We start from the raw sequence: 72089 nt of genomic DNA, 5'->3' as shown, positions 1-72089 counted from the left end.
TTGTTCCTCTTCGTTTTTGCATTTGGGATGGTAAGGGATGCTTTGCCTGTCATATCACCTTTGCATCACCTTTTCCTATCGAGTGCGGGAGAGAGGGGCAGAGAGAAAAGGAGCGAGAAAGAAAAAGAGGATTGGGAGGGGGAAGAGAGAGAGGGTGGGGGGTGGGGGGGAAAGGGGCAGGAGCAAGACAAAAAGAAAAGATCACGCTGCTTCCTGCCTTAATGAACATGGGCAAAGGATGATCACAATAGAATACATTATGCTCTTGTTAGTAGAGGCAATCAATTAGCAGAGAGCACAGCATTGGCACACCATCTTTCCCGCTTGGGCACTGGCTCATTCACAGCCCAAACGAGTGACCCAATGAACCCCTTCGCCTTGTCGTTTTTCCCACCCTCAATGCGCAGCGGCCACAAAAGATTTGATTTCATTCCTCAATGTGAAAGGGGACAGCGTTGAATTTGCATTTCCGCTACATTCACTCCACGTTAGTTGAAATATTAGTCAGGTTCCACTACAGTCAAAGGTCCTGGCTCAATGTAAAATGCGTGTGTTTGAATGTGTGTATGCAGTAATAGTATATATATTAACCAAGGTTAGTCCCTCAACTGCATTTAGTCCCCATCAAAAGCTATGTGATGCTGATTGGACTCTCTCAATGGAAAACTGTCCTCTGACAAAACACTACCCACTGAAGTTTGGCTTCACAAGATGGGAATCAGACATGACAACGTCTCTGTGACTGACACTGACAATTGCATACCAAATTGTCACTCAGGTCCCATCAGCAATTCATACAGCAGTTGGGTGAAATTCCTTCATCCTTTCCCCCCATGTTTTCTTCTTCTTTTGTGTCAGCTAGAGGAATAGCTCCAGATAATGGCAGCAATCTATATTGTGAAAGAGTAGGAGTAGTTCTGCCTTAACACAGGCACAAATCACCACTGTCTGGCGGCTGAGGATCTGTAAAAGTGCTGGTGATGAGTAGAACACACTGCTTTCACTGAGGAACTTTGCTGTGATTCCAGGTAGAGGTTGGAAATGGAGGAAACAAAGGGAAACGAAGAAACGGGGGTGAAAGAAAAAATGTATTAAGAGTCAGGATGTAGGACTTTTTTTTTTTCTCAAGACAGTGTGTGCCGAGAGGAAGATGGCCTTGGGTTTTGGTTCAGGAAATCTGTTGTTACTGTGTTTTCCAGGGCATTCACACTCTATGGCCATCTGGAGATTGTGTGTATGTCTGTGTGTGTATTTCAATCACATTTCCCTTCATGCAATGGAACAAAATGTAGTGTTGAACACAATTTCTTACATAATGTGTGTACACATTTCCTTCTAAATGATGTTAGATATTTGATATTCAACATTTTAACCTTTCTCACATAAAAGCTGAAGTACAGCATTTAAAGTAAAAACATCCCTTAATCTGATCAACTAAACTGGCTAACAAACCTGCAGTCTTGTAAAACAACTCATGCTGCTTCTGTTTAGCAAGGACTTGTATATGTTGTCAACAATGAGACGCAACAAGATGGTGTTAACAATTGTGGAAGGCATTCAGAATTTTTTGTATGAAAAATTCAATTTCAGGTCAACACAAAAATGATTTGAATATTCCTCAACATGTGCTTACCTTGATAAGAGGGCAAATACTCTGAACACTGTGTTGTTTAGTGAAAGAGTTACTGGAGATTGAGGCATTTATGAATTTTCAATTTACAAGTGATGTCCTCTTTGCCCCTCACCTTGCATTCAAAACATTGCCTTCATAAAAACAAAGACCTTCATTATGAATAGCAAAAAATTGTGTTGTATAATGTAATGCTGAAATTTAAATTGTATGTATGTGTATGTGTGTGTGCCTTTGCACATGTGTGTTTGTATTTCCAATTTTCAAGTTAAATCCCACTTCACTGTTTCCTGTTTGTACCTATATATAAAAAAACACACACATTGATTACATTGTACATGAAATAGAAGGTTCCTGGTTTTATTGTCCACATGCAATGTCTATAAGAGCCACTTTGCTAATGCAAGGGTGAATAGAAAATGCATCACAATGTACATAGTTTCTGTTGTTAGCTGTGGAGCTTTAAAGTGGATTTTATCTATTTTAACACTGTGTGCATGTGTAGAAGTGTTTTGTTGGTCTTCAAAGAGCCTCGGAATGGTGCAGGGTGGCGTTTTGACCTTTCACAAAGAGAGAAAAAAAAACACATAACATTTTCCTCTCAATCTTAGTGTATACTGTATGTGAGCTGGCACATTTGTATCTGTTGTAATATTCAGGTGCAAGTGCAAAATGGTTATAATGTATTCAGTGTTTTTAGGCTGCAGAGGGCATTGTGTTCTCTCTCCACTTTGAAAGTTGAAATGTTCAACATCTAATGGATGGGGAGCAGGAATGGTAACATAGGGCATGAGATGGAGGACTGCAAACAGTTATGCATCTGAGTAATGCATCTGACTATAGAGTGAGGGTTGGGAAAATATCTCTGATATTGCAGAGAGCTTTGCTTGAATGAGTTAAGTCAAATCAATTAATATTCCATTCAATTAGTGTTAAAAGAAGTTAATGATAAAAATCACACCTGTTTGTCTTTTTCTGGATTAATTTAGAAATCACACAAACCATATAAGATTAAAACACACAATATTGTTTTCTGTACTGTTACATGTCTTTCAGCTAGGTCCTCGCTTTTTAAAATTATTATCGTTTACAATAAAGGACATTTGGTCTCAAAATGTTTTCTGCACATTGTTAAGCTTTTCTCTCTACCTCGTGTACCTCTGTTTGTTTTGGGCTGTAATGTCTGTTCCTGTCCTCTTCTTGTTTCTTCTTGATCATCTCCTGTGCTCTCACACTGCTGGGTCTCCATGTACAGGTAGTCATGCTGCTGACATTTGTGTCCAAGCAGGGCCCGTTGACATGGCCTTTACCACCCCTCGCTGGGTCTCCCTTCACCATCCCTACCCCCTACCGCCATTGTTAACCCACCAAGTCCTCTTCATCAGCGTGCCCGTGGATGTGTGTCTGTTAGTGTGTGTATCTGTGTGCTGTGGGACCATCCTGTGTGTACAGTGTATGTGTGTTTAAGCCATGTCCAGATCAGCCACGTTCATGCCTGCCTGTAGCCTGTGTGCACAGTAGGGGACACGGTATGGAGTAAGCCTCTTTCTCTGCTGGATGCAGGGTGAGCAAATACAGTCACTGCAGGCTGGGAGGTAGTGGGGCACACATATGACAGTGGATAGCTAACGCTGATGTGATAAGATGGCACAAACACACAAGGTCTATCCTAATGAGGGCAATAATCTGAAACTCTGAAAATATCTTTTTTGTTCTTGTCAAAAATATCCACTTTTTTAAAGAACACTACTAACTTTTTATAGATTTATTGGCCATAAAATCCCACCTACATTATTCACTATAGAATATTTTGTTTCTGTTACTGAATTATGTGCACAGACAAAGTCCAAAGCCTCATTGTTCTTCTTCCCAAATACACACACATGCAGAAACCTAGACATGCTCACCGTCCCTGCAGCCATGGGAATGGAGAACGCTGGGGTTCAAGGTCATTTCAAGTATTCAGCTGCCTGGGGCTTTCTATTGTCAATGCAGCACATCCTTTGCTCACACATGCACTCAAACACACCCACAGAGAAATGCATGCATTGTAGGTAGGCATACATTCTACACACCACATCTCACTAACACTCGAGACACTAAAGTGTCTGTCAGGTGAGAACATCACACTTTGTAAGTCCACTCACATACACAAACATTCGCAGCGGCGAATCTTCAATGGAGACACAATTATCCATGTTTGTTTCTGTACCAAAGATTGTGTAGACACAAAAAAATGAAAGGTATGACTATTGAACAATTTAGCTATTCTCCAGCTTTTTTGTCATAATGGTTTATTCTTCATGCTCTGCAGTCTACAGATTGTGCTTTATAGTCTAAAATTTGGTTGGCTGGTACCACTGAAGGCAACAACAGATTACTTGTATTTGGTTTTATTTAGTAAAGAGTGAGACTGTGAGGAAACTATAAAGATGGATTTTTTTTTTTTTTTTTAGAAACAGAGTCAAGGTGAGGAAAAGAGAGAGAGCAGCAGTGGGTGTGATTAGCTCCTTTGTTGGAGGTCTGTTGAGCTTCATTGGCTCCAGAGAATAGGTTCCTAATGAACCCAGCCAAGCTTGGACCAAACTTTGTGCTGAAGACAAACTAAGTTATGGTGGTCTGGCAGAGCGCTGGGGGTGAGCTGACTGATATACAACGCCTGGACATATGGTCCCCCCATCAGGGCCTCTCCCAGCCACTTTCTCATGTCCTGGCTTCTGTGTGTGTGTCTGTGCGCTTTTGTGTGTGTATGTGTCAGAGGGGATACACACAAGAAGAATATTTATAGTGTGAATTTTTATATTTATTTGATAACTCATTGGAACAGAGAAACAGAAAACTGGAAAAGAAGCAGAGGGGGTGAGGGGAGGTGGAAGGGGGAGAGAGAAAGAGAGGCCGGTTGATGCTTACTGAAAGCGACAGAGGAGAGAGGGCTCCAGGCTTTGTCTTTCCAGCTGACCCCAATACAGAATCTTTTCTGACACGTCCTACAAGACATGGAGTAACTGAGTAAATCAGGCCAACCTGGTTGTGGTGTTACTGCCACAGCGCCATAACAGATGCAACGTAGCAGAGAACCATATGCTATCATGATAAACTCATAACATAGAGAAGAATATGAAAGACAGAACTTATACATTTTCAAATCTCGTGTTGCAAAAGTGCTATCTAATTTTTGGAAGTGAGGCAGGCAGCTATTTTTTGTGTGTTTGTGTGCACATCTGTCCATGTATGCGTGCATGTAAAGAGGAGGTGCAGGTGAGCCTGAGTGCGGTTTGAGGCTAATTGTTTGGGTCAGGGTGGGAGCGTGGGGACGGATGGCTTTCGTGTCCCACCAACAAGGCTCTCGGTAACTGAGCCGGCGAGGGGGAGAATGGGCCCACTGCAGGGCCACACAGCAGGCTCAAACAACACTTATTCTCTTGGCCAAACTGTCAGCCAGAACAACTTCATTGTGCCCAAAATTGGAGTTGAAAGCAAGGCAGAGACTTAGGAGGGGAGGGGGCACTGGGAAGGTAGGGAGAAATAGGGGAGGATGTAGAGAGAGAGGGACAGAGGAAAGAGGGGGTCTGTGGGAAACCGGGGGACTGGAAAAGGGGGAGTCCCAGAGAAAGTGCAGTCTTGGGGATGAATAGGGTCAGACGGTGTGAGTTCATTTCAGTGAGGAGAATTCCCATAGATCCTACATGAGGGCCAGACAGCCAGGAGCACGGCAGTGGCTCGAATGGAAATGTATTAAAATGCATTCTGTGAAGAGCGGAGGAACTGTACTACTTATTCTAGTGTCTGTATTGTCACTAGATTTTCCCATACTCTTCAGCGATGATAAACACAGTTTTGTTTTATTTGTTAATGGTCACATAACAGCTGCTAGCGTAATATATTTCACTGATGTGCATCTAGTGTGCAATTACTCATCTACTGCCCTAAAGTTTTGGTCAGTTTTTACAAACTTGAGTCATGTAGTTGTTTTGTGTTGCCTTTCTGTTTTGTCTTCCATCATCCCATGCCAATATTAGATTATACATCTGTGAAATGTCTCAAGTCTGTGTAATAAATAACTGTGCCACACACACAGGCTACCCACAAGCATTAGACACTTCCCTGCAGGATTTCCCTGGCTTGAACCCCAGGAGGGAGCCCAGCCAAGGGCTTTGAACTGTGATTTGTATATAGTACAACAGCAAGCCCCTTTAGACTGACACTAAACCAGTCTAAATCAGTCCAACTGCCCTCGGTAACTACTGCAAAAGAGTGAAGAAGTTTACTTAGTCACACTGAGTTGAGGAAGATGAGAAAAGTATGTGATTTGATGTGTGTGTGGGGGCGAAGATGTGTGTGTGTGCACTCTTGTGTGTGTCAATGCGTGTTTGAGTATGTATGTGCGTGCGCGTGTGCGAAGTGTACACACACACATACACACACACACACACACACACACACACACACACACACACACACACACACACACACACACACACACACACCGTGTTTGATCCAGAGCTAGCCCTGCAGCTCCCAGAGACTCAACAAAAGGCCTCCTCTATCCATTGTACAAGCTGTGTGTTTCCCAGGAGAGCTCGGGCTCAGTGAGAGAAGGGCCCCAGATCGCTTTCTCCTGACATGGATGTTTATTCGCTCTATGGTCCAGCAGAACACCCTCAAAAGGACTGGCCTTAGCATTTTGACGTGCATGACACATAAGTTTTGGAAAAGAGGAGAGGGGCTAGAGGGTGTGAGAAAGAAAAAGAGACAGTGAGTGTCTTGACAGATGAACAGACATACAAGACAGACAAGATAGAGAACAGGCCCTGTCTATGAAGGTGTTCTCAGTGCACTCATATGAAAAGGAATATTCAGGGAGTTCTCTGCCATTTTATTTGCTCCCTGTCTTTACACTAGTCAGCTTTCTTGTCAACTTTGTTCATGAATGTAGATCCACCCAGTGGGTGGGTAAAGATTTCCCCCTGATCTTGACAAGCTCTCCCATCCCTGACTGCATACTAATTCCTCCAGAACTACTGAACCAGTGCAAAACAAATACAAATTGCCAGGGCTGCTCTTCATTGCTTGAGAAGCAGGGTCTTAGGTGGTTAGCAGAGAGTAGTTGTCTATTGTGGGTCTGTGATTAATCAGATTGTCTGCTGTGTACAGAGAAGCTTACAGAGACAGCTGTTGTAGTTGGCTATATGATATCTTTAGGAATCTGTCAATATGTCTGAGTTTAAAATCCTGAGCTAATGAAGGGAAGTGTAAAAAAAACAAGGTATTCATTCCCCAGTCCATTAAAAGTCTATCAAATGTTTAATTCAATCAGGGAGACAATAACTGATTCTGACAATTGCAGGTTTCAAAGACGTCTCAGTATTTCACTTTATAGATGATGGTCTGTCCTCAGCTGCTCTCTCTTCACCGTTTTTTTTTTTTTATCTGAGGGTTTGAATGCTATCTATCACAGTACTTCACCTTCTCTGTCAATATCTAAAGGTTTCCTTGAGATTGAGAGTGCCTGCGGGGTTGACCATAGATCTCAGTAGAGCTGCAGAAGCCGATGGTTGAAAACAAACATGGTAGGCTGATACCATCTAATCTGTTGAACACCATTATCGTCTAAGATATCGCTATACTCCCCTCCATACCCGCATGCACCCACCCTCCAAACCAGACTTACTCTCTCCCTCTACACCCTTTGAGGTGAAAGCTTGTCTGTTGAGGCAGAGAGTGAATGTAAGCCATTGTTATGGTGTAACCGGACTCTACAGCAGGTTGTTTGATCCTGTTTTGGGCCTGAAAAGCCTTTTTTTTTTTTTTTTTTTACTTGAACCACCACATCAGCTGAGAGGGTCAGACAACAGACTCTATTTGTAGAGTCTTCTGTCTGTCTACCTCTTTTTTTTCCCTTTTTCATCCTCAGTTTGTCTCTCTTTGTCAGACTAAATCTCTCATCCAGATTAAGTTTGAGTCCGAAGCTTTAATTACCATAAAGAGGAGCGTGTACTCATTCAACATACTATACTTAGACACAAATGTATGCTTTCAGGCACATGCTGTTGCTCTCAATTTATGCCTCTTTCTCTCTCCTTTTTTTCTTCTAAACAGGATCTGTTTGTGCCTCTCCCTCTGTACAGACACTGGGATTATATTTCTCACTTGCACCTCTGGTATAGTCATGGCAAAAGAAAATGTTACTGGAAAGTGTTTAGATGACAAAAGCTTTAGTAAATTGTTTTGTTCGCCCACAATACTTCCCGCGATACATCCAAGCTCTTGTCGTGTTCCTGTTTACCCAGCATCATTTCATTATTTACATTACAACATAGAACTATGCCACCGTATTGTCGAATGTTTTGGGCGCTGACTTGCACTTCTACGCCTTTGTTACTGTTTTGGCATTGTATTCCCAATTTATGATGTGTTTGGCGTTCAGTGTGGACAATGTGCATGCAAATATCCCCATCCCATTATGCCGGCTGTCTTTGTACGTCAGCTTTCTTCTCTAAGAGGTATAGATGAAGAGTTGGCGGGGGGATGGAATGGCGTTGTATGTTCTGCGGGGAGATTTGTGCATGCGCGCGCACTCACACACACATGCACCCATCTGTGCCCCCAACCCATTTCAGACGTGAGAAACTGTACCCTCATTTGCATAAGAATAATTGACACTTCAAATTAGCCTTCCAATCAAAGAGGATTATTTTTTTCAGCATATGTGCAGGCAGTGAGCACTGCCATACTGGAGAATATGAAAGAGAGGGCAAAAGAGAGCACAGGAGGGGACACGTCATAAAAGCTTAACCCTTTCATTTCCTCATCTCAGAGTAGAGGATTTGATGTGCCTTTTTATTGGAAATATAACTTGATATACAGTAAAACAGACTTTTGTAGGGAAACGATAAATTATTTCTTCTCTAAATCAAGGGATTCTATGACTGCCTGGTGAGACATAACAGTGTTTCTGATTGATAGGTATTTTACCTTTGAAAGCTTTAGGTGCTCTGACTGTGTTATATGCACGTTTACACATCTATATTCACCTCAGTGGCATTGGGTGCAGGCCAAGAGAGTGAGTGCTATTAAGTAGAGTGTGTGTGTGTGTGTGTGTGTGTGTGTGTCATGGTGGATGTGTGTGGATTGAGGGTTTGCCCACATTAAACCATTAAAGCAAGTGCAATGTTGAATTATTGATAATGGCTAATGAAAAGGATCAGTTCAGGATGAACTACAGGCTTAACCATAGCCCTGAGGCTAACACACACACACATACACACGCACACACAAAACGTCATTCATTTTCCTTGTTCAACATCTCTTTAAGCTTTTCTCAGACAAGAATTAAACTGGTACTAGTGTCTTTTTCTCTGTCTCACTCTCCATTGTTCCATTATATTCCATTATATTCCAATTACATCACAACCCATTCCAGTTAAAAGCAAAGAAGGGTCCAACATCAGGACAAAATAGTTGCTATGTACTCCCAGGCCTACCCAGTTGACAAGCAGAGCACAGAGGGCCTTTTTGAGGCTGAGCCGGGTTTCGGGGAGAATAGGGACAGGGATTCAGTTTTGGGGGAAGGGGTAGTGAATGGGGGTTGAGGGTTTGGGGGAGAAGGGGAGGGAGGCCTCGGCGCCAGCCCCTCTGAAGCGCTCAGCATCCCCCCGCTTATGGGATGGCGGATGTGTCTGGGAGTATCCATGACAACACTGCTGCATGCCAGGGACATACCACGGCAACATGGCCAAGTAGAGTTGGTGTCAGTGTGTGTGTGTGTGTGTGTGTGTGGATCCATTAAGGCCCACATATCTCAGTGACATTAATATTCACTCAGTCAGACAGGCTCAGCTTCAATCAGTTTGCTGTTAGGCAGGCGTGTATCTCAGACACTTTTATTTCAACCTTTGACTCATGGGCTCAACATGAATATGTCCGCTGTATACATCCTCTCTTGTAAGTGAATGTAAGCCAGTTTCTGTAGTTTGACACAGTTGTCAAGGAAAACGCCTTCCCCGCTAATGGCTCGGCATGGCACAGTTTTATGCTTGTACTATATAGTTTATACTTTCTAAGACACAGAAAGGTGCATCCTCACATTCACTCAGGTCATGCAGCACAGGTCAGGGCTCACTTACTCTCTAACAAACATGCACACACCCTAACACTCTCTCTAACACACACACACACACACACACACACACAATCACACTCGTAGCTCTTGCACAGATCAAGCTGTGTTATAATAATCCCATCTGGGACGGCCTGGATTTTCACTCTGAAAGTACCCACATAATGATGCTCTGATGAGTTCCTGTGTGAGAGTGTGTGTTTGAGACAGAGTGAGAGAGGGAATGGAAGGTACTTTATGTGTCATGGGTTATAAACTGTTTTATATTTTAAATCCACATCCCTGCCCTCACACGCACACATACATACACACACACACACATGCATGTAGAGTCAAACACAGATCCTGTGGGGGTGTATTTTTAACCCCGACAGCCTGTGCATTTGCTGAGGGGTTAAAGGGCCGAATGGTGAATCAAGTAAATAATTCACAATAGCTGAAACTCTTTCGATGTAACCTCAGAGTGAATGGGGGAGGGAGACCAAAGAGACTTAGTTACACAGTGGCACACTATAGTCTTGTCCAATTGTATTTAGTGTTTTGACTTAACTGTACAAAAGTATAGAGAAACAAGTGGGTGAAAAAATAAAAATCAGTCAGACAGTCCTTGCAGCATCTGTAAAATGTGTACGGCGATATGTATACCTTTTATGCTCATGTATTGTCTGTGTGTTTGTGTGTATATGTACATCTAAAGCACCGACCATTATGTCTTTTCTGTGTTTTTAGGTCGGGTGAAGACCTCCTAGATGTTGACCCAGAAACAAATGGCGTAATGACTGGAGGGTCGAGGCTAAAGACTTCAAGGATATTCAGCTGATTTCTCAGAGGTGACTGCGCTCTCTCCTTTCAAGCCTTACTGTTTCTGCCCTTGTTATATGGGCTATATTTCATGAATTCCCTGCTATGGATCAGCAGTCTCTGCATCTTTTTTTCTCTGAGAATTCTATATGAAAGTGTCTGTAAGACATTTTGAGCGACATTGCCTTTGTCAAATGGCTGATTGAAGGAGACACAGAGAGAAATGCTGTGCTAATGAAATTGTCTGACCCACATCCTTTAGTGCTATCCATTTCTCCAAAGACACAGAAAGGGCATTTATACAGGTAAACCATGACTGGTCCCTGAAGTGAAAGAGGAGTTTTTCAGAAGGAAGAGGAGCATCCATTATTTACTATACTGGGTTGCTAGACACTTAGGAGATAATGCAGTGCTTCAAGCATACAAAACATAGAGCCTCCTTGGTGCTGGCAAGGCCATTGTTGTGTTTTTTGAACATGTCTGTTTCCATCCATACTGACAGATGAAAAAGAATATGTCTCCCTAAGGTTCAGAAGCACGGACAGAGATAGATAGAGAAAGAAGGAGAAAGAGAATGGGATGGTTGAGAGATGTGTTGTGTTTGTTCATATCTTTGTGTATGTTTGCTATTCATGTCCGTGCATTTTTGTACATATGTGTCTATTTATTGCCCTCAGTCTGTTTGTTGGCATCTGTATGTACAGTGGTATGTGTCCACACCTAAGGTTTAGATTTTGTACTGCAAGCACATGTTTTTACCTGTCTGAATGTGTATGCATCATATTCCTCCAGCACTATCTCCATATAAGTAGTCTCTTCCAGTTCTGATAGGCTTTAGATGAGTCTTATTCTCTGCATATCAGCAGCAGCATCAGTTCCTCCTCATGGGGAGAGGAGGCATCTGAATGCAGTCTACTGGGAGTAGTTAGCAGGAGGAGAGCAAGGTGTACAACTCATCCACCCTGTTATCAGACTTAGGGCTACACCAGGCACTACTTTTTGCCTTTGTCAACCTCCCAAGAGACACTTTGACATGAAATCTGTTTTTTGTGGATGATGGGAGACCACTCCCAAAAATTCCTGTATTTTTCCACATAAATGCACATTGTGATGGAGAGCATGACAACCATCCATTTTTGAAGATCTGGTTTGAGAAAATCTAGGTCTACTGGCATTAAAGAATCCCCAAACTTAGAATGAAAAAATAAACCGTACTATTTTTTTTTTCACTACACACAATTACTTGGCTACTGGGTGCCCCAAAATTATTTTAAAGTAAGGTGACCTTTAAAGTGAGATCGCATATTGTACTCTTTTTCAACAAGTTAATATAGGTCTCTGAGGTCCCCAAAACATGTCTTTGAAGTTTATTCCAAAAATACCACTTAGATTATGCATGGCATGTCTATCAAGTACATTTACATAACGTTGCAGCAGCAACACACACATACCAGCGAGGATCATGGAGCAGAATGGGCTAACAAGTAACAACAAAGCTAGCTGAGCTAGAACTGCAGTTCAAAGTTCCACAAAAAGCAACATGAAAAAACAGTTACCACAATCCAATCTACTACTGTCGTTATTTAGTTGGCTTCAAATGAGACCTAACGTTCACACAGTTTCTCTTGTCTGTCCCACAAGAACATTAGTCCAACATTGCATGCGAATGCCAAGTTCAACAGGCTAATCTGCCAAACAAACAGTGAAACAGCATAAAACTTATATAGGGTGACCATATTTTCAAACTCCCAAACCGGGACCTGAAGTGTATGTTACCGCACGTTCATGCATGCGCACATGTATGCGCATATGCACACACCATAGGCATTTTCATCAGGATAGGGGACAATTTTTTCAGCACTTAGCACACCTACCGGGAGTATTCAGATGGCTGTCACAGGTGTTTCCCCTGCCGAAGTAGGTTTCAATGGTGCTACCTGCTTGTAGCCACCACTTATGGTTGGCTGTGTTAATATCATGTTTTATATCGGCATTCCACTGTGTGTGACCCAAAACGTACTCTTGCATTGTGTGCAGAACACCGTATTTTCAAAGGAAGGAGTAGGAGGAGCCTCCCGGAGCTCTTTAGAAAAGACCGATTTTCTCTTCAGCATAACAGCTAACTGTTAGCATACTGGCATGTTTTGTCAGAAAGAGCAGCAAGCGTCATAAGCTAGAAGCAGCCCCAACAGAGACACATTGATTGATTGACACACATACAGACAAGTCAGTGTTGAATTCAGACGCATGGTGTGTTGTTTACGTTTTTATATTGGGTTAGGTAATAATGAGTGGGACAGGACATGATAAACGTCTATGTAAGCACTGAAAACAAGTAGGCCTATAATATTATTTTATTTTGTTTGTGGTGGAAACTGGGACAATTTGGTAGTGAATGTTGAAAACCAGGACATTTTAGTGTTTTACAGATATTTGTCAGGACTCAGGACACTCAGCTTGAAACCGGGACAATCCATAACTGTAAACAATCCGCAAATTTACAGCCTACAAGTTTGAGGTTAGGTCACTGACAGCCAGTATCAGTGCATCACACACACATACAACAGTTTTCCAGTCGTTGTGGGGACTTTTCCATCAAAAATATAGTGAATCCAACGGGTCTTCACTTCCTCAGATGATGGGAAGTCATATAGACTGTTGTGTTAGTTCTTGCAGCAAACAACAGAACTTTGATTCAGTTCAAAAGTTGATTCAGTACGTTTCAGTGGGTTGAGACTATCAGCCTTCTAGGGAAAGTTTCTGTTCAATAGATCCCTTTATGACGTCATAAAGGGAGCCAAATTTAAACTGTGCTTTTGCACACACATTTACTGAGAGATGGAGCAGGAGAAAAAAAGAGAGGACGGTCTTTTCTCATAGTTTGGGGGTCTCCAGACACACCAGGGGCACATACTGCATTTATGTTGAAAAGACACGAAAAAGTGCATTTTGCATATTATGTGACCTTTAAGGATTTTCTGATTTCTCTTCACAGCTTGTGTTTCATTTTCCATGTTTTGGCTATTGTTGATATTGGTTAAGACAATGGTATACAGTATATCTTAACTAGTTTCATTGCAGAGGCCCCAGGATTAAGACAAATCTCAACACACAGTTTTGAGCAAAGATGATCTGGATCTAGATGATCACCCAGTTTTTTACCACCTACAGTATATCCACCAGTTTCATTCAGCTAACACTGAGTCAAACTGATGGTTACTGAATTTATAGAAATGATTTTCCTTTGCTCATAAACAAGTGGTTTGGAACACAAGATTAAATGGACAGACTGGGATAAAACTCATGTTGCAATGCCCTGTGGGTGTGCTTTAAATCTCTATTTAGAGCTGTCTCACAGTTTATCACAACTGATAGGATGAACACCAAAACTATGAAAATACACCCCAGTTTGTGAAAGATTACTCCAATCATCCTGTTTTGAGAATGGCAAGACACCTTGTTTATACCAACAGCTCTTTAAATACCACAGATTATAGGATTCAAGTTTTGTAAACTGTATATAAGTCAGGAGGAGCTTAGTGGGCAGGCTTGAGGTGACCTTTAACATGTGGCCACGTAAACAGAACCAAAACCAGAGAGAGAATACATTGTAACTGAGAATGACTGTGTAAAGGCAAGCAAATGGTCTGTGAATAAAGATAACAAATTTATTTTATGAAAGTACCTATGTTTGCAATTATTGTTTCTCATGTACAGTATTCCTTCTTTGTATACACTGTTTTTGTCCAACATGTCTTCTATTTAATATAACAAATTCTGGTCCTAAATTGAAGTCAGGTTTTCCCTACTTTGACACACTTTAGAGTTTCAACCTCTAAAGATTGGTGTTGCAGTTATTTCAGTTTACCTTATAAACATCCAGCTCTAATCTGTCTATTCAGTTGGTGATTGTCAAAGGCTTTGTCTGATGTACCTAAAACATTAGACATATTGAGAACCATCAGCAAGGCCCTGGACCCGCATGCATACACTCACACACTGTGGACATCATCCTTATATATAGGCATTAAACTGCAGTGTCAGCAGAGAAGATGAGGAGGATGCAGAGAGAGGCACATGTAGCTTTGACTAAGATCAGCTAGACACAGATAGACAGGCAGGCCGGGCAGGCAGCGTGTGCCCTTGAGGTGCTCTGAGCAGGCAGGGTGGTGTGCTTGAGTTGTCTGAATTCACCTCCCTTCATCTTTTGGGGTTGGGCTGAGTTTGGCTGTTGATGGCCCAGGGACCCCCTGCCAACTCTGAACTGTTCTGTACTGTCAGCCAAACATCAGAGAAATTTGTTGAAGAATGCAGCCTGGCCAAAACGTTACTTTTATACATTCTGAATCCCTGGAAAACAACTGAGGGGAGTTGCTGACTTATAGCAACTTGCAAGGGACATTCAAGACATTTTAAGTGTCTGACAAGATAAATCAGGAACTGCATTTAGAGTAAACCTTTAGGAAACACCTCAGTTGAAGTCATGGGATCCTAAAATGACATGTTATTCTGCCTTTGTTGTCTGATGCAGACAATGACACCATACATTGGAGATTTAACTGAGCCAGTCAGTCATCCTTACTGTCGATCTCAAATGACCCCAGCTGTTCTGTACAGCCTATACATTCATATTGGCCCCCAGAATACCTCCCATGCTTGTCAACGAGCTCTATAGTTTCGGGGAAATGTAATACCATAATGTCTTTCTGGGAGTGTCAGGTATGGCAGGAGTAACGGAGGAAGGGCTGGAGGTGCAGGTAACCCAGGTTAGGCAGGGTGTAAAGGGGATCCGATAAGGCGTTCCCCAGACCCTACAGTCTCCCAGTCTCCTCTATGAGAGAATAATAAGCAGCTGTAACCCTGAGACACTCCCAGGCCTGTGTCCTCAGCTACAAAAACCTTCACCGGGCGTCTTATCAGGTTCTAAGGATATCATGTAAGACAATACATGTGAGAAGTGCAGGGGGAACAAAGGGAGGAAAGTGCAGTGTGATATGAGGGGGACTAATGTCAGCGGCTATTGTTGAAGCCTTTGTTGCCCTCAAGTACACCCGGAACTCACAGCTCACTGAACTTCTTTCATTCAAGGATCTTTCTTTGGGATGTGATGAAACTCTACAACAAGTGCTGTCCCTCATGCTTTCGCAATAACAAACTGTACACACAGAGGTTATGTGTTTGTTGTGTATGAATTGTAGCTAACAGGTTGCTGTAAGATCCCCTCTGGCTTGTAATTATGAATTCATCTTAAACTGAAGTTCCTGAATATTTGCTGTTGGAAATGTTGTGTTATACAGAAAAAAATCCTAAAAGGCTTTCATGGAGCTCTCATGTGTTAATATGTAACCCATTGTAAATAATCAACTGATATTTCTGGAATATATTTTAATTGTTTTAATCATTTTCATATTTCTCTTTTCAGGTGTATCATTCCTCCTGATCAACTGGATATGAGCCTGGATCTTATCGAGACAGGGGCTCAAGTGTTCTGAGAGCTGCACAGTACTCTCCATGAGACTTGGACCTGCAGTCTGTTCTACTTTATCTCTGTATTAATATCATGAGGTTAAAAAATTGTTGATGAACACCTATTGTTACCCTAAGCTGATAAGCATCAATTTATCTATTTATTTTTATTTGGGAGAATACTTCCCAAAGTAAGCTAAAAATATTCTGCACACCGAAACTTATTTATTTCATGTAATTGATTGAGTCTAACAAGTATATTATTTGACAGCTAAATAAAAGCATTTTTTCCCTTTAAGTGATGTTTTAGTGTGAGTTATTTCCTTCTTTCTATGCAGTGCTTTGGCACTCCAGGTAAAGAACAATGTGCTTGACATAATTGGGTCCTATTTGGTTATGAGAAGAGCATGTGTGATGATAAAAGCTGGCAGGGTGATCAAAGCACCACATGTCCTGATCAAAATCATACACCTGACATGGTTGTAGTTTATCCAGAAAGACTTACGAAATGTAGGGAAACACTTCAGACAGTACCAAGCCTCCCTGTGTAAAATCAACTCCATTCGCCGTCGTCTGCTGTACTACTGTACATCTGTATAATCAAATATACCTGTATGTGCAAAATATGAAATAATAATTAAAAACTAGAATTTTTCTATACTTCTTTTCTACAGATTGTTGATGCCTAGATGAAAATTTCATTCACTTTTCTTGTATATACTTCATGTCAGTCTTATGTTTTTGAAACTAAAAAAAAAAATCTATTCTGTCTACAAGATGGATCAAAAGTAGGATCCACATCTTCCTCTGACAATTTGTTTCTCATGAAAAAGAAGCCTGTTTTCTCCTTTTCCTCTCCATTCATCTCTATGTGCCTCTCCATTTTCCCCTCTCCTTCCTAATCATATTAATTTTCTCTGTCCCTCTCTACTTAACATTCATTCTCACTATTTTTCTCACGCTTGCTCTGTCTTCATTTCCTTTACCAGCATCACTCTTCCCTTCTTTCCTGCATCTTTCCCCCGTCCTCCCCCGCCCTTATCCGTTCTCTTGCAACCTCTCTCTCTCTTTCGCTCTCTCTCTCTCTCCCTTGTCTTTCTCTCCCTCTCAGATGTCAGATCACAGTCTAGTCTTCCGCTTGCCCTGTCATCACATTTTTCACACAACCCCATCCCTTAATTGGGCCTGTATCATCATATCATATCATGTAGAATACCTGATCACAGCAAGAGATGAAAGATGGCCTCCACCTATTCCCTCACAGACAGACAGACACACATGTACTGTAGAAACACACAAACACACACATCAGTGGTCGTATGGGACAGGAATCCAAGCTGATGGCTGTGTCTGTGTACATTTTTACACCTCATGTTTGCACCAAGTTGTCAAAGTGATTGTTACAGTGTGACAGGTGAGATGGTGTGTATTCCAGGAGTGTCCAATGATGTTTGTATCAACTGCTGGTGGCTTTTGTGATGAGACAAAGGATGCCCTGGAGCCAGCAGTGTCACATCTACAGGTAACCAGCAAAATAAAGCAAACATCAACAAAAAGTGTCTCGGGAGTACAGAAATAGCTCCAACATGTCTTGGCATCAATTTGAAGGATGTAACATGAAATCATAAGCAAACTATCCAGACATCCCAGTTGCTGAGGCAAAATGCAATTAGCCATATAATCATGTTTCTGGTTTACATTGTGTTCATCTTTTCCATCCAGATAGATAAAAGTGGCAATGCCATAGATAGGGCCGCACCTAAAAAGTGTTGTGTAAAACTGAACCCATATTGACAAGCATATGGGGTGAGTATTTGCTTACAGGCCTTTCACAACTGGCACACAGCTGCACAATCTTAATTTCTTTTCTCTCACAGTCTCAAATTGCAAACAAACCTAATTTTTGGCTGATAAGTTGTGTTAGCATTTTGTCACTTGCATTTAATTAAATCTTAATGATCATGTAATTGTGAAAGAGCAAATTTTCTCACTACATACTTGTCAAATAAATATTAGAGCACAGAAACAGTTAATATGCAGTTGCTCTTGTACCAAAGTTTGTAGGTGTGGCCTAATATATAAACGGAAATTATTCACTATAGGGTAATGGTAATCACACAGCCTTAACGTATGTAATATAATAGAGCAGCGGTTCCTAACCTAATTAATTTGTAACCCTTTAAAGTGAAGCAATATCTAACCACTTTGACCAAATAGTGACTGGTTCATGTGAATCCTTTTTGGGAGCCTGAGGAGCCAAAACTGAACTATCCACTATTTCACAATAAAGAAGCAAAGATTAGAGAAAAGTGGGGGGAAAAAAAAGTCCCATCTTGTGACATAATCATCTTGTGATCCCTCCGCCTTATCTTTTGTCTACAGAATCTTGTTTTGCCAGTATAGCCTGAAACACAAACACACACACATACACACAAACACACACACACAGGTGTTTATGGCCAAACGATTACCTCTGTATTAACTACTGTGTATATACATTGTGTCATTATGTGGGTCTGAAGCCTTGAAAACTATCAAAATGTTTCAATACTCAACAATAAATCTTGATCTTTGTGAGAGCACATGTAGTTTTATTTACTGTTGTATGTTGTATTTTTCACACACACACGATACACTGGTAAATGTTATCTACCCGATAATAAAGCTGTTGGAGCCCTGCTCTGAATAAACCTTTTCACTCACAAATGCTTAAATTCTTCTTTTACTGTGTATGCGTAGGAGTGGTGGGACATCTCTCCTTCCAGAAAAGTAGAGTACACAATTGAAAAGCCTTTGTTTTCATTATGTCGCTGTCTCATATTTTCCCCCACATACTGTATGTCACTCACATCAACTGTGAGATATTGGTCCAAATAGACAGTAGTACCATGTGCAAACAGAATGTGTGTTATAATGTAAGTGTTGGTTAACACACAGACTCACATTGGATTGAGGACACAAGCCTGTTTTCTTTTCATTTCTGACAAATGTTTCAAATCCGTATGATGTACGTTTGTTGTACATTTATATATAACATGCTAATAGAGAAAAAAGATTTTATAATGTATGCCAAGCTTACATTATATTTAATTAATGTAATTAATTCACTTGTCATTCTCTAAGCAGCTAAAAAGTAAGATCATGTTTTGTCTAAATCTTAATCAGAGCCCAAAATAAGAGTTAAGCCTGTTTCTCCTGACATGACAAGAATACTAATATTTTTAATTAGCTAGCATCTAGCATTGGACTAAAATTTGGATCCTGGGCTGAAAAAAAACCAAAAAACTCTTAGAATGTTACTAATATTAAAGAACAGGTTAATTAATTAGTTAACAACATGAGTTTGTATATATTATGCATGAAAAAAAAATGTTCACCAGATAGAGATAGATTCAAACATGTGAAGACATGGATCACAGTTTAAATAAGTCTTCCTGGAATCATAATGCAGCTGTCTACATCTTTCAGAGCAATTGAATTGAGCCAGGAGCATTTGGAAGCCACAAAGATCTCAGGTGACTCTACGCAGCACCTACTTGATCTTCTGAAGGCAGAAAAAAATAAACGTAAGGATTCAACTATTGACACAGCTTTGAAAAAAAGAAAATCTTTATTCTACATTAAAGTGTTTTTTGGCCCAGGAACATGACCTTGGTAGCTGCTTGTGACGAAAAGTAAAGAATAAAACTTCTGAACTCCATTATGTGATAGAACTTTTTTTGCTCCTTTCTTTGTCCCTCTCCTCTTTTTTTCCACTAGACGGCATAGTATTTCACTTTTATCTACAGATAGCAGGACTTTGTGTTATCTTATTTTGTTTGGGAGAGGATTCACAAGTACTATCCGCCCCATGATCCCAACAGACGACAAGATACAGAACTCCAAGTCTGGAAACTTTACAGTGAGAAAAATGAGGTCTTCCTGAAACTACCTTGGTGTGTGTTTAACTCTCTGGTTATTCCCTCAGAAGATCTGAAAACCAAAGCAGCAGCACAGTGTTACAGTACTATACAATGCAACACAAGGATGTGTGTAGAGTTTAAAAAGCAGCATGTTTTAAGATCAGACTCAAATCTAGTGCCAGAAACTGGAGTTTGATTGATTTATTCAAGGTTGGTGAAGGTTAAAGGGACAAATATAATTGGTTTGGTTGACTTTTCAGTCCTCAACAGAAAATGAAATAAATTGTTTTGTAGATCAATGGTTCTCAACCTTTTGTATGTATCTCCACATCCCTGTCAGATTAGTTCCAAATGTGTTCATTTGAATATATTTTAAAGAGAATCTTATTTAGCACTATTAATTATATAAAAGTGGATAATCAGTCAGTTTTGGCAAGTTTTCAATCATATCACTACCACTGGGAGTGGCAGAAGCTGGACGTTTCAACCATTTATCCATTACTGTCCATTACTTTAATCCTTACTTCACTATCTATCCAGTACATTTTGCTAACTATTTCAACTGTTTACCCATTACTTTTAGCTTTCTTATTCAACCATTTATCCACTACTTTTAGCTTTTTTACCATTTATCCATCCATACTTGCTAAGCTAACTATTTCAGCTACCTCGAGATATCTATTTTATCCAATTAGTCAATACCTCTAGCTATACCAACCATTTATCCACTACTTTTAGCTAACTATTTCAATTGCTTATCCACTAATTTTAGCTGTCTATTTAATCATTAATCCAGTAGGCCACATTTATCTATTTCAGCCATTCATCCACTACCCTTGGCCATTTCATAATTTTTCTAGTATTTTTAGCCAACTATTTCAACTGTTTGTCCATTACTTTAATCTACTTCAATCTATTTTAACCAATTACTTGTTGCTTTTAGCAGTTTAGACCCCTCTGTTTGCTTGCTAACTAGTTTTCATGCACATATAGTGTTCAGGAGTTACAGTTGACTCAAGATGCGGATTTTTTTATCATAATTTTGATTTTTTTTTTTTTTTTTTTTCAAATTTTAGCCACTCCACAGTCTTTCCATGTACCCCCTGGTAACTACAGAAATACCCTGTGGGTATATGTACGTCTGGTTGGGAATCAGCTAAAGATGTTCACCGAATCCCATTGGAACACGAAATGAGTAGCTCATACAGACCTATCTCAGTGTGTCTTCTTGAGTTTGGGGAATGTTGGTGGACTTATGTCCTCTTCTTTCCTCTGTGGTGGAACCACAATGACCCGCTATCACTCGCTGTCGTGACATTCTGAGGCTGCCTTGCTGAAAGCTGGACAAGCACAGAAGACCTCGCCTGCAACATGTTGTGTGTGAATGTACGTTTGTTTGCGTGCGTGAGTGTGAACATGCGTGTGAACGTGCATGTCTTTCTCTTTGTGCCCAGTCGAGAGTGATTGATTTTGAAGTGTAGAATCTTGACAGTGTTCGGCTATCCCAGGAGGCACGAGACCACAGGGCCGAAACAGACGAGCAGCCTTCACTTTCTTCTTCTCTCTCTCTCTTTTTTCTTAGTCTCTCTCTCCCTTCTCTTACCTCTGCCCTCTCTCATTCCTAACATCCATCCCCCTTTCAATATAACCCTTTTTCCTACCTGCTATTTCTACCCTCCTCTTTGATGGGTTTATTGATATGTAACATTGATATTTATTGCTGGCTAAAATGAGCTGCTGTCGTGCAGGTGGTGGGTGGGGATTCCTTATGTGGGTCAATAAGAGACAGCCATGCCTGGTGATTTGCTTTGAGGGAATTCACAGCTGCTGTAGCTTATACCACTGAGATATAGCCTTTGTCAAACTCTCATCCATATGAGGAAAAAAACAACAGAGATGTGAAATGGAAGGGTCTCAGGGAACATCACAGATTTTCAATATTGCTTAAATAGAATAGCTTATTCGCTCTCTCTACAACCTGTGCACTCAGCTATCACTTACTATCCAGAGCTATGTGTATTTACTGTATATAGAAGTACATGGAAGAGAGTGTGGAAATAAAGAGGATCTATTACATGTGCAGTGGCAGATGAATCCATATGTGCTCCTTCTGCCCTTGTATCATATATTTGTGGCAGCCTGAAAACTATATCAAAGGTGAAAATATGGAATTCAATTTCAACCACCTTTTATAAAGTCATCATGGCTACAAAATACAAATTAATTTTAAACAGTATTCCCAGATATTGATCTTTAAATGAGATTAATGATTGACCATATAGTTCTACAATGAAAGGAATATAACTCTGAACAAGGAACCCACACCCAGGAGAGCCTTGTTAGATTGTGGTGAACCAATTCAATTCAGCTGTGCAAACTTCAGATTTGGATTCTTGAATTGTACTGTATAGTCATCTTCAACCTGCTGGTTGTCACAAGGACTAAGGGTAACAAAACAGAGGCAGCGTTCGTCTCTGCTCCGCCATTAGTGATGTTGTGTCACCCACTCCTGGGGCTCAGGCTTTGTTTTCCCATCATGCCCTTGCTGCCTGCTGGTTGGTTTAAACAAGAAGTATTCTTCTTCAGCCTTTCAATTATACCATGCCCCGCAGCAGCACCCTGCCTGACTCCACATACACCGAGATGGGAGCTAAGAGAGTAGGAGGATTGATTTGAATTTGGTGTTTAATGGGTGTTTTGCTGTTTCTGCGTATTGGTATTGTCAATAGTTGGTTTTAACTCTCTATGACTGAATATTTTCTGTATTAGGAATTGTTTGGAGTGGTGCATCCATACAGAGAAAGTGAAACATTTTCAGGTTATTTTCAACCAGGTCCATTTTGTAGTAAACACCAGGCAGTGAATGATTTATCTTGAGAAGTCAAAGTTAAAATATTTTTTCACAATAAAGAGTTATCACAAATAGTCTGCAGGAAAAATGTAAAGGACATGGTAAATGTTTCAGTTAAAAAGCAACAAGTCTTCCAAATTAAATGACGTCTTGGTCCATGCACTCCAGAACAACACAAAAAATATTTCTGATGCGATGTCGCTGTTGGAAGGGCGATATCATTTGTCTGTGCCTTCCAAAATGTTACAGATCACTGTTGAAAGTTTGGTAGGTTAAGACACAAACATGACTTGGTTAAGTTCAAGGAAAGATGATGGTTTGGCTTAAGATTCAAGAAACATTGTGGTTTGCGTTAAAATTACTACTTTGTAGCGGTTAGGTGACCTTTGTCGTCACAGTTACAATAATACATGCAAGGTTAGGAGACGATTGTGGTCATGGTTTAAAAAAACAACGTTGTTGCAGTTGGGAGGGGAAATGAACAGTAAACTCCTGTTTTCCATCATAATTATTATAGCAACTAAAGGACTTTGTCACTTGAAGTAAACATATCACGTTTTTGGGCACTCGCTGAAAAGACTTTGACTGGTGTTTTTCTGGCAAGGACAGTCTTGTCCAAATGTCAGTCAATTCCTGAGCTTTTACAAGTCTTGCATTTTACTGGGGATTTCACTGTTTCAACTTTTAGTGCCCAAAAACAATTTTAAAAAGTCAGTGTCTACACTACGTAATTGCCAAAAGCATATTATTTCAATTGCTGTCCCACTGTCTCATCAGTCCGTCTCTCCCTGTCTCCTGTCTCTGACTCCCATGGCAGCTAGACACGGGTCAAGTTCTCCCATTGAAAGGATGAGATAGAGGGTGAAACCCTGCAACCACAAAAGCAGGCCGTCTAGACAAGGCCCCACAGTCCTGACCCCAGTTACACCCTCTCTCCCAAGGGGCCTATAATACCTTTGTTTCCATGTTGATAAATTCTATTTCCTGTCGTACTAGGAACACAACAAACACTGTAACATCCAAACTTAGAAACTTGGACTACCGGCATGTGCATAGCAATAAGTGCCTCAGAGACTTTCAAACTTAACCAAAAAATTGGCTTTACAGTTTTCTTAGAATATTGTTGTTAACAAGAATAAACCCCGTTGTGGATGCTGCTTATTCAGTGTACAAACAATATGGAGAAATTTGCTACACCAAGTGTTGATATTAAATTTTTTAAAAAGAAACAATTTCTGGACAAGCTTCAGTTTGTTTTACTTTAGTTAACTCAGTAGATTTGTCTTGCTTTGAGTGACGTGAATATGTCTGGTGATATGTTGACTTAGGGTCCTTGGTTCCCACGAATGGCCCACATGTCTGGATTTTAGGTTTGGGGGTGCAGTCTGGTGATTTAGGCATGAATTATCATGTAGTCGCACGGCGTAAATTAACATACAGCCTTAGACAGAGTACACAAGAGCAGGCCACTTCTATTCAATGGCCCACAAGGGAACACGGTCTGCTGGCCTGAGACTCCTCATAGTGTCTGTTTCAGCACATGGCCTGCTTATGGCTAGGTGTTATGCTAATTAGCTAGTGTTTGCACATACATGTGTGCACTCTGCCAAGATACACCGCAACAATACGCTGCTTTTTTTTTCTGCATGCCAACACTGATTATCTGACCAGGAAAAAGCAACATTTAAAAGACAGGGTTGCGAAGAAAAATATCATCAGTAACATAAAATGTGAGAAAATTTTGGGGAAAAAAGGGTGAGTTATTTTGGTAACAACAGCACATAAATAAATCAGCCACAACATGTCATCATTCAAAATAGCTTTTTGTTTGTTTTGGTATCATTTACAGTTAGCCCCCTTCACATGTTAGCTGGCACACTCTTGAATAACAGTCTCTAGTTTTACCGCAAGAAAAATTGATCAAATTCTTTTGTAGCTATACAGCTAATGGATGAATGAAAATAAGGAAGGACAACATAGTGGTTTATAATCACAAAGCTGTAATAAATGGGTAAAATTGGATTCATATGCAACATTTTGGGGGATGTTTTTTTTTTTTGCCACTCACTATGGGTGGCAATAATCGGCACATAACAGACTGAGGTAACCATATTGCAGTCTCAAGTTCCACAAAAGCATCACCCAGCATTTCAAGACATTACGTAGGAAACTCTACTTCCTGTTCTTTGTCCTCCATTTTCTGCCAACATGCCAGCTCCAAGCTTAGAGCTAAAATGTAAACACTAACACTAGCAATGCAGGTTTTGCTAGCTTTCTTCTATTGTTCCCACAGACTTCTTGTCCTCCCCACTCCATCTTCTGCCTCTCGGCAGAGAGCCATGAGGTGTCTGAGTCATCCTCGATTACAGTATGTATTTATAGACAGTAGAGTCAGGACCTGGGCCCTGTGTGCGTGTGTGTATATGTGAGTAAGTGGGTGTATGGGTGTTTCCAACTCACACCACCTAAAACTAGGGCCCAGAGTCCGATGACTCACCTCAGCTACTGGATGTTGCCACCAGGGGAGCTGACGTCACCTGTCCTGAGACCAAGAGTTACTGTTTGCAGTGACCTCACTCTGATCCAGGTTAGAGAGAAAAAAGTGCCAGAGATTGTCTGTCATGTCGGAGCTCAACGTAAAAGACACTGCCTCATTTCCCTCATTTCAGAGCACAGGTCAAAGTAAATATGTGGCATTGTAATTAAACAAAGGTGGTGAAGCTTGTCTATGGAGCCAGGACCAGTACAGTATAATTGTGCATTACAGTTGTTATCTCTCTATCTTTGTCTTCACTCTGCCCACACACACACACTTTTATTCAGTTACTCTGTGTATATCAGTATATGTGTGTCCAGATTTACACGCATGAATAGTGTTTCATGGCCAAGTTTGGAGAAGTGACAGAGGTGCGGCTCACACCATTGCACATGCACACAAACACATATGCACACACACGCACAAACACAGGGCTGAGGCCTTCGTGTTGTTGATGTTTGAACATTTCAATTGAGAAGGCTATAAGACCTGCAGCTGCCTGTCTCGCCTGGTTGAATAGGGGGGCCTTTTTTTGGGCGGGAAGGCGAGAAGGCGGTGAATGCTTTCCCGATGAGAGATGAGGCATATTGAAAACTATATTAAATTACCCTGATTAACAATTTAGCCACGATCAGGCTAGCCATGGGGGTGCTCTGTGGGGAGGCCCAGAGACTATTCATCCCCACAGCGCCAGGGTCGAAAGGTGCCCCAAGTTCACAGGCTCAGGCCCTTTGTTATGCTAACACCCTATCCCAAATCAGCTGCCTGCTCCATGGCCAGACACAAACACTTCCCTGAGAACTTTCAGGGAGTCGTCATTCCACTGTTCATCTAATACCCCCCCACCCTCCTCCCAATGCACAAATACACACACGTAGACTATCCCTCTTGCCAGATTCCATGCACAATTCAACATTTTTTGTAAATGGAAAAAGGGTGGGGGATGTGGGGTGTTGGGTCTGTGTGTCCTCAAGACAGAGGAAGACAGAAGATGTCTTTTTATCTGTGATATTTTGTCTTATCTTGCAAAAATATTCTGTGGAAAAAAAACACAACTGTGTATTTTGTTTTAATGAAGTATACATGAAAAGGATTTTTCAATTGTAAAAGAATGGGGAGATTTTTAATTTCTGCAGTATGTCTTAGCAGGTGCATTTCTAAACCGAGAAAAAAATAGGAACTCATATTTTACTAAAAAGACAGAAAAAAATGTTTCAGTTTTTCTGTCTCAAGGGAGCGATGGATGATCAATACACATTAACAGGCGAGTTGATAAGACATGAATTAGAGGTCAAGAGTCAAATGCTGGTCAAACACCCTTGACCTAAGGTCAAAGTCTTTAGCATGAACATGCCATTGGTGCACATCAAATATGTGTCAAATCTTGATTCATAATGACAACAGTGCATTTATTTGGATAAGAATTTTCACAAACAGGTATATGGGGCAAGATTTTTATTGTATTTTTATACATTTTTTATGTAAGAATAATCAATCATTTTTAACCGCAAAACATTTCATACTCCAATTTTTTAAAATTATTTTAATATTTTTAAGACATTATAATTTATAATAAAGTTTAAAAATGTATTCCATTTTTAGTGATAAATCATACACACATACTACACACTCACAGTCATTGACATTAACAACAACATCAAAACCAGCAGCAATATTATACCATATGAAATTGAATAAAATGTCTCAAAAAGCATGCAGTATAATTATATACCACTGACTGGAAGACACTGATTGTGTACAGCCAAAGTCCTGAGTTGTAGGCGTGTATAACTGCCCTCGTCTCTCACTCACTACCGCTGAACCAAAACCTCAACCAAGAAAGAAAGAAAAAAAAAATCCTCATCAATGCAAATTAGAGCCCAGAACCTGGGGAGCCTTGCTTGACTCACCGGTTCTCCAAAAAGTCAAAATCACAGGCTTTCACTTCCAAATCTTGTTGTCATACACGACTACAGATGCTCCATATTAACACAGGATAGTCAGTCATATCCATGGATTAGTCTGCAGTCACTTAAAAAAACGTCTCCACACTCAGGCTGCCACAAGAGAAAATAAGGACGCTTCTAATTCTGCCAGCATAATTGCCTGATTATAATGAGCTTCTCTCTCTCTCTCCCTCTCTGGCTCTGCCTTTATTTCTCAGTGTGTCTGTTGCTGTATGCGCACACACTCACACACCCTGTATCCTAATTCTGATATAAATCAGTCTTCAATTGAAAAGGAAAAAAAAAAATCTGCATTAATTTTTTCTGGTGCTGCAGTGGCACTGTGCAGTGTTTGGTGAAACCTGCTATTTTCTGTTGACTTCAATGGACAATAGAGTTTTAGAGCAGGAAATGAAATATAGAATAAAATAACAATATACAGTAAAATGACCCAAGGTGACACCCAGCCTGACAATCAGATATTTAATTGATTTTGTGGCTTTCAGATAGATGATAACACTGCCAAATGGGAGGTTAATGTGATGCCAAGCTCTCTCACAGTATATGTTGCATTGTTACTTTGGTGACTTTCTTTGTTTGAGAGATAAAAGAATTTAAAAAATGATTTGGGGATAAATGCGGCAAATGGTTGATTTGACCTAATGGACAACCATGAACCCAGCTCAAGTCAGGAGTCACACCCTCTTCTGAAGCATCCTTGAGCAACCTAAAATACAATAGGTCAGTTAAATAAAATCAAAATGGCAAATTTTGTCAGTGTAAAGTGAAAAACATAAAGACCATGATCATGATATTTTAATGTCCCACCTGCCACAAGTTTAATTATGACATTTATATTTGTATCTTTCTAAAGGCCTGGTAGCTCAGGATACTTTGAGTATGAAATATCAAAATACTACAATTAAGAGAGCACCCAAAAACCGACATGACCATAGAATTCTTTAAAGTGAGACTGACTTTTTGTAAGGTTTTACCTCACAGTTTAAGAGGAGAAAATATGATTTAATGATGAGATTTTATTACCCAGTCAGACACTAGATAGACTCAAATCAACTACATTTTCAGTACATTTTCACTGTATATTTTGTATTTCATTGACCACAAAAGGCTTGATTATGTTAACTTGTATTTGTAAAACACTCATTTCCCCTATTTTTAAAACAGATTCTATTTCAATTTTACAATAAGCTCCAGTGTCAGCGGTGTTATTTATTATTAATCACAATAATGTTAACTATGCATAAAAAGGGATTTCACTTATGGAAGAGGGGGATGTTGCTGATGTGTTTATACACAAGCACAAGCATGAAATGTTTGAACAATAGCTATAAAAAGAAAATTACAATAGCTATAAAAAAGAAAAATAGATTTTAAGAATTTTAAATTTACATGTGGATAATTATGTTTTTGTTTTAAAAAAAACAATTATATTAAACCTTAGAATTCCAAGCTCATAGCTTGTCATGCTGCTGTCACAAAACACTTGCAATCCCATGTAAGCATATTACACTGTAGAAAGAAAAAACTTGCAAAGTAATACATATTAATAACAAAAGAACTTCCCATGACAAAATAGTCAAGTATAGGCTTGGTATATGTTGCGGACTACATGATGTTCTGGAAAAAAAACCCCAAAAAAACATGCAAACTTTTGGAGTAGTTGTTATTCTATCTGCAGTGTTTTTACTTTGGCTATGGCATACATTGCCTTGTTCCACCAGGATTTGTTCTTCCATCCCTTTAAAGCTGTCTAAGCCCAGACGCAGGCTAAATGAGCATGCCCACTCATGAATGCTGTTGCTTAATTACAATCCCTGATGGAAAAACCACTGAGGGAGAAGCCTGACAAAGCCACGTGTTAGGAGAGAAACAGGAGCTTTTTTTTCTTTTTTCAAAACAAAAAAAGGATAAAATGTATGTGTTCAAGTGTATATGAATGCCATTAAGTGTAATAGCCGTAATTTTCCCAGCCTAAACGCACAAGACAGAGGCATTCTGCATGTGCTTCAATTTAATTTACAGAAATTAGATTGATATATTGAACAGGAATCGTGAAAGGCTTTATTAGTGTGTGTTGGATGCAAAAGCACTGTAATATCTGAGAATGGGATCTAATGTCAACAGTGGTTTGGATTGACATTTACATACAGTATGTAGGAGGTATTTAAATATCAGCAGCCATGAACATGGGAATAAATTAATGTTGAAAATGAAAAAATAATTCAACCACTGTTGGTTATAACCTACAGTAACTTCGGGTGGAATTTAGACAGTTTGCTATTACAGTTTTGTCTGGTCAGAGCACGTCCAATTATACATCAACAAAGAGGTTATGGATGTGAAATTAAATGTAATGTTTTAGGTAGAGGGACAAAGAAATGTCTGTTGATTGATCTTTCCAGAGCTTGATTTTGTCTGAAATTTAGCAATATGGTGAACACATAGTAAAAGGAGTTCTGTATTTGCGATAACATGATTCAGAAATGGAAACTGTGCGTCCTAGATATTCAATTGTTAATCCTGTTTCCTGAAAAACCTTAACAAAATTGTTGAACTGAATTTTATATTGTGAATTCCTACAGTGTATTTCTGTGGCTGACCAAATGTCTGTTCCAAATGCCACATTACTCTATTTAAGCAAAAACCTCCCAGTTTCAGTAAAGGAACTCTACACTACACATACATTATTCAGTGGTATTTGCATTTGCATTGTAATTTTCATTCTTGTAGATTACAGAGAATGGAGAAGGAGGCGCTGCACCAAAGAGAATTACATTCTAAACCATTTTCCATCTTACTGGTGAGGAGTTGACATGGATTTTTGTTCTATTTTCCTCCTCTGCTTCGAGGTATACTGCTGAGATCAGTGACACACATTTCAAACTGTTGTTTGATTAATAAAAGAAGGAAACGATGTATAATGCTCACCAACACTCATGCACAAAAAGCCCTGCCATTAAAAATGAATTGTGACATTCAGCAATGAGTCTATTTGATTGACTAGGCTGAGATTTTTTACTGTAATCTTCTCATCATCTTTATTTATATTGTAAGGCTTGTGAGTTGAAACTCAAAAGAACCGGTAGGCACTGAGGAGATGTCATATGGATTAAACACTAGGAAGGGGTGTGAAACTCTCACAGTACACTGAAGATCCTGGCTATTATGTTTCATCTAGAAATAACAAGCCTGACTAAAAAGAACAGACAACACTGAATAGGAAAAGAAAAAAAAAACACACAAGCTCCAGAGAGAATAAAGTTCAAACAGCAGCAGTGATAGTGCTGAGTGTGATATGGAATACAACGAGGAGAATGTACAGTATGAGACTTCCTTCAATTATAAATGAAAAGGACATCAGTGTGGAATGTATGGAATAACCCAGATACTGAAATAAAACATTGTCTGTGTCTCTCTAGAGCCATTTTAGGAAACTACATTCAGATTTCGAAATAGTAAAGATTTCATGTGTCTTGATAATTTTTCTTTTTCTCATGTGAAATACTGCATTGCTTTAGCTTAATTGCATTCATTGCTGACATCATCATTAGTAAACAGTGATCTTTACAGAGATGCCTCATAGGCCTCCGGGCAAAATGGTAATTTTTTAACAGGGGAAATGTGCAATAGAGTAGATTGAGACAGGATTGAGGCACACTCCTGCAGTGTGTGTGTGTGTGTCTACGTGGCATGAGAGGCTGGTACAATGCACTATGGGGGTGGGGTGGGTATCCCTGCAATAAGAGAGGAGGGCTTAACCAATGTATGCGCATGTGCAAATACAGCCTAGCCCCTATATACCCACATATTGGTGTACATGCCACTCCGTGTTCAAGTGTGCAGGTGCAAACACAAATCCACAAATGGGTGTAATCTGTGTTTGAGGATGACGCATTTGATCTTGTTGTGAGCCACGCTGTCAACAGTGTGTATTGTCAGTATCATTTTAAAATTCGTTTAAGTAATTTTTGACACTGGATGTGCCTCTCTTCAACATAAATACAGTATGCAAAGAACAAAATCTCACATCCAAAGCTAAATGCAAAAGAGAAAAGCCTCATTTTACTAGTTTCATCAGTACATAACAGTAAATTGTAAGTGAACTTTAAGTTAATTCTTCTTTCAGATTAATTTTATTGGGATCGCCACACATTTACCACCTCAGGGCATTATGAAGAAGATCCAATCTTATTTTAAGTGGAGGAAAAAGTTGTTTACCTTGTGGAAAAGTATAAGAAGTAAAAAGACCTGCACTGAAAAGTTTAGCTAAATCTATTTAAGTATACATATATCTGATACTTTATACTGACTATTAAGTATCAAAAGAATTAATTCTGAAAAATGTTCCCTTTTGATTCATTTAATGATAATTTAAATGATAGTATATTATAATAAATTACAAATAAAAAGAATGTATTATTTATTGATTCATTCAGGTTCTTATGCTGTATGTGCTGTAGATAGCACTGTTGGATTGTAGCCTACAAACCCCAGCTGTTTGTTATATTTTACCATTTATTTTGCATGTAAATGACATAGACTGTTCTGCAAAACAAAGCTGGCAACTCCAACTGTCAGATACATGTATCAGAGTGCAAAGTAAAATATCTATTTCAGAAACTATAAACTATCACAAAGTAGCAGGCCAGACACTCAAGAACCAGGACCCAAAGATTACTGTTGCGCTGTCACTACATGATCTTAACTATGAAACAGTCAGTTTACCAAAACAGGGTAACCATTATTAGGGTAAAATAACTTGAAGTCATTGAAAGCTCATACAGTTAGGTCACAGTCTCCTAAATGCTGCATTTGGGATCATTGATGTTGGTAAAATATACACATATAAAACAGCCCCATGACTTTTCTCTTTGATTTTCTGTGACCATAGTTTGTAAGATACATATGATGCATTTTATATTGCTTAATAATGTCACAGAAGTAAAGTCAGTCTCATTACAGTCACCTTCATAAGGGAGCAGATAACCAGAGACAGACACCCAGTCAGTTGCCACAAAAGCTCTATGCATGGAGTCAATAATCATATTCTGAAAGGAGAATCAATAAAAGTAGATACATGGGAGACTGTGTGACATCTGATGCAGGTACCGATTTGTCATGTGTGTAGTGGTGACTTTTTTTTTTTTTTTTTTTTTTTTAAACTTTATTAACAGCACAGTCATATTACAATACAAACTGTATAGGGGGTATTGAAGAAAAAATTAAATAAGCTAAACTTGTACAATGTAAAAAGATGAAAAATACAGAAAGTAAGAGAGAAAACTAAATAAATATAAATTGAAAATGGTTAAATTAGCAATATTGCAAACCAACTTAAATCATATGGCAATATTGCCCACAATGTTTCTCATGAGTGGTTGTGGTGTGATTTTCTCTCTTCCGGTTGCGGAGGTCCTAGTGTTCACTTATAGCAGCTCTTAGCTAATCCTGTGCAAAATGGGAAAGTCTGTTTAATTTTTTAGGTCAAATTTTAAACTAAACGGCGTTTACTTTAAAGACATGTTTCTTTTAAGACGGTCGTTTCATTTTTAACCCTTGCGAATGTGAATAATGAAATCCTCGTATTTTATTTTATTCTCACTGTACAGGCATATCTGTAGATACCCTTCTTACCCAGAGCTTTAGCGTGACCTCTACTGCAGTTGAAAATACTTGGGAGCGGAGGTTGAATCCATTGATTTTTGACGATGTAACTCATCACTAGAAGGATACGGTGACAAATTTGAATGAGAAGCTGCTTCTTTTTTGTGTATAACCATCGCAAGAAGGGCTTATGTGCTCCTCGCCGCTGGATTTCCGACTCGGGGTGCTCAGTGTTGTCGGGGTTGAGTCCGTTTCAGCTGCACTGCATCAACATGGTGAGTGTGATTTGTCGCACTTTATTGATAAAGCATCAGCTGGTAACATCTAATATCATGTAGATATCTACTGCGACGTTGTTGACATGTTTTTATACAGTATGGTATTGTGTTTGCAGTGCAACGTTAGCTTAGCCTGCTTGCCACGGCAGGTGCTTGGCTAGCTGTATATAGCTCACTAGCTAGGTGAAGAGGTGTGAAGTATATGCAAATAGTCTTGTTCTAAGCAGTGTTCACTTGTAAACAGTGTTTTCTACTGACGTTAACTGGTGTTTCAGGGCAGAGGCTGAAGAGAAGTTTTAATTTAGCAGCCTGTATCAGTCAGTATTAGCAGTTAGCATGCCATTCATCTGACAGCAGAATACCTGTTTTTGGAGAAGTCAAGGTGTGTTCACCGACCTGAATCTGCTCAATTTGACCTCAGGGTGCCCTTAGAGGAACTGTGGGGTAAAATGCCATTATTTGTAATCTATTAGTAATTTCACAAGTAATTATTGAGCACTATCACAGTTGAATTTCATTTTGACAAGGAATTTACAATACATGTCATCAAAATATTGTTTCTGATTTACTGAAGGAAATTGATTGGTGTTAACTGCTTGTTGTACTGTGTGCACCTTTGTAATCACACCTGTAAATATGTGAGTCAAATAAATACAGATCTGCATCCATGATAGTGTTGTTAAAAATGAGATTATGTGATTTTCTCCTAGACCCCAATAATTTCCAGAGTTTCTCCCAAAAGACTGTTGATGTCCTAAATCTTAACTCAACTGGCAACAGTTGAATTTGACAATATCAACAGTAAGCTGGGATGAAATGTATTGATATGTGGAAGCTCCAACTCAACTCATCATTGATGTAATCATTGGGATTTCTGTTAATGTCAATTTTGTTTAGTTGCTTTGCATATTGTATGGCACATCATAAGGTCAAAATGTACACACTCTGCTGAATGTTATATTGTGTTACAGGAGCTATGACAGGAAAATGCAGGAGTTAAATTAGCATCAGTAATGGGGAAATAATTGCTAAGCAGGAAGAGGCATTCATTCTCCAAATCAGAGAGATAGAACAGATGGTTCAGAAGATTGTCAGTTTACTGTAATACTGCCAGGGCAAATTGTCATACTGGGAAAAAGAGACTCCCTCCTACCCCCCCCCCCCCCCCCCCCCCCCCCCCCAAAAAAATGCCAATAAAAATGTAAGCTACCATACATCACCTTAATGATGATAAACATCTTAGATGTTATCTAGTCTCTTATTGCAGTATTAGTATTATGGTCCCTGTCTAGCAGCAACTACAGCTGCAATATATTTTTTATATGAAAAAAGATTTCCTACTCTCAACAGTTTACAGCTAGAGAAACACACCCAAGAGTAGTCAAGATGAATAAAAAGGGGGGAAAGCATCGATCAATAAGAGGTTTCAAAGTTAGTTTCATGGTCAAAATAGTAGTGAGATGTTTGAGCTCTTATGGATGGTGGTTATCACTGCAGCTCCCACTCCTTACCCCCTACAGATTCCATTTGGTTGTTGGGTAGAGGGGGTCAAGCAGACTGGCCAAGATAAGAGAGTCCATGCTGGCTCAATTTCCCCCAGGCCCAAGATCCTTGCAGGTTTCCCACAGAGAATGGTCAGCACCCACCAAACCAAGGATGTGTGCCTTTTGACCTATATAGCATGACCATTACACACAGTGTCTTGAGTCGGAGAGGTTGTGTTTGGCCATGCGTCACATCTGAGCAAGGATAATTGCCAAGTTGATGGCACCCACTCTCCTCTCTGTGGCTCCAGAAGAGGTATTGACTTCTGCTTTTTGGAGCTTACACCATGCTGGGTGACACAGGGGATCCCCATGACCAATCCAAAATCTAGGTCTAGCGTGCAAGTCTGGCCTCATCACCTCGTCTGTCATTCATCATACCTACTGCTCTCTGACATAGGTTTAACCACCACTCAAAAACATGTTTACTAGTGTTAAGTACATGGGTTGATTGTGATTGATGAATGTTTCATATATAAGCAGGATGTGTGTGAGGTTAGATTAGCATGTTCAACTAGCCATAGTGCAGAGCAGATGAAAACATTACTTATAGTAAAATTTTCAAATATGGGAATGTTAGTGAAAACAGTAATACAACTTGTATGTTTAAGCATTTTTGATTGGCGTTAATAGAGGCACTTGTTTAAAAGCTTGAAGAAAGATGCTAAAGGCTTCACCAACAAAATAGATTCTCTAAATCAACACCAAGATACACTTTAGAAGAAATTAGCTCTTCACTTGTAAATTTAAGAATTGAGTGAAGGTGGGGAATTTTATTTAGCCTAATATAATTGAATATAACATAAACTGCAGTTTTGCCAAACTATGTGGTGCATCACTAGAGCTAGCATGAGGGTAACATACCTGGGCTATAATCAAATGGACTGGGATATTAATTGTTATTTGTCCTCTCAGAAATGGACTGACTAACATGCCACAATGTTTCATTTAACTTTATATTTCCTTTCCTTTTCCATGAATCAATTGATGTAAAGCAGTCTGTAGTCTAATTGCGGTAGTTGATTTCCCTATACATTGTGTATTGCATGTTGAGAAGATAAAGAAGGTTGCAGGATTTATTGTTGTATATCTAGGTGGTGAGTTTGCAAGTGTAGACTCACTGGTATTATCTCAGGTGCTAGCACATATACAAGACCGTTGTCAGAGAAGAAAATATATTTTATTGGGGATCAGTTGGCTAATTGGTTCTTTTTGCTCAAGTGTGTGCAGGCACAGATACCAATGATTCCTACTGATTGCTAAAGAGATAGGCCAACCCACAGACCTTACCCTACAGTGAGTGGATAAAAGCGCAGCATGATGGGAATGATTCTGGGCTCTTAAGCCTAAGTGAATATTGATCTAAGTGTGCCAGGTTGATATTGAGCTCCTTATGTTGCTAAATCTTTGGGTACCTACCACAGGAGTGCTGGCTGTTCATTCTCCTGGGCGCTTGGAGGCTGACATTGTGACTGATGTTGCAGGCAGAGTGTCATTTACTGAACACACTGTTTACACTAATAAATTCACTCATTTTACTGAAGCTGGTTAATTAATAAAACCATGCCTTTTAATTCATATAATTGAACTTAGAAAAGCTGATGTATTTAAAATAGTTGCCATTATTATTATCAAGGTAAATGTGGCATTTTTTTGTTTTGTTGGGGTGGGATGATATGAATTACAATCTTCTATTATATGTAGTTTTAAGCCATTTTCACATATGAACTCTGGGCAATGTCCAGAGAATCAGGTCCAGACATTGTCCAGAGTTGCCCTTTCACACATGCAGCACACAACAGGAGACTGTCCGTGTCAGATGCGTTCTCACCTACTGGAAATACTTTGTCTGGTTTAGGCGAGGGGTGGTGCCTGGGTAGAGCGTGCTAGAGGTGAGGTGGGGGGAGGATGTGCTGAGCAAAGCTCGGGAAAAACTTAGCAGCCAGACATTTCTCCGTTCTCTGTTTAGGGGCGGCTGAGATTGACACTAAAATGAGAATAACTGGTCCACCTTAAAGGTCAGTCCACTTTAAGTGAGCCTGGTCAGGTAACCCATTGTCGCTAACTTCGGGGCTAACCCCCTTCACTGTTCCAGCAGTTGGGGAAACAACAGAGGAGACTTTTCTTTGTCTAGAGAAGCTGCAGCATTTAACTGACACACTGCAGCCTGTACTGGACATTTATTGCCACATTGACAACTTACTGCTAACCTTTTCCTCTGCTCTGCTCACTCTCTCCACTCGCTCAACCACACACTCACTACGCACACACATTACGCAAGGCTCTATTCCTTAAAGGAGCCACACTACCAAGAGCTTCCCAGGCAACGACACTGAGGTTGACTCATGTTTTGGAACAGCGCTGCACAGAGACTCCCAAACACTATTGATTTTCAAATGAATGGATATTTGGCGTTATTTTTGGCATTAAAAGAGATTTTGTGGCCTGGTGGATGTTCTCAGGCATGCACAGTTATAGGGGAAACGCTGGGCTCAGTCAGACATTACATGGACTTTGACGACTGATTCGGACATTTGCGTTCACACATACAGCTCCTCCGGATAATGTCTGGAAAATATCAGGGTTGCAGTGCATGTGTGCAAGGGACTTTAGATTTTAGTAGCTACACATATCATTATAAAGAAAGAAGTATAACACCGCTGCAGCTGCAAAAGGGAGGGAGACGGCATTGGAGAACATTGCTGCTCGAGTCATTGCGTAAATTTAAATGTAGTCTTTTGCAATCACAATAATATTACAGGGGAAAACTGCTTGAATGGTCGACTATTAATTTATTTCATTTAGGTGCAATCCCGCGGGGGAGAAGCGCACTTGAGCTAAGCTCAAAAAGATAATTGTCTGGAAATGCTAGAACATCTATGCGCGGTCTGATAACCATCTCCCGACAAATATTTAATTCTCTGCGCAGTAATGCTGCACCTTCATCCACGGGATCGTTATCAAAAGGACATGCCATATTAGTGAAAAAAGTCACCACCTACTGTGCCTAAAGGACCTCCGATACACTGAACCTGATTTTTTTTTAATGATTTCTTTTGAATGACAGACGGCAGAACTAGGCTACGCCAAAGCTCGCCTGCTGACTGAATGAATGAGGAAATCAAATGGAGTGTGTGGCTCTGAAAGAGGGCGGAGACAGAGAGAAACTCGAGGTTCATTGAGAAAAACCTGGTCCCAACCAGGTTAGGTTCATAGAGTCTGTTACTACGGTAACTGATCGAGAGCTTAAGTTATCTCTCTCTCTGAAACAGGCTAGACTTACCCCTCTTTCTCTGGTTTGAGTTACCTCCCTTTTTGAAACGGAAAACTCAGAGTTTCCCTCATTTCAGGGTTAACAGACTCTGAGTTTTCACTAAACCTGCTTTGTGAAACGGACCCCTGGTCATTGCTTTGCAAATGCTCCTGCAATCGCTTAATACAACCAAAGTATAAAAGGGAGTGCTACTTTGGTAAAACATCATTGAAAAATCTCCTCTAGTTATACGTTGTCATGTCACCTAGCACTACGTCACCATGTCTATACCTGACTATAAAGTGTAGCCTTTAAGATGTTTTGTCACTCATGCCAGAGGCTTCCTCAGTTGGGCAGATTAGTGGGGAGTCCCAGGTGTGTCCATGATGTCACATGAGCGTTGTCAGGGTCATGTGGTCATGTAATTGAGAGACACATGAGTTAAGGTATGAATGATGTCAAGGCAGTTGGAAAGAAATGTCAAGATGACATTGTAAGTAAGCTAGTAGCCCAACAGATGACTGTCTGCCACAATGTCACAGAAGTCCTGGGCTCAAATCGATGTGTCCCCACAGTAACAATAAGTTAGTAGTGATGAACTTTGAAACTGTACACCGGGCTTTGTTTATAGTAAAATGAAGGTCATTCTGTGTTTGAGCTCTGGGTCGTAATCAAGATTGTAGACCCTAATCTTGTACAACCCTTGTACAGTATTTACAAAGAAAACATGCTTTCCTGTGGTTGGTTAAAAGCATCTACCTTATGCTGTGTCATTGACTGCATTGTAAATCAAACATCTGACCTAGGAAAGGGCCGTGTAGTCTTTCACATCAAAAGGATTCATCCTCTTTGGACCATTGACATGCTCAGCAAATTTCATGGTAATCAATTAATCATTTAACTCATTTCTTCAAACAAAAACACCAGTTTGTTGCTCCAAGGTTCTCAAATGTGGGGCTTTACTGCTTTTCTTGGTTCTTTCATTATAGTAAATTGAACATTAAGGGGTTTTAGCCGGTTACACAAAACAAGACATTTGAAGACATCACCTTGTGCTCTACAATGATGGACATTATACACAGTTTTCTGATGTTTAATAGACCAAACAGTTAATGGAGAAAATTATTGGCAGATTAGTCAATAATGAATATACTTGTTTGTTGCAGCCCTAAATATCTGTCATCATAAAAGGCTGTCTGACATACTAGAAAGATAGCTCCAGGAAGTTGCTCAGAATAAGTAACCTAATTTTATTGTTGTTAACTTCAAATACAGATGATTTTAAAGAGATGCACAGATGTTTGATAAACTGCCATGAAGATAAGGTGCTCATGTCGTTAAAGTTTTGATCTGAGTTCTTCGGTTTCTTTCTGCACTGTGATCTTGCAAAGTTTGTTTGCACAGTGTCTGTGGTCCTAAATCATTTAAAAATACATTGTGACTTGCATATCAACTGGTTTGTGTGTTTTGAACTGACACTTTTCATTTTGTGAATGTTACCTCCTAAAAGGTGCGACAAAAATAAGACAAAAAATGTGTCAAAAAAAGAGACTGGACTTGCATTTGATTGCATTTGAATTACATTTAGCTTATACAGTACGAAGTTCTTCAAAACTATGAATCTGTATCAGTTTATATAAACCTGTAGTTCGTATGTGTAACTGCTTTATGTCATGTGTAATTACTATTTAAATGTGATCTTAAACCCCCCCTCTCTATATCCACAGGGTGTGATCGGTGTGCAGCTGGTGGTTACCATGGTAATGGCCAGTGTAATTCAAAAAATCATACCTCATTATTCCTTCGCAAGATGGCTACTCTGCAGTGGCAGGTAATTTAAAATCCTGTACATCCTGTTTCACAGTTCATTCAGAGTGCTACAGTTTCATTTCTTCAGTTCACCCGTCTTCTGAGAAGTTTATTTCATGTAGAGTCAAGAACAATGGAGATCAAAATGTTTACTGAGACTGTTCAAAAGGGTTTGGATAGTAGAAGAAAAAGAATCATTAAGTCATACTGCAAAGACCAAAAGGCATCAAAATATTGGGATGACCCAAGAGGACGGTGCATAAAAAGTGCCCGCCTCATCTCCTCTAATTAGTGCCACATATGTTTTTCAGTAAACAGCTTCTTGGAACACATTTAATAATTAATTAATTTTCTTTTCAGTGCACTGTGAAACATTCTCGAAAACTTTTACCCTAAGCTGGCAGTCTGGAGTATATTCTGTAATTAATTTTCCATAATAAATAAATATACAAGGGGGGGAAAAAAGCTGTGCTGCGGCTCCTTCTATCCTCCTCTAACCCACAGAGTGCATCTCAAGATGCTCTGATAAGAGGCTTCCTAAACAAAGTTAAGGAGGTTCAAAACAGCGCTCCTGTTGCGAAGCCTCACACAAGTGCTTTTTAGATGTATATCAGAGTAGCTGATGTAAAGTAAAGCTTTGAGAAATTTATGTGTGTGCGTATGTGTGTGTCTGTTGCTCGGAGGTTAATCATAAAGCTCACAGCTGTTACAAATTGATGCTTTGAGTCATGTTCATAGAACCGAGACTTAATGTCACTGCTTTCAAGAGCGTTTTTCAATAAGATTTTTGATATTATTTTTTAAGGAGAAATGTAAAAGCAATTTACACTTTTAACAGTAAGTGAAATTCCCTTCATTCTTAACAGAAATGGAAGTGAACAGACAAGGAATTATACAACATGTCTCTTGTTTAAGCCCGAATCACTTAACCTATTCTTTCCATACCTCAGAATAATCATAGTAAATTATTTTATGTTGTAATAGTTTCACAGTAGGGCAGCAAATCTAGCTCTGGTCTGTCCACAACTCTGCTTTATCTGGTTTACTGTGTCCTCTTTCTCACTGGTTCCTCCTCTGTCCATGCTGATTCCACACATCTCTCTCCTTTTCTTTGTTCACAGTCTGCGGTGGTACCAGCACCCTACGGAAGATGAGTTGAGGAGCTTAGCTGGGAAACAAAAAGGACAGAAGAGGAAAGACAGGTATGTGTCGTGGGGGTGGGGGTGGGGGGTGGTGGTTGAGAGGGGCTATGGTTTGGGGGTTGGGGAAATGCAATGGCACAGACGAGGCACGAAAGGCACCCCTTTCATCAGAGTGGAAAGAAAAGATGAGAGGTAGACATTTGAGATGGATGGAGACCACAGGCATGTCGGCGAAGAGATGAAGCTGATGTGTTTACGTGTTTACTGATGTTTTCTTCTTTTATGGCTCCTCATCTGGGCTCAGAGCAACTCAGCTTAGAAGTGGCCCTGTCTAGTGGATGTGAGGAAAGTCAATCCTTTTTTTTTTTTTTTTTTTTTGGAGCCAATATTATTTTGGCTATTTTAGGGGATGATGGTTTTAAAAAGATTGCATCCACTCTGAAATCAAAGTTTCCCAAACAGCATTATATCTTCAGAGTGGTCAGATGTCAAGCTTTGATTCTGGTAGATGATCTTCCTTTAAGACTACTTTGCAATAAAAAAAAAAAAAAAAACATTTCAGTTTTTTCAGGGCTGCAGGTGGAGGTTGAACCATATGTCAATCACATGAATTTAGAACCGTTTCCTTTGTACTCTTCTTTTAAATGTGAATTTAAATCAAAGTCACAACTGAAAGTTAATCCTTACTTTTCCACATGGTGTCCAGCTCCTAACTTAAAGCGGTTTTGTAGAACAATCCTTTCTCTGACCCTGTATGAGGCAGGTCAATGCTCTCTAGCGCCACATGTTCAGTAATCCCCTGAAGAAAAAGATGGACCACTGTCCTTTTGCCAGCTCGTGCCATGCAGCTCCGTTCCCTTTGTTAACGGTCTGCCTCACTCAGTCAGGGGCAAAGCTGAGCCCCTTTTTTCCTGTCAGGTGCCTCAAAGATGAAATCTGTCCGGGGCATGTTTTGCCCTAGACTCTTGCAGTGGTATTGTCCTGTGAATCCAGCGCACACACAGGGCTGAACAAACAAAGCCCAGAACTGACGAGTCCCATCAGACAGTTCTTCAAGGCCAAAGAACAGCTCTCCATTCACCTGCTGTTTGTGACTTTGTGCTGCCTATGTTTTCCCTTTGGTCATGGAAAAGTACTATAGTAATAAAAGTGAGCTCACATATGCCTGCTATTAAAATTTGTATGTCTGAGCTGCATTATATGTAGAAACAAGGAAAAGTTCATGAGGCGAATTGTGCTTTACGACAAATTAACTTGACTTTGACGGTCAACATAGGCGATATAGGCTTAACATTTACCTGTGATGGATTAGCTATTACAATAACTCTTTGTAAGGTAGGACAGTTGTGTACTTTGGTAAATATTCAGCAATAATGTAAAATACATAAATAATTATTTCTGGGCCAAAACATTGAAATCTCCGTAGTATGCTCTTACAGTTGAAGGACAGATCTCCACCTCAGACCACCATCTTGCTAAACCTGCAATATTTACCCTTGAAATGCTAAAAAGGAGTGAGTGGAAATGTTTTAACTGCTCTTTTCTTTTTAACTGTATAAAAGGAAAAATGAGACAAAAATGTCTCTTTTCATCATAATCCTGATGTTATAGTTTGTATTTCTACACAGGTTAAAAATTGTCATTGGTCTAAAATTCTGTTGCATTTTAGAGTTGCTTTTTCTCAATTTCCTGACACTAGTTGTTGTTTTGCTGCTCTGTCCTCTTTGCCCTAGGAAGTACAATGGTCACATAGACAATAAGCCGCTAACAGTTCCCAAGGACATAGACTTACAACTGGAGACGAAATGCATCACAGAAGTCGACACATTAGGTATAAATCAAAGAGGACAAATATCTGCTGAAGAAAGTTTCGTTTTGAATGTTCACTCATACACGTTTGTGTGTGTATATACTGTACCATAAGAATTTTATTCTGGAGTATCTGGATTTAATTATACTCTTTATGCCCCCAGCATTGCACTACTTCCCAGAGTTCCAGTGGCTGGTGGATTTCACAGTAGCAGCAACTGTGGTCTATCTGATAACAGAACTCTACTACAGTGTGGCTCAACCCTCGGGAGAGATGAACATCAGTGTGGTCTGGTGCCTGCTGGTACTCGCATTTGTCATGTATCCTTAAATCAGTCATTCTTTACATCTTGGTTAGCCTTTTTAGAAGTGTCAACTGTTCTTTGAACTGGTAACACACCTGTGCTATACATCATGTCTGTAGGTCGGTTGCTAACGTTTTGGGTTCCAGCCGAACAAACCTGTTTTCTATGGACTCTCCTCTGCTCACATTTCCATTATTTTCACTTACTACCATCCTATATATGTTGTAGTTTAACATCTCTTTGTCTATAACAGAGACCAAATCATTCCAGCTTGATTGTATGGATGCAGCAGTGGCGACGAGAGGCTATAAAATGACTCCTAAAGCGTCCACTGGCTTGACTTCTAGCACCTTTATGCTCCACAGCTACCTGCTATTTTGCTACGCTGAATGATGGTTAAATAATATGCATTATCCTCGCCACCAACCACAGGAATCAATCTTTCCAGTGCTCCTGGTCAGGCCCAGCTCACCGTGGTCAGATGGTGTGTCATTTCCTGCCTACGTCGGAGATTGGAGGCCCAATTTTCACAGCCCAACAGACTGATATGCTTGGGGAAAAGGACAGGCCGGGGGAACAGATGAAATGGTACTATGAAGATGAGGGAATGTGTTGGCTCAATATATGTGTTAATGGGACACTTGATTTCAGTTTTCCTATTTCAGCCCTGATGACATGTTTAAGACTCCTGCCCTTGAGATCAGCGCTACTGCTCTGTTAACCCTCTCCGATAATACCGGAGCAGCATATTCTTCAAGTAGCTGCATCTAATAGCACCTCCCTTTTTCCCCCTTGTTTACTGAAATGTATAAATGTGACTGAATATCCTAACCTTTGGCCAACGCTGACAGGCCAACACAGGGGTATATTAATTGTAGCCCACTGCATGACAGCTGTATTGCATGGCTGTATTTCTCTTTTCAGCCTCATGCTGGCTCAAACTGGTCTGGTGAGTGTTTATACAGCTGTCTTCACAGTCCTGAATAAGGGTTAGAGGAAGAAAGAAGACTCCTTTGGATTGAATACCATTCTTGAAAGGGAGTGAAAAATTGGCATGTTGTCACCTGAAATGTTACAGAAACTGAGTTTCATCTCCGTGGTAACCAGAGTTCACTTTAGAAACTTGCTGTATCCGTACCCCTCTGATCAGGGTAGACCGGGGGAGGCATAAAATACTATTACGACCTCGATGGCATGCAGTGGTCCCAAAAAACCCACACATTCTGCACCCGCACATGCTGTGGCATTAAGGGGTTGAGGGTTCACACAGGGCCTGTAAGTAAGCACAAACTCTGTGTTTGTGTAAAGACGAAACATTTTTGTATGGTGAATAGCTGTGTGTTACTGTGTTCAAACTGTTTTATATTGATTGATGTATTTCTGTTTCCCTTGAACCTGTAAAAGGCATTGAAAATGTATCCGCAAAGCAATGCTTTATATACCAGTGTACTTCTGGAGATGTCTTCCTTGACTCTGTCACTACAGTAAGACCCTTTTCTCTCTGACGGCCCACTACTTCAAGTTGGAGGAAGGAGGCGAGCGCTCACTCTGCATTACTTTTGCTTTCTTCTTTTTTGTCAAAGCCATGGCTATTCTCATCGTCACTGAAAACTACCTAGAGTTTGGTCTGGAGACCGGTGAGTGCTGCATCATGCTTTTATGTCTAGAAACCTAAACTGACCCTTTTTTCATAACAACAAAATTTTAATACTTTTGGCCCTAGTTGGTGAGCTGAATATTTCTTCTTCTAGGTTTTTCAAACTTCTCTGACAGTGCTCTACAGTTTCTGGAACACCAGGGCTTAGAGTCGCAGTAAGTACATTATCAGTATTCCCATAGTATCATCATTTTTGTTTTCTCTGCCTTCATGAATTCTTTATGACTCATGAACCTACACCAGTATCTCACTGTGTATTTTCTCTTTTACAGGGGTCCCATATCTAAACTCACCTTCAAGCTGATCCTGGCCCTACTCTGCTCCCTGATTGGGGCATTTCTAACTTTCCCTGGTCTGCGATTGGCCCAGATGCACCTTGATGCTCTCAATCTGACCACAGCAAGATTTACACAGTGAGTCCACTACAGTAATTGTCTTCACATCTGTGTTCAGTCATGTATTTTTCATTGAATACCTTTGATATCTTTCTTATCCTTAATAGTGAGGATGGAAAAGCTGGAAAGTCATGGCGACCTTTGATGAAAAAGGCTTTTTAAACGATTTAGTGTTGCCTTAATATAACAGATTAATAATGAACAATTAAACAACAGGTGAAAAACTTCTTTCACGTATGCAGTAGTACTCCTCAAGACCCATAAACAGACTTTCATGTGTAAAATCAGTGGAGTTCCCATTTTAGATCAGTTTCTGGTCAGGAAAAACTGTAATGTCTATTTTTTTTTACTTTTGACAGTTACATATGTTTAATGATTGAATTTTCATTGGAATAGACATGTGTCTGCTGATATTATCAAGCGTGGTCTATAATATCTTTGGTTCTGTGTTTGTTTAAACATAGCGCTCAAATATCTGACTATCCTATCTCGGATTGCCACGAAGCCAAGTATAGCACAGTTGTACTTGTGTCCTACTATTCAGAGTGTGTCAGATACAAGAGAGCACCCTGTAAGCCAGATGAAGACTTCCTCATTTGGGGCTGATTTCTATTTCAGAACTCACTGGGTGGCACATCTACGACCATGATAGGGGGTGCAGTGCAGGGAGCACATTGCATCCAGATAATCCACTTTAGTATAGCAGACTCTCCAAAATGGCTTCTTCTTCCATTCCCCTCTTAACTGTCATGAGCTTACATCCTCAGACACTGTCACTAACGGGGATTATCTACAAGCCCTTCAAAATCTATGCTGTAGTTATCTTCTCACCCCTCTCTGGGAAAGTTGCTCTGATAATACAGACCATATTCTTCAGTATGTTGACTTGAAATTCAGAATAAATAGTAAAAAAATTTAGTGAGTTGAGTTTTTCCTAAATATGTGGGAGTCATCAATGGTTATTCTGAGCAAATATGTCTTTATCAGTCTGTCTTCTCCTTCACCTCCCTTTTTCCTGTAGGACTCTGCTTCATATCAACTTCCTGTCCCCTCTTATCATGGTCCTGCTGTGGGTGAAGCCCATTACCAAGGACTACATAATGAACCCCACTCTGGGAAAGGAGAGTGTGCCTTTGTAAGTAGAAGTAATTATCTGGTTCTGGCAGTCCTTTAAATGCCTGATCCAGATGTGCACTGTACAGTAGTTTCTGTGGCCAGTATGGCACCTCACTTGTACACACTGCATTTCCTTTTATTACTAACATTTCTCCTGCCCACAAATATAAATAGAATATAAATTCTTTTCTAAGGAATTTGAACAAGGGATGCACGATATTGGATTTTTTGCCAATATTTTCCAACTCCTTTTGGACAATTGCAGATGCCGATACTGATATATGCACACATTTTTTTCCACCTGGCTGAGGAGACTGTTACACATGCAGTCATAGATTGTACTAAGTTTGACCAAGAAAGATAATATATGAAGGAAGAACTTAGGAAGACTGGAGTTCAGGAGCTCAGCATTAAAACTTTAATGAACCTGCCAAGTGGGTCGAGCAGTAGAGTTTTCTTGGAGTTTATTAGACAGACAGGATTAATGGGTAGGATTTAATCTCTGGTCCACACTCCGAAGCAGAAGGTGGCAGTAATGCACCGCAATACACTGGCTGCCAACCAAAAAGTAGAAGAAGTTTTTTCTCCAAACAGAGTGATACATCCTGTCAGCCAAGGTGTTTCCTACTTGTGAAGCTAAACACAGCAGCTCCTCTGTGGACTGTTTCTCTCTGACGGTCCCGGTACTTCCTCTGCAGGCTCCACTTCACTCAGCTGCCTGACAGACCCGCTGCTTCTTCCCACTTTAACCTGAATAACAAACCAGGGTTCGGTGCTCCAGTTGGATCCACACGGAGAGCTGTGAGGCTAGTGGAGGCTAGCTGGCTATGCTTCCCTCTGGCCATGCTGTGGCTAATGCTCCATGAAGTGACGTAGAGCCTGCAGAGGAAGTACCGGGACCGTTAGGGTGAAACAGTCCATAGAGGGAAGCACAGCCACACAGCGGGGGAGAAGGCGATTGGCCTGTCATATCAGCAGAAAAGTTCATTTCAGGCCAATGTCAATATTATCGTGCATCCCTAATTTGAACATTTACAATCATATGTTTGGATACTCATTTAGATAATTGAGGTAAGATGCTTTGTAGATTCTATAAACATTTCATAAAAACAAAAGTGTGCTGAAGGAATATGTCCTCACACCCCTTGTTTATTGATCTTTATGTGGCCAGCTGGACTCTCACTTGATATCTAGCAAGCTAATTACCTGCCATTCCAACTAGGAAGACGAGACAGCATCGCTGATCTGTGAAAATAAAAGTAACTAGCTTTTGTGCTGGGAAAAGGATGTAAACTATGCAACAGTGGTTATGAAAATGAAATTTGTTAGTTAAATGGTCCTATTAGATAAGGAATGTATTCAGCTCGTAGATGAAGTGATGACAGTAAACACTTTGCCTGCTTGGGTTAAAATTAGGCTGTAATCAAATGCAGTCATACCTTGAGGAAAGCTTTTAATTATAACTGCTCGCATTTGTTTGCTGGTTGTTCATTCCAAGTTGGCATCTTCCAATTGTTACTTAAGTTTGAATCCTGTGATGTGGCTGTGATAATATCCAGGACAAACCTGATTAAGACCGGTACTTGTTAAAGTATCCCCTTTTTCACCATTTTATCTCTCAATTTCACACTCTTACTTTTTCTCCTGAGTTGCATATTACGTCTTCTGCTCTTACTATCTTTTCTTTCTGTCTCTTGTCTACCATCTAAATGATGGAGCAGTTACATGATGCGGTGAGTTCGTGGGCCAGCAAAGCTGTCATCCCTTTATCATCCTTCGTCTCTTACTCACTCCTGTCTTTCTATTAATATCAGGATGACTGAGCAGACGTATGATACGTTGCGGTTATGGGCCATCATACTGATGTGTATGCTCCGGCTCGCCATGATGAGACATCATTTGCAGGCCTACCTCAACCTGGCCCAGAAGGGTGTGGACCAGATGAAGAAGGAGGCGGGGCGGATAAGTACCGTTGACCTGCAGAAGATGGTGATTGAAATGATTTGCATAATAATCCTGATTATACCTCCTGCAATTCTGCACAACTTGACTGTTTAGCTCTGTGATTCCATAGTAACCACTTAGATGGAGCCACATTGCTGGTTTTTCAGAAGTGGAGAATTTTAGGATTAAGCCAATTTCCCATATTAAAAGCAAATATGGACACATTTAGGGCCCTATCTTTGAATGAAGGAGCAAAGCACAAAACTCAATCATCTACGCACAGAGCATGCATTATGCAGGAGGCATGCTGAACACCTGCATTGTGCTTGGAAATTGGATACATTATCAGTGGTAGGTGATCACATCATCTCCATCATACCCCAACAAGTGCTCCTGAAGCACTGTTTGGTCTAGTCCAGAGTCTTGCAAGTGTGCATATGTATTAGTCATATAAGAATATATGGAGCTGAAAAGATTATGTCGAAGGCAGGAAATGTCTTTTCGATTATTAGCTGAGTTCCATCTCTGGAGATTTTGAAAGTTATGCGCTACAACATTGGTTTGAAGGAAAATGTCAGACAGGGTTGATGAATCAGGTGCACTTAATTTTGTTACATGTCACAAAATTAAATCATGATGTAATAATTAAGCACATGATGAAATTACTTGGAAACATTTACATTGTTACTGAGTTGTACCTCAGCAAAACTTAGTGTCTTACTAATATGACAGTTGACCATTTGCCAATAACTCTCCCTATATTTTGTATCACCACCCAAGATGATGTGAGACAATTTGTTTTTTTGTTGTGTTTTTTGTTTTCTTACAAGCAGTTTGTGTAACAGCTCATAGTAATGGTATTCTTTCTTTTCTAATTTTACCCAGGTTGCACGTGTTTTTTACTACTTGTGTGTAATCGCACTACAGTATGTGGCACCACTGGTGATGTTGCTGCATACGACCTTGCTGCTAAAAACCTTAGGTGAGTCATGCTTTCCTCCTTAGAATATCTGAGTTTCTCTTTTAAGTTGCAGCTATTTCCTCACTCTGTTTACTACAGGTGGACACTCCTGGTGGGTCTATCCTGAAGAAGACCTGCCTTGCACCCATGAAATGAACTCTGATTCTGCAATGGAGGCAGTACCAATAGCAGCCCCAACACCAGCTCCAGTAATAGAAACAGGAGCACGGGCGTCAGTAGCCCAGCTGTCGATGGCCCTGGGAGGCCTGCGGACTGTCTTCAGCCCCCTGCTTTTCCGAGGCCTCTTCTCCTTCTTTACTTGGTGGATTGCAGCTTGTCTCTTCTCCACCTCCCTCTTTGGCCTCTTCTACCATCAGTATCTCATGGCAGCATAGCATCACCAACCTGGCAGTGGCACCCAGACTCCCGCAGGGCTGCAGTATGTTCGGCCTGATCAAAAAAAAAAAAAGAACTGCGTGGGGGCAACAGAGGCCTATTGATGACTCTGCTCCACAACCCCTCCTTCCCTTCCTCCCTCCCTCTCTCATAATGACTGACCATATCATCAGAGCTCCTGGTTCAACTTCCAGTGCTTCCTCCACAGATGAATCTGTGAACTCTTGTCATTGTTTTTACTACTACGACCACTACCTTTTTATTTGGAGAGCAAGATTTATAAATTTTAATAACAGACTAAATTGTGAATTAGAATAATAATAACCAGTGTCAGTGGGTTGGCACAGTAATGAGAAATTGGTTCAGTTTGCTGTATGAAATTTGAATGGTACTATGAGGTAAAATACTGTATCTTAGATGCTGACAACTAACTACATGTTAAAATGTGGTGTGGCAGTTCTGCTCCTTCCCACCAGTTTTAAATGAGCCAATGGGGAGACTTAAACTAATGTTCTTTTTAATACTTGTTCACAGTTTTTCACATGGAATGACTTAAACCCATCAACATTTTCAGATTCTTGATATATTGGTTATAGGTACTTCAGTAAGCCCTAAATTCAGCCCCTTCACAACTTGACATGTGGCAGGAGTCAGTTTTTGGACTGTTGCCCTCCAACTGAAATTCCTTTCATTATCAATGAACTCTAAATAGTATTTACATTGAATTGCACCAGAAACGTATACAGAAAAGCATTTGCATGAGTCATGAGTTGGTACACGTGTGCAGGGCCTTGACATTAGAAGAAGTCACACAACAATCTGTATTCCTTTCTGTATAACACTCCATTATAGTGCTAAATTGAAAAAATAAAAATGCATTGTAGCCTATAGAAGCTGCATTTGGGTCACAAAATATAGTTCAATCAAGAGATATTTATGGAGGTTAATGTGTGACATTGAAGCCCAAAATCACCTTTACCTACTCCGAGTAGTTTCTTCCTTGCGTTTTCAAACATTTTGGAGAACTGATAACTGCCATTATTGTGGCTCCCTGTGTTAGTCTTTTGATCAGAAATGGTAAATTTGTGTGTCAATAGCCTGTTAAATGTCCAAATTTCATTGCCACGGGACAAAGGTGTCTGAAAGAGTCTTAAAATGGTGCGGTAAGGACCAGTGCATCTGTTTGGAGGAGGAGGAGGAGGAGGAGGAGGAGGGAGGGAGGGGTAGCCTGTTGATTTTGCCAGAATGGCTGGTTGGGAAGAACTGGTGGCAATCTCAGCTGTCAGCTGAGCAGGGTTAGAGAGTGGACAGTCTGAGGAGAGTCGTACCTGCACAGGAACAAGAAGAGATGTTACACTCACGGGGGAAACATCTCATTGACTTGAAACTGATGTATTTAAATGTGTCTAACTGAACTTGCCATGAAGGACAAACCTAGGTTCTTAAAATAAGAGGCGTTCCAATAGATTTATGATTTTTAACATGCATTGTAACCTCCCTGGTTTAATCTGAGCCATTTTAGAAGAGATGAGAGCAATTTAAGCCGTTTTTGAGCAGCATTGATGATTTAAAGGGAGGACGGCACTTAGGGTTCAGTAAAGGTATGTGCTTGTGTCTGTGTGTCTGTCTGCATGTATAGGATCTCTGCTGAAGGTCAGCTGTAATCTGAAAGGGCATTGTGATCAAGAGGAGATGATGTCAACTAATGTTGATAAGCTAACGCCTTTATGTTCTCCTTTGTAACTTTTTTTTTAATTATTACCCCTCCTTTGCTTTCAAACTCGTTTGAGAACGATCTTTTCTTTGTTTTTATTGTTTTTTCTAATGGATCAAATTGTGGATTTGTAAAACTTGATTTCAAAATGGTGCCAAGTGAGTCTGTTCCCCTGTCCTCAATTGCTGTAGATTTGGTGTCTGCCAGTGTTTGAAACTACAACTGGACTGCAACACTGGGGGCCTTATGATTTCTGTAGATCCACATTAAAAAAAAGAGGTCTGGTGCACAAAAGGTCATAACGGTATTTACAAGTCTCATTGCATACTGTAATATTTTGGTGGGTAAATGTACGCACAAGACGTCATTGTGTTGATGAGGCACTGGGCCAATATGATTGTCCAGTCTATTCAAGAATGTAGGGTACATGGTGGTACACAATCTTGCGGTTGTCTGGCATTTTGTTTCGTCTTTACATTTGTTATATCATAGAGCTGTGATTTATGAATTCCAGCTCTATGAATTTTGTACAGAATACATTTTACAAAGTCGAGCAGCACCATATCACATTTTTCAGCTCCTGATGTCGAAAGTCTTAGCTTCAGTTTGTGTCTGTTTTAAATGATGGGGAATATGCACATAATGAATGTATCAATCCTGCCTAATTTCTAGATTGTTTTCAAGAAAATGATTTGTATGGTGAGTTGATTTAACACGCCCTCCCCCCACCCCTGCACTTCCCGAGCTCTTTCCTTGTCTACTACCATCTGTTAATCTGCCTTTCCCACAACTGTGTGTGGTTAGGTCAAACAAAATCTAATTTGTCCTAATGACTTTTTTTAATTGATTTTTTTTTTTTTGTATTTATTATACATGTTGAGGCCTGTAAACATTTCTTATTTTAACATCAAACACTTTATTTTGTTTTATTGGAGTGCATGGTGACTTAAATCAGTTGTTTGACAAATCAGTTGCAAATTAAGCGTTTTTTTAATACTCTGGTCTGGACAGTCATGAAAAAGCTGGGGTACTTTCAGAATTCATTGTTTCTTCTGTTTGTTACCACTGAAAGTGTTTATTATACATTGTTGCATTCACAAACATTGTTGTTCTTTCATCTATTTATTTCTGCTTTAGATTTTGTCTTAAATAAATTATGTTCTTTACTTTGTCCATTTTTTTTGAAGGATCTTACATGACCAATCTACTGGCTTCATATATGGCTTCATCAGTGGCACAACAGGGAGATGGGTTTATCCATGATGCTTTATATGCGTTTGGCACTTTGGGTATGTTTTTGTTTTGAAGTTAAAGCCAGGTCTGTTCTAAAAAGTAGAAATATACATGGGTTTATTGGTCTCAGACATTGAATGCTGGTAATTGTTACCTAGATGACCAAAGAGACCAAACTCAGTTCATCCATATTCACTACATTTGTGAATGAATTGCCAAAATTACAGCAAGTTAGTATCCTCATTGAAGTTTCATGATACTCTGGCCGATACAAGACAATGACTAACAATTTCAGAAATTAAGCCTCACCTAAGGCTTGTTTGTAAAATAGTCAGTTCATTGACACAATCTGTCTCTCCGACAGGAATCCTTGAAATGTAGATGAGAACATTTTTTTTTTTTTGGCTTGTTGCAAAATTTTTCACACATTTTAGCTAGTTCTGTGCTTAAAAAAATTGAATAGGTTTTTTTTTTTTTTTTTTTTTTTTTTACAGGGATGAAAAAGAAATTGACTGATTTTGTACCAAGTCAGAGTGTGGAAAACTGTTAAATAACTTCAGTAAAGTGCTGTTTTTATTTATATATATATATATATATATTTTATTTATTTATTTATTTATTATTTATTTATTTATTTATTTTTTGACTTTTACTGCACTTTTTGCGGTATGGCCTTGACATGGAATTCATGCTTCAATGTGCTTGAAGAAATTATATGCCCTACTGGAATTCACATTGTGGATTCCAGGTTACAAAATATTTCCACACATATATCTCTTCATAAAGCCTCAGTGCTCCTTCTGTGCTTTGATAATATAAATAAGCACATAAGGTCCTCTTTTCCAAAGCAGTGCTACCATTGCATTAGACTTGAAAACTTGTATGCAATTATAATAGCTCCTTTTTGGGTCTCCAAGGTCTCGAGCAAAATTTAAAATTGTGTCTTTTTTACTCAACTCAATAATACTGTAATTGTGCTTTAGCATCACTGTACTTATAAAGTGTGACCTCGCGCAAACTGGCATTGATTCAGGCAGTCAATGGCCATCGATTTGCCATCGCTATTCTTGTGGGAAAGGTTAGTGGAGTAGATAGAGGGATGAAATCACAAATGCTTCCAAACTCCTCTTAATGCACACTATTCTGTGGGAATAACATCGGGCCAGTTAATACAGGCCTTGAGTGCCATTGTCCACATGAGCGGGAAACTGGGCCAATGCATTCATTCATAGGTAGACAGATCAATAAGACAGCTTCCAAAACAAACCAGTGGAGAGGTTCCTTTATTCCTCTTGAGTGGGTCCTATTCATCGAGGTTCCTTCTCCATAGAGCGGCGTGGAGCTCCGCTTCAGGAAGGGGAGAGAAGAGGACCCCCACCCCTCCGTCCCCAACACAGCCAGAAGAACTGAGAACCTTCTGCAGGGGTGATACTATAATAGTGGGCTTTCTGTGTGACACAGAATGGTGATCCCACCCTCATGTCGATTGTGAGAAGCAGCAGCCCAGACTTCATGATTGACCTGACCTTGTATCGTGAATAGCCTAAAAGAGAGCACTTTACATTGCTTGAACTCCTCTGACCTGTTTTTACATTTTACTTTTTTTTTTTTTGCAATGATACCTCCAAATTATGACAAAGATAAGAAAAACAGAAAAGGTACCCCCGCTGAATTGAGTGCCAATTACAGATTGGTTGACTGAGATCAGCATGTTGCAATCGCCTCAAATGTAATACATGCAATTATCATCTTTTCATTACCATGACAACAGCAGAAAAGGTAGCACAAAACATTTAAGCGTCTGTAGCTGCAGCAAGCAAGTGGGCTTTTGAAAAACTGACATTTTAGAAAAAGGGGCAGATAGTTCTGAAGTTTATTTAGTACATATCCAAAATTGTTCATACATTCCACACAGCTGCATAAAAAAGAGAGAAATAATAACACACATCATTATTTTATTGATAATTGAGAAAAAGTGCAGTTTATTGACAGGTAACACAAATACAGGGAGAATTCACAATGTATTTATGCTGGTTTTGGCTCAAAGAGATCACAATACATATTATGAGGTAGAGTTTTAAATTGAGGGACTGTAAGCTTTATTGCTGTTTTTTAGACAGAAAAACAGGAAGTGTATCATCCTACAAGGTATGAAACTGGGTTTCTCTGTAGCAGTAGCAGAACATAATACAGAGGGCTGCAACTATTATAATTATAGATTCATCTGTCGATTATTTTTTCCATTAATGGATGTCGTTTGTGCTATGAAATAGTGAAAAATGTTGATCATCATTACCCAAAGCCCAAGGTGCAACCTAAGATGTCTTGTTTTGTCCCGACCAACAGTCCAGTCTATCATAGAGGACTAAAGAAACCAGAAGATATTTACAATTAAGAGGCTGGAACCAGAGAATTTTAGTATTTTTTCTTAAAAAATGACTCAAAATAATGAATCCATAATCAAAAGTTGCCAATTAATTTTCTGTTGAATAACTATTCATCTTAGCTCTAATAATACACTTCAACAATTAAGGTGACATAACATTGTGGCGTTCTATTTCACATTTTACACCATTCATCTATAAAGCTGTCTGTGTATATGACTCTAATTGAGTTAAACTTGCACCAGTTACCAGTGCAGAGCAGGGGGAAATGGCAAGGAGCGAGAAAAAAAGAAACAAAGATACTGTAAGCCTCTTGCCAGGAAAAGTAAATTTAAATCTCGTCATGGTTAAAATTTGAGGTCACTGCCTCGTGCTAGAAATATGAAATGGCCGACTGCCCTCGTGGTAATCACCGCTGCTCTTACATTAATTCATCTTGAGATGAACATTGTTCCTTTGGGGTTTCTGTGCTTCATTGTTGTAGTCCTTTAATTAGCGGCCCCCTGATAGACACTATACTACCGCAGACACAACGCTACAGTATAGATGCTTTAAGAGTGTGTGTGTGTGTGTGTGTGTGTGTGTGTGTGTGTGTGTGTGTATACATGTATTTAGTGCTTAAATAAATTGAAACCAATAGTGACAATTTTCCCTTTTAATTGAATAACATATAGATTCAATTCAGCTTTATTATTTCTAATTCATCTCGGCTTTTTTCAATATTACAGAAAATTAAACCAAAGTGTGTGGTGAGTGCAGCTGAAGCAGCTTCAGGAAGTCTCAGACGCTGACTGAAGGTGCATTCTGTGTCTTATTTCAGAAATGCTGCCCATTAACAGTTTTAGCACCAGCGAGGAACCATTTATTAGTGTCAAATATCTCAGTGTACTGTTAATATGCACCTTACTTTGGCTTCACATTCTTCGAGTGAGAAACATTCACCCACTGAGACTACTATATTTTATGAAGATGTGTCTGGTTTATATAATCCATGATTCACTACAAAAACTGTTTAACATATTAATGGTACGTTCCTAATTAATAGGCAAATCAGCACCGTTGTGCACAGCTTAATGTCTTTATAATACTTTGATGGTGAAAAAATAGAACATTAAGCTCACAGAAACCTAATAGATTTTTAAAATAATCAACATGAATGAATCAATGAATTATATATTTTTAAAAGCTCGCTCTGTCCCATTTCCCTTGATGAAAATCCTACTGTAGATGCCCCCTTAACAATGACAACCAACAGAGTGGACTGCCCCCTAGTGCCACCAACTGAGTGTGACAGTGCAGGGAGGGGGAGGTGGGGGAGAGCCTGGCTTGCTTTGAGCATTAACAGAATGCCAGCTTTTTCAGTGCCATCCAATCAGAGAGCGCCTTGCTAACGCGTTCATACATTCAGTGGAACTAGGTGGCGAATGCAAATGCTCTGAGATCAAGGTTTCTCCTTGGCAATGGTGTAGCACTTGTTTCTCCCCTTTCATGTCCAAATGATGATGGTGATAATAAGAGGGGAGGACAGGCCTCAGACTGAGCCAAGGAGGAATGAGCATCGATGAGATCTTTGATATGGAATGCTGCATCATATGATATTAGTGTCCTTCATGCAGCAGTTTGATTGACAGTTTATTAGAAAAATTGTGAGAAATGCACCATTGTCATTTTTCATGTTTGAATTGCTGACACTTTGATGCACTTTGGTGAATGTGGTGCTCAAACTAGGACAAAGGAGCTGTAGCCTACATAACTTTTTCTTCTCGGGGTTTTTCTCCTTTTCTATTTCAAAGATGCAATATAGTAATACAGTAACAATAATAGAAATAATACAGTAACAAACATATTTCTGTAATTGCTTCCTTTGTGGTGCTACGCTCTAACAAACGCACTTATATAAACACACACATTGCATGCGTGCAACTGAAACCTGCATCATTTTGCTTTCAGGGATCCTGTTGTTCTGCGTGCCTAAGGTCCGACAGACTTAATTTTCATTGCTATGCTTTATTAGGCTGATGATGCACATTGCATTCATGGAGCACTTCAACCTCCAGGTCCTCTCACATTGCTTTAAAGCCAGCCTATGTTCTTAATTAAGATAATGTAACTCCACGCTGTTTTCAGGAAATGTAAAACTGATTGGAATGAAGGCAGCAAATTCTGAACATTACTCTGGATAAAGGGAGACATTTATTTTAAGCCTGTCAATTAGCTTGTACCTTAAATACAATAAATGGCTGCTGCATGATTGTGAATACTTTTCTTACAGACTGGTTCTGATTATATTTATATCATCATATGCAATGTAGCAATATTTATTTTAGGAGATTAAAAATAGACTTGTTTGGAAATACGTTAAAAAAACATGCACAATCACATCACATTGTATTTGTGCTTCTTTGACTGTTGACGGCACATGGTGTGATATTAAAGGGACATTTCAACAGTAATATCCTATCTGTGCATATCTTTGTTCATCCTCTATCTTCAATCCTCTCGTCCACTGGATTTGAATTTGTCAAGAGGGAAAAAAAAACATTTATTTTTACATCTACAGTGTATATAGTCAAAAAATGTATTTACTTGAAACTAAAGAAATAACAGTATATGATATAGGCAAATTCAGACCACAAAATGTATGAGGTAATTTCAATAAAAGTGTGTAATCTTGTCAATCCCTCAACCAGAAGAAACTTCCAAACATGACCTTGTTCAGAGAGTTAATTTCCCATGTGATCCTGTTTGAGAGGGTCACATATTGACACCCTGTTGCTTTGAACGACCCCCTGACCTCTCACTGCAACCTGCTGGATCGCATGTAGACCACCGAGGAGGGCGACAGGTCACCAGAGTCATTGAGAGGAGTCCCGAGGGGAAACCGGCCCCCGGACACTGGGCCCCCAGCTTCTCTCAGTACAGGCACACATACATACATGCCGTAGCTCAAGTGTCTTCTGCCGCGCTGTCTGCTGGGGAGACACGGGGAGTGTGAATGTAAAAGAGAAATAGCTGTCTGTGACTGAGACATGGAATACATATTTATGCTGTATATGCATCAAGAGTGGATGTTTTTGGAAAAGATGTTTGCAAAAATTGTGTGAGTGTGTGTGTGTGTGTGTGTGTGTGTGTGTGTGTGTGTGTGTGTGTCTGTCCCTTTTTTTAAGTTCCATATACACTCAGAAGACATACCTATGGGGAAAAAAGCTGAAAAAAGCTTTGCAATATTTCACCCTGGAATATGAAAGAGGAGCAGCTATAGAAAAATATAGCACACTTTCATCATTATCAATTTTGCTTCTAATGAAAGACTGAGAATTATATATCACTTTTAGCACATTAGGGAGAGAATATAACATAAAAATGCTCAATTCCTTTTGAAGGTATTTCTTTTATTCCTCCTACAAAAAGACTATTATCTGGTAGTGGCAAATGCATATTAAGCAAGAAAAGCAACTATCATTCATCCTCCACAATGCATAGCTGTAAATTATGGCATTATCTCTGCTGGCATAGAGGGAAGAAGGGCCGAGGTGGAGAGGAGGGAGGGAGGGTGTTGAAAATAAAGTAAAGGGTGTGGAAAAAAGGACAAACACACACACACACACACACACACACACACCCTTCAGCCTGTAGCCAATGAGAAAGATTATGCTTGCCCTTATCCAGTAGGGCCTGTCAGATTTATTTCCAACATCAAGGGACTCTCTGCTGTCTCCAGCCCCATCCATCAGTGCCCTGACTGGGTTTCTGTGTGGTCAGAGTCCTGGACAGAGGCTGGGAGTGTGTGTTTGTGTGTGCGTTGGGAAGGGGGGCATCTGAAACAGGAGTGGTTGCCAGGGCACACAGGTCCGTGGCATTCTCCACTGTCTGGCATCCCAGGGTGCAATGGGAGCAGTAGTCCTCAGTAAGTCACCAGTGGAGGTGAAAAGCACTGTCACAGAGATGAAAGGGGGCTTCCCCCCTTCCTCTGATCTGTGAGAGAAATATGAAAAAGACAGACGAATAAGGGGACGGAGCGAGGGAGAGGGAGAGAGCTAGAGAGAGTTTTAGAGAGCGTAAAATCGCTCTCACTGTATTTCATGTCAATATGTCTCACATTTGAAATCCTTATTATAGATTGGGTGTGGAAAAAAGGGATGTGCTTTCATTGTTCAGGGACATGTCCCCTCACACACACTCACACAAACACATGTATATTCACACACGCTGACACACACACACACACAAACACACACTATCCCCTCACCCGGGCGCCTGTGCCACACCACCCACCCCTGTCGTTCTGCACGATGTAACCTAGCAACTATTTAATTAAAATAGCATCAGCAAGGATAGAGGCTTTTTTCCCTCCCTTGCAAGGATTTCCTCCAATCTTAGTGCTTTTCAGCACACCATGAATCAAAACTGACGCCATGTCTGCCACTGTATTGTGCCCCTCACATCCTTGTCTTTCTTTCTGCATTTGGTTATTTCAACAAATCCTATAGCTTGCATCACTGACACCTGATTGGTAGAATGTGCCTGGTGTCATATATCTGTGTGCTGGCACTATATCTAAGCTTTAACTGGCCAGAGATTTAATGCAGGACATTATTATGCCACAGAGTTGTACAAACAAGGCCATCACCTCTCTGTCCTTCAGAGTAGTCTATCAGGAATAATAGAATGCCTCCTCTTCAAGCCCTTCTCCTCCTCCTCCTCCTCTTCCTCTTCCCCCCCCCCCCACCCCCCCATGCCTCCTTTTCTCTTTGTATGCCAAATCACAGCAACCTCTGTTTCGACCTAAAAAGAGGCGCCTCTTACCATGCTCTACATGTGTGCCAAGCTCGGGCAATGCGGAGCAATTAGAGGAAATGTGAAGCAGCTCTACATGTCAGCGTACATCGGACTCACTGTCACTCAAACCACATCCATGACTCCTCTGCTCTGAGAAACAAAAAATGGAGCAATATTCTGGTTCATGGCTGTCAAAACAGAAGGCCCAATCTCTATTTCTCTCTCCCTCTTTCTTTTTTTTCTCTCTCTCTCCCTTGCTCTTTCTGCAGTTAATGGATACCCTGATGTGTCATAGAGCAGTGAAGTTATCTGTCCTTTCTTGATTTCCCGTAATGTAACATTCTGTATAGTACAGGTGCAGCAGACATATACACACACCTCTTTTCACTTGCTCTCGATAGGAGGACCTCTGTCATTACTTAAGAAGCAATGCAGTGAAAGTCATGGTAAATGGCTTTAATGATCCTCCCTCCAAATGGGCACATTATAGGGTTGACCTCCACTTCAGATACATTCATGCTTTCCACCAAAAATGACATATTTCTACCTCTTACATGCCTCTTTCCATCCTTTCTCATGCACACTATTTCCATTTCTGCAGCACTGCAAAACCACTTCAGACACTGCAATTCAAATACAGACATTTAAGACCAGTGAAAAAGGAAAGAGTTAAGAAATATAAAAGGATAAAATCACATGTGCACTTCTATCTAATAGTCACTGAGAGAATCACTTTAAACCCAATTTAAGGGGGTGCTGGCATTGGACCATTTAGTGTGATCTTTTCAATAAAAATATCAATGGAGGAAAATCCTCTTAACTTGAGGAATATATTCAAATTTGAGCATGTGTCTGACTGACTTGAAAAGGGCTGAAGGCCATGCAGATCTGGATATTTATATATTTGCCCCAAATTCAGATTTTAAAACTTGATGATATGGAGATTTTTTTAATCTCTATTTTTTTATAGAATGATTTTACTTATAGTGAAGAATTAACAGTACAAAGCTGCCTCTTTTTGTGCTTAAGAAACACAAATGTTGAATTAATCAGGATTGTGCAACACTTATGTTATTGAAAATGATGCATGTTAATGTAATGATAACATTTTAACCTTCAAGAGCAAATGTAAAATATTCCCTGATTTTCATAAATGTGCATATGCAATATGTATCTATAGGATTATTTCTGTAATCATCTGTATCCACTATTGCCTATAGCCTATATAGCCTATGTAAATCTTTGAGAGTGTGTGTTCACACAGTGATTTGCATAATGGCACATGATTTTGACAGGCAGGACAAGAGAGAGGGAACCCTTGACATTTTTATAATGGCACTTTACAGGGTGGACAAGGTTGGGGGTAGGGTGGGATATGTGAGACTGTACTGGTGGAACAAAATATAGGGACCTCCGATGTATCTAGCACTCATGAAGCGAAACAATAACCCACAGTATGTTCTGTTATTCAGCACACTGTATTTCACTCAGAACTGCCGGGAAGAAAAGAAATGCATGTAAGACGCTGCCACAGGTAACTGAAGAGTATTTTACTCCACGATTCCATCAAAAAGAAATAACATTTGTGTTGTAGCTTTTGTGCAAAAGATGAGACCTTAAACTGCACAGAACATATTCAAAGTGGTTGTTTAAAACTGTATATAAGCTGGCTGATGGGGAAAAAGTAGAGCATATTTCATTAGTGTATCACATCTGTACTGGGTCACATCCTCTGAGGTATTCATGTTGATGCTCCAGAAAATCATTTTAATTCTTCAAAGATGACAATTTCACAATTCAGGCATAGTAGTAATTCTCTCACAGGCCATAACCTCAGAGCGTTTAACCTAATTTATCTCAGCCCCCATTGTGGATACACTATTTTCATACATGCCGGTAAAGCATTTTATAACAAAAGTCTACATATGAATTTTCCTCCTGGGTTACATCAGTCAAATTGAATCAGGCAAACATGTCCCTTGTCAATACCGATGAGATTGATAGAGTCCCAAATCACAGAATGGGGCATGTACGGCCGACATAGAGGTCTGTGGGAGAGGCCACCAGCAAATTAAAAGGTCACGGACTTCGATGGCTCTCCCTTTACCCTGACACACGCCCCTATGTCTTGTCAGAGTGACACGTGCAACAATGCCGTTTTTTCATCTAGCCCAAACAGCTCAGACAAAGCTGTCCGTGGGAACGCAAGGCAGACAGAAAGGGTTGTCTAGGGTGAGGCCCTTAACAGATCTCCAAAGATAATTTTTTGTCATAGTCTGGGACATGACAGACACAAGAGTGCTGATAAACAGCCGTCAAGTGAGAAAGCAAATCAGACGGGATTGTTTCCACTACACAATGATCCAGACAGTCCAGGTTGTAGCTGAGGATGTCCAAATTAAATAATATGCATTAATGACAATAATTGCAGTCCTTGCTTAGTTTTAATTAATGATACAATTTTGCATCACGTTTAAAATCAAAAATACAAAGAATATACTTGTTTGGGTTTATAGCTGGCTACATTAGCTCTAGTGTGTTTTTAACTGTACTTTGAAGCTGAAAAACATCTTTTCATAAAGCAGTAAGATGGTGTTGGAGGCAGACTGAAATTCAAAATCAGCTAATTCCCAACAAATTATTTCAACAATATTCCTGGGTGCATCTGCTCTGATCTGTGCCCCTATTTTTAAACCTGGTTGCACATCCGTCTCACTCTATGCGTCAAGTCCCTACCATCCTGACACGCAAACACACACTCACACATACAGACACCTCATTAAAATGCATAAAACCCTCATTCACACACACCCGCCCCTGCCGCATGCATTAATTAGCACACTGGTAACAAGCTAGCCTCTCCATTCACACCCTGAGCCTCTTTTATTAGCATGACAGTGGCTTGCAGCGGCCAGGGGCCCATAGGCTGCAAGGTTCTCTCCTCAGGGCCCCTGATTAAAGAGAGAACCCCTAGGATGCAAAGCTCTCGATTCCTTTCATCATTGCACCCATGCAGCGTCTCTCGGATGATCCCCGGACCGCAAACTGTCAAGTATACCTGTTTCTATGGGCCCGACCCCCTTTCCATCTCTTTGACTCTCTTCTCCATCTCTCCACACTCCATCCTTCCTCAACTCACTCTGACCCACTCCAGTGTACTTTCTTCCATCTCAATCTAATTGTCACCTCCTATCTCTCTCCAGACCCTTGTGGGCTTCTTTTTTTCTCCAATATCGCCCCTAATACATGTATGCAAAAGGGGGAGGCCTGGCTGGTGTCGGTTTTCTCTTTGCACATAGATGCAGATCACAGAGGCGTGCTATTCCAGGTCAGCTCTTGGACTTACAATAGCAGCCCCAGGTGACCCAGAGAAGGGTGCTCATTCTATAAAGGCTGATCCTTATTTCTCACTCCTATAGAAACCACCTTTCCCCTTCTCAGTGGAGAAAGATCTGGACAGCCTTACACCTGATGTACAGGGTGGCTATCATCTCCAGGCCTCGCCCATCAGGGTCTCCCCCCATCCAGTCCGGATTTCAAGGCAAAATGTCTCATTAGCTGTGGTCCTTGAAAGAAGGGCACTCCATTTCAAATTCAGTTACACATTCCCTTTGAATGGAACTAGGAAGCAAAGGAGAGGAAAGAGGGAGAGGAAGGAGAGAGAGAAGGCATGGGAGACAGTCTTAGTCGAAGGCTGAGGCCTTGGACCCAGAGGGAGGGAGAGCAGAGAGGGGAATAAGGTCTGCTGAGGCAGCCATAATTTCACGCCATCATTACCTCTATGGGCTGGAGATTTATGCTAATGCCATTTCAGGGAAGAAGTGCTGGACAAAACGGGTTGAGAGGGTCAAAAGAGAGCCATGTAGCTGCTTGGCTATGGCATAAGTCGGATTTTGTTTTTCTCAGAATTGAACATGCATGTGTCTGTATTTCAAGTTGTTCAATTTGTATCATAGATTTATTTAATTTTCATTTCCTCACTAACTCACAGTTGATTAAGGATGTACTGGTATAAAATTATTAGCGGAAAAGTGTGTAGGAGCATTTTTAGGAACTGGTCACACCTCTATTAATAAGTCATGTATAAAAATCAGAATGGCTGCATTCCATGAGAGCACAGAACCTCACATCCATTTTGTCACCCTCATGACAGTGCATTTATCAAGCCAGTCAAAACTCCATCGTAGCATCACGCCAGTTGAGATAGAGGTGAAAATCAGATTTGGCTCAACCCGGTGATCCTGTCCTCTTCCCCCTGCAGAGCTGTAAGCTCAGGTGAATGTCTTGCTAAGCTCTATGGTGGACCAGGATTGCTCTGAGCTGCGTGGTGTAAGATTCGTGATCTGGACCCCGTGCTGCTTCAGGATAGCCTCCTGGAGCTTAAGAATGCTGGTCCAAGAACCTTGCAGCGTGGAAACCGCGTAAAGCACTGTCACTCACTAATAATGGTTGTACGACTGCGGCTACATGCAGCAGGGGGCAAGCTGACTTTCTCCTAACGAGGAACAGTCTCACAGAGAGACAGGTCAGGGGTGTGAGGGCCAGGCAGATATTGCAACATAACACATCACACACAGATGAAGAAAATGTCGTCGTCTGCCCCTCCAGCCAGAGCAGAGCCAATAATTAGGATTAGTTGATGTTACTAAAAGCAGGTAGGGGTGCTGGTATCCTGCAGGGTTTCATAGTTAATGACCAACACGCAACAGCAGAGAGGTTGTAGTGCAATAATGTGGGAATCGAACGGCGCTGACCTTTCAGCAATTCCTCATTCTGACCTATCGATTATGACACCTATTGATCTACCTTTCTGCTGTGTTCTGTTGCAACCGTGGACATCAGAGATGAGATCAGTGATTGAAGCTTGCGCCGTGGTGAGATGGAAGGGGGTGGATAGATAGTTATCATCAAGACCACCTGTCATTCCTCTAGCCCTTCCACGACAACCTCATCACAACTCTCAATAAACACCACAGGAGGTCAGGCCATGGGAATAATAAAACAATTGAAAGGATAAGGACACAGACAGAAAGGAAATAGGCCATGACAGGTTTCACAGCAAACCGTAAAAGCACCTATGACAATATCAAGTGAGTGCGATTTAATTTTATTAATTCAGGGGATCATCTACACCTTGACAGTACTGGGAGATTATATAACACTGATCATGCAACGAGTGATGACATTTCTGCCATACAAGCAATCCAGGGCAAGAAGTTATCTCATCATTTACAATATATATTAACTTCTTTGTAAAGATGCACTGAGTCTGGTAGTGTGAGGTAACAGTTCCAAAATTTGAGTTGCAATTCCTTGAAACCATGTGTTGTGTTTCTAGGTATTGATCACATTACAGCGAACTGCACACACAACACTCTAGTTTAGCAGCCCAAGCAATCCACAACTGCTTTTTAATACTACATGATACAGAAACAAGAAGAGATTTAAGACTTCAAGGAAAGGTGAGAGCAGGAGAATTATCATTTCATTTACAGGAGAATGTTTTCTGACTTATGTTTCTATTTCTTACTTTCTAATGGTGAAGATATATCCAATACTAGAATCCAAATAGGGCAAACCTACAGGGTCTCAGTAAGGGAGGATGGGATTAATGCAGCTCCACTTTGTGATTTAGGCCAAAATAACAGGCATATTTTCACATAAAAGTCCTGCTTGGGAAGCTTTAGATTATTCAGAAAATCAGTTTTCTATTTTAAGAACACACCAAAAGCTGGGATAATTTTCTTTAATGTTTTTTTTTTTTAAGTGATATGATTTCTATGCACCTACTGAATAAAGCCATGCATGTCTAGCTTTTTCCTTGCGTTCATTTGTCAAATGAAATTTCATTGCCTGTCACGGAGCCTGGATTGAGCACTAAGGATGTCTGCACTCCGTTTTCAATCAATGCACTACATTTGGCTTCAGTATGAGCATGTTTTACTTACTATATTTCTTAGCTTTTGCACAAGCAAGTGCCAATCAAGATAAGGCTATACATTAAGTAGATGATTTGATTTTCAGGCAAGGGAGTGCTCTTCACCTCCAGACACTGATACAAATTTGTGAAAGTGTGCATACTTTAATATAATGGCTGTCAAAAGTCAATTTCTCCCTCCTTAAGCCATCTCTCATTGCTGCAAATTGAACTGTGCCACACATACGGAGTGTAGAAAGAGTCACACACAAATGGTGAGAGCTAGGAGGAACCTGAGTTGGAACTGCACCAGGCAGCTGCTGTCTGTTAGCAGTACAGGAGGGTGAGCACTTGTGCCCTACGGCACACTGCAGGGGCTAAAACGTTCCTCCACATCTATGCAGGCAGCTAAGAGACTGGAGGCATACATGGGATTACATCCAGTGCTTTTGCCCTAGGCAGTCACCAGGAGAGGCCCTCATACATACAGTAAAACCGCACACACAAACATTTGCAACACAGTGGCAGTGAGGCGCAACCACATGCATACTCACCAAATGCAAATACACACAAAATGCAATACTGTGTGCTTACTGCATATTCTCTCTTTCTGTGAAACACACACACACACACATACACAAGACTAAGATGCATCATGAGGAAATATCCACATTCTGGTTTTGGTCATTATTGAAAAACATAATGAGAGTCTCTCTCCCTAAGGCAGTCAGCAGGTTACTAACTAAAAGAAATTCTCACAGGAAGCAATGAGAGAGGTTTAAAGAGGTTTATCTTTATCTGAGGAATAGTTGATGCAAAGTGCAAATAGTCATTTAAATATCGTTAAATCCAAATGATGAAGTGTCAAATTATAGGATCAGTTACTGTTTCTGCAATAGACAAAACAAAAACACAAGTACGTTTCCTCTCTGTGTTGCAGTGCCCAAGGTGACATATCTCCCTCTTTTACCACTCATATAAACACCAAATACACACAAGCACACATGCACACATGTCCACACACACACACACACACAGAGCCCCGATCTCTGTGGTGAGCAGATGAAAGTCCTGCACTCCTCTTGGCATTGTGCAGTAGGACCCAGGGGGTGTTCTTGACAGTCAGCTACATATACAAAACTCCCCAGACACACACACACACACACACACACACACACACACACACACACACACACACACACACACACACACACACTGTTGCATATCCAAGTAGAGAAAAACTCAGTAAGTACTGAAAGGTCAGATAAGGGCAAGAATGTGCTCCAGTTCAATCTGGGCAGAAAATGCATGTATATTTTTAATATATAATCATTATGTAAGTAACTGTTCCCAACAGACCATAGGATTAAAATCTATCTGAAAGTTAAAATTTTTTGGCTGTGATTTCTGGTACAGTTCAATATTACACACCTTTGAAATCAATCCCCATTCAGGTTTAGGTTAGTTTATGCTTCACTTTACACCTTTTGATGTGTTCTCATCCCAGCTGAAAGAGATATATAAAAAGAAATGTCAGAAACATTTCTCTTACTCTTTCAACCCTTGTGCCCATTAACAGTTAGTGCTTGGAGTAATTGTGATTTGAATGTAACCCCAAATCTGTTTAATGAGAGCAATGATCCATAGAGGGAGCACAGGTAAAGTGCTTTTAACGAGAGGGCCCTTATTTTACCAGCCGGAGAGGAGCAGAGAGGAGCGGAGCTGCTATTTCACATTCAGCTTCAAAGCAGCGCTTCAAATTGTGCCGACGAGACTTCATTTCCTCTTATCTGCCAGTGTATAGGTCCTCCAGAGTGAGAGTGCACGGAGTGAAAATGTGAGGGAATGGTGGGTGAAGATGTATAGAGCACACAGCACCACAGCGAGACGGGAAGACTCAAATTAGCTGAATATGAGAAGGAGAAATGGAGGAAGTTGTTAGACATTACAGCTGTACGCTCAGGGGTGTGGGCTCTATAGTTATGTCCTCCTCCAGACAGACCTTGAAAGACACTTTATAGTGAAGGAAAGTCCTCGCTATTCATTTCACAGGGGCTGTGCTTGCACTAGTACAACATAGACTTATACTTGCTTTGAATTCTTCAGGTTTGTTTTGTATATTTATTGGAAACTTTGAAGTGAAAGGTCAAGGAAGGAATGCTCTCATCAAGCTGAGGTAAATGTAAAAGTGGAGTCAAACATAAAATAAAAATGAAAAAGGCATTTGTATATATGGCCTATAAACCTTTTCAAAGCCAAAAGCATTACATTAATTTTCATCAAAAATGTTGTTTCACACATTGTGGTACAATTTAACTAAGCTCTCAGAGATTTGCCCTGTTTTTTTCTTCAGCTCATATTGGTATTTGAGTTGTTCTTGTTGAAATACGCCAAACATTCATTTATGCTTCACCCATTCCTCAATTCCCTGGCTACTTGTCCTCTATAAGTTTGCTTATTTGTATTAAATGTTATGTCTGATCTAATGTGACATGATACCCAATACCTACAATAAATGGTTCAAATAAAGTATATTGGGTGTTATGTAGCTCCATTAGAGACCCACAATAGAGGATTGGTTTGCCTTTGTCACTTTACCTGGTGAGCTCAGTAACTTTTCTCACTGAAAAAACTTTTGCTACCATCTCAAGTAGGAAAACTCTCCAATCGATATGCTTTCATACATTGTGATGTTTCATTTGTGATTGTTTAAAACTGCTGCAACTAAAATCTCATCTTAAGCTGTCATTCACAAAAAAAAATTTGAGCATAACGGCTAAAAAATAAATGACATCATGGCAGATATATTATCTTCTGTTTTGCTCTCTGTGTTTATTGTACGCTTTGCATGCAGGAGTGACTTCATATAACACAAAGTAACTTACCAATGCTGCATGCGTGACATGTCAAATGTACCATAAATACAGCCCGCATTGGTTAACCTCTTGGTACAAGCTGCAGCATCTCCAGTGTCAAGTTAAATCTTCACTTATAGACACACTGAAAAAGTTAACACTAAATGAAAAAAGGAGCAAGGTCTGCTGATTGGAAACTCACAATAAAACAAGACATGAATGCTGCATTTACCATAACAGTAAAAGATGTATTTGTATGAAAAGCTTCAAGCCACACCAACAGAAAAAAAAACATCACAACCAACAGCTGTGCCTTCCTCCACAAAATGCAGGGAAAAAGCTTTTAAGGTGGAAAACTGACACCTGTATTATCAGTGAGCCTTGACCCAGCCTGCGTTAGCCTTCTTAGCAATATGATGAAAAATCTGTCAAAGTCTGTTACAAAAGTTTTTTAATCACCTGTTTTTGGAATTTCATAACTGAACTTTGAGTTTCTAATCAATGCACAAAAAGTACAGTTTGTTAACTTTGTCATGTCCCAAATGGCTACTAGCCTACATAACCTACATAACCACCTAATTAGCTTCATTATTTAGCGTATCAATGACAGCCGTCTTCAACTGTAACACCATTTTATGGACCATATAAAAGATTCAAGATTACTGCCTCTTTTCAATTTCAATATTAAACTCCTAGAGGTGTAAATACATTTAACTACAAACACAAACAAAATCTGATTAGTTTTCTACGGTATGTTCCCCTATTATGCATATTTATGTTTCCTACAGTGGATTCTGATGTGTACCTTGATATTTTAGTCACAACAAATAGTCACAAAAAAAAGCAGTGTGATCAGTCACATTGCTTACCTCGAAACATTATCCAACAAACCATTTAAATGTTAGAGGTGAACAAAGTGGGACATGGCTGTAATGGTGGATCTATAATACAGCTATCACAGTCAGTGAAGAGATGGAGACATAAATGTGTGTAATGTAAACTATGTCATAGGCTAGTGGCATGCAATAATGCAGTTACGGTGAGTGCATAAGTCAACCATCAATACTGAGCTTTGTCTGTGGTGTGTTTAAAAGAGAGAGTACGTGCATGTTTGCAAATGTGCCTCAGTGCATCTTTGTGTTTCTATACACTCTCAGAAAGAAGAACTAAATTGGAGCAATCTACACACCGAGGTCTATGCTTTAGTAGACAGGGAACATAGAAATATATATATTTTGTCAGTAACATCCTTGCCTAAATCTCCTGGTGTTCCATTACCCAGTAATAGAAATCCTAGTGGGGAACTACCACCAACGTGAATGCCCCCCTCCATACAACAAAGCATCTTGGACTAGAGAAATACTGCTGGAAACCTTTGAGGTTGGACTGAATGAATGAAAAAAGAGAAAATGTCCCCAATTCCATCTTCGAAGATTTCAGATAGAGAGTCTGACAATGAAAGTACATCAAAGGGAAATGCAGACCCCACAGTCTTCAAAAGGCACCGTGAGCAGCACATTCAGGGTTATTAAATAGATGAATATTGACAGGGTTTTTCCTATTTGAGGTGAATGGCACCTCAGCTATCTCCACAGATCCAACAGGACCAGAGAGATGGCAAGCACAGCCGAGCGCTCTCCACCTCCCAGCCATTCACAGCAGCTTTAATTGACAGGCAAAACCCTACAACGGCTCTGATACGTCCTTCAGCACTTTGGCCCCATTCATCTCACCAAACAATCCCCCTAAGAATTTAACTGGTGGGCAAACACGCAGCATATGGGTAATGACGGGGGCACCTTGGCTGTCTGTGTGAATATTTACCCTGTCATCAAAGGAGGGGCATGCATATAAATCTATGCCTGCACTCCCAAGTTCAGGTTCAGGCTTTGGGAGTGCAGGAGGCGAAGAGAGAAATAGCCCTCAGATCTAACAGCCTATGGAACGTGATAGAGCCTTAAACCTATGGAATATGGTAGAAAATTAGCTTGCTTTGTAACTCTGCAGGTACGCAGAGGTTGCTTAAAATGTCAGATCCATGAATAAATACATTTGAAAATAAAATGGCACTCTCCCACATATCAGGGCTATTCGACTCAAACAAAATATGTGTGGAAATGCTGCAGTGCATCCAAAGCAACCAGTCTTCACTTTTTTTCAGATCTAAAGGTTCTGTGCCCTCTTCCCACAGTGAAATTGAAACAAAGTTTGGTTTCTAGTTTTCTAAAAAGTTGTGACCTTTTCCTCAATATTCCATTCTGTTGTTTAACACCTGATAAACCATCCCTATTCCATTGTTCAACACCTGATAAACTCAATTCGTAAGGGCCAGGAAACAATTCTGCTAAAGAGAGAAGCAAGAAAATAGCTGCAATCAGCCACTAGATTGCAATGTTTTGTCTGCGATTTGGAAGAGTGGAGAGATTCTATCAGGCTAGTTCTTGTGGCTGATATGCTACTGGTAATACGTTCAGCCCAGGTAAACTTACAATGGGATGAATAGACATTTTATTGAAAGTTTTATACATTGCACTCAGGAGCTAGCATGGTCTATTGGAGACAAACAAACCGTGCTTCTCCATTTTTCTCCATGAGTGAAAATCCCCCATCTCTTCCAATGTTTTTTTTTTATTATTATTATTGTTATTTTTTCTCAACCTTGAACAGATTGTAGCTATATCTTTGCTTTGTATTTGGAAGACAAAACACACATATATGACATGCATAATGAATAGGAAATGATGATTAACAGGGAAACCTAAAATGATCTCTTAAACAAAAGTACAAAATAGAGTTAACATGGGTGTATTTAAATGTATCATCTGAGTGAAAAGTGAAAGGACACAGAGAGTCTTTAATGCATAAAAACAAAATGGCTGCCATTTGTTACCACAGATGCAGCACCAAGAGGAGTGTGTGTGTGTCTGTGCACACACACCAGAGACTGTTTCTCCCTCAAGATCCTCTGCTGCTTCTATCTTTGCTCTCCACAGGAACAGTGGTAGTGGCGGTGGTGTGTGTATGAGTGTGTGTGTGTGTGTGTGTGTGTTGGGGTGGAGGGGGTCTTTCTCTACCATCATCCCTCAAAGCTAGCGAGCGTGCCTTCCTCTCAAATCAACAAAGCTTTAGTCACACATTACTGTACACGTCGATTCCACTGCAAAACGAGACTCCTGAAAACCTGTCAGAGACCCTGAAGATACGAGCAGGCTAACATTAAAAAAGGATGACCTTATTATAAGTAGGAACGCGGGTTATATTTTTTCTGGCATGTAGACAGAGAAAAAGGTGATAATGGCAGGATGATATGTTTTATTTATTCATTTTGCTGATGTCTATTTATTATTCAATAGCTCAGTGTGTTAGCTTCAAATGACATCCTCGGAATACAATGGGCAAAATGTAAATGCACATCTACTTAGCTAGGAAAAGCGTAAGAAAGACGGGATTTGTGTGCTAATATTGTAAGATCATGCTGTCATATGAATAAACATATGGCATATTTACTAAATGTAACTAAAACAAACAGTAGAATTGTAAAGAAATTATACTATTTCACAGACAAAATAGTAGAAGTGTTTTGTCTGTGCTTTATGTTCAATTTATAGTGAAATGTTCCATTTATTTTACATGAATGATAGAAACACCTGTGGTCACTCCAATTGTCCAAATAAAGTAACTAATCGGTCAGTCATTTAACTAATTTTTCATTAAAGAAATCA

The 72089-nt window shown here is 40.1% G+C and overlaps 1 protein-coding gene across 1 annotated transcript; it reads left to right on the top strand.

Moving 5' to 3' along the window:
- Positions 1-32892: 32892 nt before the first annotated feature.
- Positions 32893-52365, top strand: tmem161b (transmembrane protein 161B). Its single transcript, XM_042422063.1, has 12 exons — positions 32893-33151; positions 39679-39782; positions 40882-40962; positions 42636-42733; positions 42876-43032; positions 44502-44653; positions 44768-44828; positions 44946-45086; positions 46090-46203; positions 47999-48173; positions 49014-49110; positions 49189-52365. The coding sequence occupies exons 1-12, from the start codon at positions 33020-33022 to the stop codon at positions 49482-49484; spliced, it is 1608 nt and encodes a 535-aa protein (XP_042277997.1). The 5' UTR covers positions 32893-33019; the 3' UTR covers positions 49485-52365.
- The last annotated feature ends 19724 nt before the right edge of the window (positions 52366-72089 follow it).

This window comes from Thunnus maccoyii, chromosome 9 (assembly GCF_910596095.1).
Source record: "Thunnus maccoyii chromosome 9, fThuMac1.1, whole genome shotgun sequence".
Lineage (NCBI taxonomy): Eukaryota > Metazoa > Chordata > Actinopteri > Scombriformes > Scombridae > Thunnus > Thunnus maccoyii.
The sequence above is the reverse complement of the archived record's forward strand: the minus strand, read 5'-3'. Positions and strand labels throughout refer to the sequence as shown.

Bases quoted from the DNA above. Each gene is read 5' to 3' on its own strand.
- tmem161b (XM_042422063.1), top strand. From the start codon at position 33,020: ATGAGAAGCTGCTTCTTTTTTGTGTATAACCATCGCAAGAAGGGCTTA. The intron at 40,963-42,635 runs GTATGTGTCGTG...TCTTTGCCCTAG, and splicing joins GGACAGAAGAGGAAAGACAG to GAAGTACAATGGTCACATAG. The intron at 44,654-44,767 runs GTGAGTGCTGCA...TTCTTCTTCTAG, and splicing joins AGAGTTTGGTCTGGAGACCG to GTTTTTCAAACTTCTCTGAC.